This window comes from Dunckerocampus dactyliophorus, chromosome 6 (genome assembly GCF_027744805.1).
Source record: "Dunckerocampus dactyliophorus isolate RoL2022-P2 chromosome 6, RoL_Ddac_1.1, whole genome shotgun sequence".
Lineage (NCBI taxonomy): Eukaryota > Metazoa > Chordata > Actinopteri > Syngnathiformes > Syngnathidae > Dunckerocampus > Dunckerocampus dactyliophorus.
The window spans coordinates 10,500,792-10,551,931 of NC_072824.1; the positions used below are offsets into that span (position 1 = coordinate 10,500,792).

Sequence of the window (51,140 nt, forward strand, 5' to 3'; positions counted from 1 at the left end):
TCTACTATGAGCTACTATTAAACTACTGTTTCAAGGGACTGCATGCATCTTGCCCCAAGTAAAACATTTTTAAACAAAAAACAGAAGAACACCGTCGCCGGGTTGGATATGTTTCCAATACGGGTTTAAAGGAACAGATTGTACAAAGAAAATTGTAAATTTGTCACAGTTACAAATTAAACTGCATAAAAATTGCTGTTTATTTTTGTTTGGCACAAATAAAAGAATGGCTCACGGCTGTTGGTATTCACATACATGTCCTTGGCACGTACACACACAAAAGCAGTCTCATAGATGCAATCAACAATTTACAGTCATGTAGTTGTTACGATAGGCCATTCAATGGTAGCTAATGTCAGCAGATAAACTTTGCCAAATTGCTATCTTTAGCTGACAACAAACATGACTAATGGGCATGTTACGTCGGCAAACACAAAGCAGGAAGAGGCGGGATTGCTGCTAGGAGTACATTTAAATGTTGATGCCCTCTAGGCAGCTGGAGGAACGCTTTAAGTAAGAGATCGCTTGTTGCTAGGTATATTTCAGGGAGCAAAATCCCTTGAGCCCAATAGGCCAATAATTAAAAAGAAATAGAGCCCAAAAGGAGCCCATATTGGCTAGAAAGATACCAACACCATCGGCTCTGGTTCGAATAAATGCAGGGTCTGCTGTTGTGGCTTTGCAATTTGCAGCAACTTTGTGTGAAAGTGGTGAATCATGCAAATCTAATGCAGCGCAACAGGAGATTTATTATAAAAACTTATACGTGCTGAGAGTTAGCATATTCGCTTAAGTTGAAAGGTCGGGTGTTTGTGTGACTGCGGTCTGGTTTGCAGCAAACAGCTGTTTTTCTTAATTTCTGTCTTTGTTGGCCGCGAGGCTCTCGCTCTTAATCATAAACACACGCTGAGCATGTTGTTTTTTTATTCTTTCCAATCTACTTTGGAAGGACTTTCAAAGGAAAGTGTCCTGATATGTACTCATCTCCACCAAACCGATGGATATAAATTAGCCAGTGAAATACACGAAGCAATATCCTGTTCGGAAACAACTCCTAATGGCAGGGTTTTCCCCCCTCATAATCTATCTTAAATGTCATGTTGAGATATTCCTGTAATAGAGTATAAGAGCCGTCGTCAATTGCATTAAAGAAGCAAAAACAACTCCCGACAAAAAAAAATTCATGACGCTCAAATCAGTCTGGAGTCAGGACGGGTTTCCCCTTGTTTGGGAGCCACCTGCTGAACATCATGCGTCATCACATCTGCAAGCCAGGAAGAAGGTGGAAAGAAGAAGAAGTTTGTTTATCAGCCAGTCTGGGTGTTGCCCCAATGCTTTATCAGAGTGACTCACAACAAAGTCATTGCGGGGCTTCACACTGAACTCCACCAACGCATGTTTTCCTGTAAAATCCCCCAAAATCGGAACAGTACCGAATCAAACGCAAATCTTTGAAAGTGGGTTTGTATGTGGAAGTTTGAAGCAGAAAACATGTGAAAACTGACGGCATGTGCATGCGAGCTAAATAAGAAATAGATAGGGGCTGTACTCGTTTTACCATGCACCCCAAAAGATAATTAATACTGTACCAAAAGAAAAAGAGAACTTGTTACATTTGCTCTGCGGCAGAATACTTGGGTAAAGAATACAGTACATAGTTGTGCTATGCTAAATGTCACTTTTGTTCAGTTAACTTTTTAACTTCAACCTCTGTTATGTCTCCTAAAGTGTGAGGCAGTGTGTCGAAGGAAAGGAAAGTGAAAAGTAAAGTCAAACTAGAGAAGCACTCGGAGAGCGCAGACCTTCGCCAAGGGCCATAGTTCCCCCCATATTGTGATTCACACCAAAATAATAATCCAACATTCTTTGGATCAGTATTTGATATTTTGTAGAACCCGTTGGAAACTTGTCGTGTATTTTTTTTCCAAGTGCTTTGACCATTTTTTGTGGAGTTATATGCACAAATGGTGAAAATGGTCCTATCTCGCAATGTTAAAGAATCCTTTAAAAAATTCCTGGATCCAGACAGTGATCCGGATCACCCCCAATATTTAATCAGTTCTTCCATACCCCATTTCCGATTCCTAAAAATTTTATCCAAATCCATTCAGAACTTTTCAAGTTATTTTGAACACAGACAAACAAACAGACAAACAGACAAAGAAATAGATAAACTCGGGCAAAAACATAACCTCCGCACTGCGCTTGCTTTTTAAATAAAACATCGTAAAATGCTCAGAAAGTGGAGAAGTGACGACCAACATTGACTGCATGCTTGTGTAAGCCAGGGGTGTCCAAAGTCTGCGGCTGATTTTTCATTGACTCTTGGCACATTTTAAAAATACAGTTAAGCAAGAAAACTTTACAAAAAAACAGTAAAACTGACCAGTAATTTTTAAAACAATAACAAAGAAAGAAAATTCATAATATTAAGAGAAAAAAAATGACTAAAATATGTCATTTTTTAAAAAGTTGAGAAACAAACAAAACAAAGAATAAAGCTGCAATTTAGGTTGGGCAAAAGTTATAATGTTACGATAATAAAGTCAAAATATTATGAGAATAAAGAAATAATACTACAAGAAAAAACATAATAGAAGAAACTTGAAATATTTTCAAAAAGGAAAACAAAAAGGAAAAAAAAAGGGTAATGTAAGGAGAAAAGCTCATACTAATAATATGCTTTGTCACCGATAACATAAAGCTGAAAGGCTGTTTTTTTTCTTTGATTATAAAAAACATGTTTGCATTTCTACATGGGTTTTAATGAATGTAAAAGTGGCCCCTGCATCCTTTGATTTTTCAGTATGCGGCCCTCCGTGGAAAAAGTTTGAACACCCCTGGTCTAAGCCGCTCGACCGCCGCAACCTCATCAAGGATAAAGATGGTATTCCTGAACATGTTGTCTCTCCCTCCTTTGCAACACCCATTGCAGTGTACAAGCCAACCGCATGGTTATAAATAAGGACTTGTTCTCTCTTTTTTTATTACTGTTTCATAAAATTCTTGTATTTAACCTTTTTTATATGTCCTTCATGGGTTCTGTGTACAGTGTGAGTGATGTAGGTGTTACTTTAGGTAGAAGTTCGGATTTACACTAACACTACTGGAGGCAATGTCCTGGAGGCAATGTACTTTTTTTTTATGAACTAGCTGCATTTAAGTATCATGAGTTCAGAATCCAGCATCTTGATCTACCTCTGCTTGCGCTTTAACATTTTGGTCGCACTACTCAGCTGTTGGTGTGACACTCGTGTGTTACTTACATTTGCTGTACTGTTTATTTTTACAATGAACTCATCAGCGGTCTTGTGGTGGCTGAGCAGTTTGGTCCGGGAATATCGGCCGACTGGTATATTGGCATAAAAATGAGATATCGGTATCATATTGGTATAATTTTTTCTGCCAATAATGATGTTGACTGATGACGTGTGCCACAGAGCAACAACCTCTGTATGCTAATTATTAAGGTTTTGCCTTGGGATTGTAAATACGCAATTTGAAAAAACTACTTACTACTTACTGTGACTACTAATGAGAAACAGGTAACGCTGAACAGGCTTTCCAGTGACCTCAGAGCAGTTGCACATTGCACCGAAGAGGAAACAGAAAACCAAAATAAGGGCACAAAACAGGAAACAATATGAAAACTCCTGATCCGATATCAATATAGAATATCGGGTCATATAAAAAAATGGAGGATCAGTTGATCAAACCTTTTCTACCATTCCACTCTACAAAATAAGCCTTAAAAGTGTGTATGATTCATGCTGATAGTGGACTGATATCGGCATTGGTCGTTATTCAAGGCTGCAATACCAGTATCAAATTGGAAGTGAAAAATTTGTACCGGGACACCCCTAGTGAAAACTAAGGAAAACCAAAACTCAAGTCTAACCTGTTATGCGGAACATGACAAAGTGCTGTTTATGCGAGGGGGTAAAGGCGCCTTCCTTCAATACGTCTAATATCGCACCTCAGGAAGAATCACTTGGACCCACACGCAGCATTGTTTCGATATTGCACTATTGTCTTATTTTGCACAAACCGTATTTGTGAAATGGATCCAGTGGCATTACAGTATTAAAGCATGATGTGTTTTTTACACGACATTAGTTTAAGGGAAGAGCTACTACCTATATCGGTGTAAAACATCCTGTGGAAGAAGCTGATGATCCTCCGCAGAGCAGAGTGGCATCGAAGATGGGGAAGAGAGAGGGCTGGGAAGTCAAGCCTCAGGGAAGTTGAGGAGATCATCAAGGCAGCTAGCTCAGCATCTACTCCAGGCCCCTGTGGCGTTCCTTAATTGGTCTACAAGTGCTGCCCAGAGCTTCTACGGCACCTGTGGAAGATCTTGAAGGTGATTTGGAGAAGGGGAAAAGTTGCTGACCAGTGGAGGTGTGCTGCAGGCATGTAGATCCCCAAAGAAAGATTTCAGCCAGATTTGGACCATCTGTGTTGAAGGGAAGGTATTTTTCAGCATCGTCTCACGAAGACTGACAGAGTTTCTCCTCAAGAACAACTACATCGACCCGTCAGTTCAGGTGCAATTTATGGTGGTATGCACCAAAGAAGCCCTACAGTACAGGGACTCCAGGGACTGCAAAGTGTCATCAGCTAGCATTGAGGTGAAGACAAGAACAAAATGGAAGGCTAGGAAAAGTGGAGGTGGCGGAGTCACACCTGAGACAAAAGGCACTGGTGGCCACCATGGCATAAGGCAGAGCAGGCGTGTGCTACTTCTCAAAGACGCTGGTGAGTAAGGTAATTACCAGGTGCTTAAGGCAATTGTTGAAAGCTTAACCTCAGCCATCAACCCCAGGAAACACCATCATGCTCCAAAGAAGGCATTCCCTTCATCGAAGCTGGAGGGAAACCCTGGGTGCACCCACAATTAACAACAGACCACCTCCACACAGCCTCTAACTGGCAGGTGCAGGTCGACCTGGGAAAGCAGCTGAGGTTCCCCCAACACACTACAACAAGTCTCCAACTAGACTGACGCTTCAAGACACCTGATCATCCTAGAACTTACAGTGCCTTGGGAAGAACGTATTGAGCCAATGAGAGGAAACATGCTAAGTACCAGGAACTGGTGGAGGAGTGCAGGGAGAGAGGCTGGAGAACCTTTTATAGAGTCGGATGTCAAGGTTTTGCAGGTTGTTCTCTTTGCAAAGTCCTCAGTCGGTTGGCCATCATCTGGACGGCCAAGAAGAGGGCCATTCAATCCGCAGGCAAAGCCACAAGGTGGTTTTGGATTAAGAGGGCTGATCCGTGAACTGCTACTGGCACGCAAATTGGGACTTCATCAACCCCGGCTGGGTTGCCTGGTGTGGGTGTATGTCGTCGTCAGATCCAAAACACCCAGTGATCCCAGGATACATCACTGAGGATGCATCCCAGTGCATCCATGAGATGTTTCTTGTATAGATAATTTGTGAAATGAGTATTAAAGCATGATGTGTTGATTACTCGACATTAGTTTAAGGGAAGAGCTGCTACCTTTATTGGTATCGGTGGATGAAAATGAAGTGCTGGACAATCTGCTGCCTATATCAGTATTGGTTGATATATGTATGATAATGAAATGGCAGACAATATCGGATATCAATATAAAAGCCAATATCACACATCTTTAGTCTTTACCGCTATTACAAACTAGGTTCTGTTGGTTCTGTTCTTTTGTTTCTGTTGTACACTCTGGACTGTTCACCAGCCAATCATATAGATTCACACTCACATTCATACCTATACCTTTAACCTAACAGGCATATTTTTGGTGTATGGGAGGAAGCTGGAATACTCAGAGAAAACCCACACACGGGGAGAACATGCAAACTCCACACAGATATGCCCAAACGGAGATTCAAACCCAGATCTTGTCAATCTCCTGACTGTGTGGCCAACATGCGAACCACAAGGCATCCATGCGGCGCAATATACACTCCAGATCAAAATCTTAAGACCAATGTAGAATGACTGTCTAACGGTGCTCAACCTCAGCAGCAATGGCACGCTGCGAGAGGCCTTGCTTATGCAGCTCAACAATCCGACCACGTTCAAAAAGAGAAAGCTTCTTAGCTTTAGCCATCAGGAGGGCATGACAGTGTGAATGCCTAACAGAAAATGAAAATTTGGAGCAGATTTTGGCTTTTATAGCCTGTGGTGTTAACGTTTTGATCAGGTGATAAACAACCTATTTAAATTGTTTTTGTTGTTGTTTAAATTACAAGTTATAAATGTTTTATGTCTTACTCGCCCTTCTTGCTTTTGCATTTTGTAGCTCTACTTAAAACCTTATTAAGATCCAAATGTGCAAAATGCAAATTCTAGCAATTTTTCAACTGGTCTTAAGGTCTTAGGTCAGGTCTGTATTAACTAGTACAGCACAATATATTAACATATATTAAGAATATATTAACAAGTACAGTATATTGCTGTACTTGTTAATAAATGACCATGTGGTCAAAGAGAGCTACGTTTTCCTTTCCGCTGTCTCACACACTCCAAATCATTATTAAAGTTGTTATATACTGTAAAATGAGTTTAATTTTTTTTTCTTTACAATTGCCGCCTGTAGTTCTCTCCCAGACCTGAAGCTGAACTGATAACGAGAAATATTCGGACAGATCTTCTCCATCAAAACCATAATTTCATTAGTCATGCAATTTATCTTTTCAATGTGCGACCTCTGCCGGGCGCTTTGATAGTCAGCTATGTTCACAAACATGACACAGCTCTCTGGCCAACAGCGTCTGTGAGGAATTACAGAGAACAAAAAGTTCACCACAAGTTCTGCGGTCTCCTCCTATATCCAGATCATCTGCTCCACTCTTGTCAACTGCTCTCCTGTGTGTGAACGTAGGCGTAGCTTATCAGCATGGTCGCCGCACGACCATCATGTTGGAGCTGCGGGGCTTCATGTGCATGTCATTTGAAGATGTCACAAAGGCTTTGAAGAGGCTTTGAAGCAGCGCCATGCTCTTTGTGCTGCCATGCACACACACTTTCACTCAGTCTTCTTGGCAGCTGCTTGCAATGAAGACCAACCAAACGCATCTGGTTTTTAAATGCACAACTCATGCCAAGCTGTTTGTTGTCCCTAAAGAAGAGACACACAGGCCAAAACAAGAGGTACACTTGCAAGCAGGAGCTACATCAAACATTCTCATATTTTTGTCCCGCGCAACATCGCGGTTCAAACATCGTGGTTCAAACATCGCGAATTAAAAAAAAACTGAATTCATTCATAAATGATCACTGTTTCGTGGTTAACTATGACCCGTTATTAGTCAAAAATATTGAAAGACACGTCGTATGTACTTTTCTGGCCACTATGTGTCACTTAGGACACAAAACATTGATGAGACATGACATTACATTACATAACCTTCACACTGCATTTCGTCAGTCATAGCATGTCCGACATGACAGAGTGAAAAAAAGTTATCCTCACATTCCACGTGGTAGTGGTAAGTTTTTGGCTTTGTCCCCACTCCATTTGAAACCCTTTCTTAAGTTTAGTTTAGCTCACTAGCATGCTATGCTTTAAGCCATGTCCGTCTCTTGTGTCCATGCAATGATCCGTAGCCCGTGCATTAGCAATGTGGTGTAAACAAAAAATAATAGGAGTGTAAATGTGACTGTAGGGGTGTTATTCATGTCGACAGGACTCTAATATTGATAGAAAAATAATTTTAAAAGTCACAAACAGGTTGTTAATGCTCTAACTGTGAAAATGTTCCATTTAATATTGATTAATATTGAATCCTACTTGTGAAAATTAATTTATCCCAGTCGGGTCTGGAACCAATAAACCGCAATAAACGAGAGACGAATGTACACCTGCCAGTATGACACAAACTATATGTTTAGCATAGCATAGAATAGAATGTTTCTGTCTAATGGAGGCCATGTATCTCAAAATTGTGAATTTTTTTAAGACAACAAAAATTATTTTTCTCTGTGTTTTGAGATGCAGCTACCTAACATAGTCTTCTCTATCGAGCTAGATAGCTAGCTAGCAAAATGGACAGCTGCTTGATAGGAAGAAAACAGCTGAAGTGAAGTGAAGGAGCCAGCGTTTTTTTTGTGTCTAGTCTTCTGTTGTGAGTATTTTTTTTTTATTAAAAAAATAAAATCGCAGATTTAGACATAGTCACTTTTCATGGGAAAGCAACAAAACCTAGGATTGCTTTTGCTTATGTTAGCCAGTTAGTCAGTGAAAAAACTCAACAGCCAATCCCCAAATTCAGCCAGCGTTAGTTCCCACGAGGTTCCCTCCATGACTTCTACGCCTAATAATAATGCCTTTTTTCTTTCCTTTTTTAAGTCTTTACACAATTTGGAGACATCTATTGAAAAGGTGGAAGGAACAGAACACCGGTAAAGGCTTTCTGACCTCAAAAGCCATCCATCAAAGGCTCCAATTCAAAGTGTCAAAGTCTTTTTGTGTCAGACAATGGAGGAGCGCCTCCACTGGGGAGTGGGAGGAAGTATTGGACTTGTTTGATGTAACTGTAGATGCTCGGAGGTGATACTGCTTTAGTCACCTTTGTCACCCACTGCACACTCTTTTGGTTTGAAAAGAGACCACCAGATACTTGCTTCCTGTTGGGATGAAGAATAGAATATCCTTTAATATACATGTACTGGACACAACATTAGGTATACCTTTCCTAAAGACCACTTATGAAAAAAACAATAATAAAATATGAAAAATATCCATCCATCCATTTTCCATGCCGCTTATCCTAATTAGGGTCACGGGACTATGCTGGTATACCCAGCTGACTTCAGGCGAGAGGCGTGGTACACTCTGGACTGTTCGCCAGCCAATCACGAGGCACATGTAGACAAACAACCATCCACACTCACATTCATATTTATGGACAATTTAGAGTCGCTAATGAACCTAACATGCATGTTTTTGGAATGTGGGGGGAAACGGGAGTGCCTGGAGAAAACCCACGCATGCACAGGGAGAACATGCAAACTCCACACAAAGATGCCCAAGCGTAGAGTCGAACCCAGGCCTTCCCATGGCCATCATGCTAACCACTCGTCCACTGTGCGGCCCTGAAAATATTGAATAAATAATCTGTTCCAGAGTCAAACTTTCCCCATTGTAATTCCCATCCTATGTAATTGCATTATCGTTCTAACATCACACAAGTGTAAATATAACTTAATTTAAATAGCGTATTGAAGTTTAGTACATTTTTTGTTACATTTCTGAATCATACAACCTCACAATATTAGCATGTTCAAATAATATAACCGTCTTTTATTAATTAAAAGGTAAGAAGGGTCTAATTAAAACAAAGTTGTGTCACAGTTGCTATCTAGTCACCTGACAGTCATACAAGTGGGATAACAAAAAGTTAACCACTGCAATACATAAACACAACTAACTAGTCCACCTTAAAGTTGCCGCAGGAATGACCTGTTTTTTCCTTCTCTGATGTCATTTTAAAAAGCCAAACACAAAGGAAAACCCATGCACCAACTTAATCTCCCTTAATGCTCGCTGAACTGAGGTCTTGTGTGTTGGGAGAACCTTTCTTTTGAAAGATTTCTGCTATTAATTTGTTCCTCAAAGTTCGACAAAAACAGAAACATACAAACACAAAGGCAATTTTTCCCATAGGAACTAATGTCAATCCAATGAATATGTTCCAGATTGCCAAAAATATTAACAAAAATACATTTTATAGAGAATAATTATAGTTTTACATGCAAAAAAAAAAAGTGAAAAAATTATAAATGACGAATGGATGGCACTTATTGTTAATGCGGACTTTCCATACATTCTGGCGAGATCTAATTCACTAGTGTTTCTCACCTTCCTAATCAAATTGCTAGCACTCGCAACTTCTTTTCGCCCAATGGCGGGTTATTTAGCAGTCACACACAGACAATGAGTCAGCAACGCGTAGGGTGCTTTGTTTGGGCACTCAATTTTACGGAACGATACAGCACACGGCAAAAGGAGTAGTTTGTTTTGCGTAATATTGTGCAATAACTGAACAATGTATGAAAACAGAGGCAAAATTTTGGGCAAACAAAGAGGCAAACATTTTGGGCAAAAAACGTGAGGTACAAAAACCGAGGTTTGACTGTATTTTTCCCGAGATTTTTGGGCAAACTCTGAAAAATGCAAAGGTAATTTGTGTCAAAGTCTCTTTTTTTTTTTTTTACCATGTTTAATTTTCATGCATGTGTGAAAACCACTGTAAAAAAACAAAACTCTCCCTTTGTATTTAATAACAAATGAGGTAACTTGTATATATTTCTTCTGAAGTCTCACAAAAAAAAGCCAAAGAAAAAACAAAACATACACAGTCCTTTGATCCTGGCTGAACTGTAGTCTCGGGCTAACGTCTCACACACACAACAGCATTTTCAACTGTTTTGTGCGACATTATACATTTTTTTATTTGATCTGATCAGCTGTGCCTAATCTTATGCCCAGTTCTCCAGAGAGACCTATATGGCCATTCTATGTATTCCATACATCACATTGCATGTTAGAACGACCTAACAGAAGGTGCAAGATGGTCACACTGCAGCAACGGCACACAAGCGTTCTGCATTTTCTATTCAACTTTACAACACGGTGACTCTCCAAAAGTCCACTTAACTTGCAGTTAATTAAAGGGGGAATAAAACGCCCCTCATACAAAGCGCTTTTAGAGCAACTTAACCCTGATGTTCCATTTCCTGTGCTGCAGTAAAAAAAATGCGTGGTGAGGGTCAAGGGCCCAGTTAAAGTACACAGTGTATAATTTTTTATAGTTTGTTCCCAAAGGGGCTCCTGGTGCCAGCCGGACTCCAGACAGCATAGACTACATAGACAGAGATCACTTTCAGTCCTTTTTGTGTCAGTGTTTTGTGAATGGGGGCGGAGGAAGAGTGTTCTTTTAGGATGCTATAAAGAGAAGATGTGGTCGCTCACTCAGTCAGTCAGCACTCACACACGCAGGCGGAGTGGAACTTCATTAGCGATTCCTCATTTTTTAAACTATCCTGCTCTTTTACAGAAAAAATACACTTACGGTCACGTTTTTGCTTACTGCGTGATCTTGCGGGAGAACAAGCGCAATCATCGGCGCAAAGCTTGCACACTTTCCCAACTTTTTTTCCCCTTCCAATTGTGGCTTTTTATTTCAAAAGGATGCTGGTCTCCACTTGGAATAAATGCTGGCTGTTGCTGCTCCTCGCCACCGCCGTAAGGACGGGGACGTGCCAAGTACCGGAGGGGCGTCCTAAGCTTAACTCTATCAAGTCGGTTCTACTTGCAGCGGAGGAGGAAGAGGTGCCCACTGCAGCTGCCTCCAACCGCTCTGCCACCGCGCACGCAAGCACCGGCAAGAAGCACAGCATCTTTGCACAGGTAATGAACCCATTATGGCAGATTTATAGATTTATTAACTAATCCTTAACCTGCAGTACAAGAGTTGGGTCCAATATTCAGATTTTTGCAAAGGTAATGTCCTTTATTTAACATTTGTTTTCAAAAGAATTTGATATGCTTATTACTGCTTAGAACTGCACTGAATCATACCAGGAGACAAACTACACCTCATTAGTATACAAAGTACAAGCACATGAATAAACATTATTGTTAAATCACATCTCTGACTTGCATTAACTGTAATAAAGGTGGACATTTTTGATGCGACTTTTGTATTGGATCTCATTTGATTGAGTGTACCTTATTTTGTGAACACACTGAAACAGCATATTGTTGTCATACTTTGAAGGTAAAGACTGCAGCATGTTGTAGGTCAGACTTTATAGACTTAGCGTAAAGACTGAAAAACTGCGGGTTAAAGACCAACCCTGGACCAAAATATGAACGTCAGTACTGGTTGATGGTGGAGAAAGTGAGTAAGGTTGCAGAAGGGGGCAGAAAACAGAAATTAGCCTACATATTTCAGGAATTTAGTAAAAAATTCTCATAATGACAATTATTTTGTTTTTAAAAATATCATTTATGAATCAAGTTCTTTTTTTCCGTGACAAAAACATGGGCGTTAAATGGAACAGAGTAGAAACTGAATAGAAACTAAATATGCAACATAGTTTACATAAAATATGGCTGTTTTAACCCAGATTATGTTAAAATGTGTTTTTTTTCATCGCACTTAATTGGCTCTTATCTTTTAAAAATCGATTTTTAAAGTAATGGGAGAATCTCAGAATGTTCTGAACTCCTGTTTCTATGGCAGTGTCTGGATTGAGACGAAATAACAATGGTGCATGGAGGAGTTGTTGTGCTGGAGGGGGGATGTGCGTGGTGCAATTTCCCATAGGTTTATCATGTAGTGCTTCTTTAGATAGCAGCAAACTAGTTGAGACGGATTTAACAGCGTCTGTGATTGTTGCAGCCAAGTAGTGCACTGTGAGGCAATATAACCAGAACATGACAATGTTTTTCTCTCAATCTTTTTTTTTTTTTTACTTTTCAGTGTGATCCTAAGGCCTCTTTGTAGTGTTCTGATGTGAATTGTGTTTAAATAATAAATTTTTTTTAAATGCCGTAGGCCAATAAAAACAAGCTGTGGCCGCAAATGGCATCCGTGCCGGACTTTGGACACCTCTGTTGTAAACTAACCTGCAATTTTGCCACTCACCAGTTTATTCCTATGCATGTATTCCCATGAATCCCTATGGGAAAGTGGTGAAACAAATTTAAAGTTTAATGTTAAAAGGGGCTACTGTACCTTTTTCTGTGCATGGTTACCCCCTGGCTCCCTTCCTCATAAAGCCTAATTGCCTTTCAGACGTGACGCCACTGTGTGCACTTCCACAGTAAATCATTAATGGCAGCAGAAATGTGAGAAAAAGTTAACACCAAGGGCCCCCACACTCCTGTTCTTACTTGTCTGGCCTTTTTAACGTCATTCAAATGATCCCAGCTGGGATTATGGGATTGTGACATGGGCAGATCATTTTACCCACAGCCTAATCCATACTTGCAGTTATCAATCCATGCTGTTTCAACCCTTGAGTGACATACTGTACTTCCCCAAAAGGAGGATGCTAGTCAGTAAATTATGGGGAAAAAGAGGAGGGGAACATGACAAAAACTGTGCTTCATCTTCCCAAAACACGTCAAATAAATTACAGTGGAGATTGAGTTGAATTTGCGTCGTGTTTCATGCTGAGTAGTTCAACTGGCGGCACGCAAGTTCACTCCCAAATTTGGGAATGATTAACATTTTTGCAACAGATTTCAAAAACAGCAGCCCACTCTTGTCAAATAGAGGATCTTTGACTAGCATTTTTGCAGTAGGTACTGAAAGGAAAACTGCACTTTTTGGGAATTTTGCCCATCCTCCACAATCCTTATGTGATACATGAACACATACTCTATGTCTTTCTCTTTTCTGTGCATTTTAAAGATGTAAAAACAGACAAAAAGAGGCCGCTCATTACTGCACATAATGGAACACTTCAAGACCGCTATTAAAACACCTCCAACAAGGTTTTATGGTTTTATGTACATGCTGTGACCATGTAGTAACAGGTACATTCACGATAACATGTAATATGTACGGTATTTTGCTGTATTTTGGGCACATAGATTTCACATAGCAACATAGAAACGAACGCTTACACCTAGCATTAACTTTTCTAAACTCAAAAACAAAAACACAGCAGCAGTAATATGTAGCCTTACCTTTTTGGTAGTGGGCTGAGGCTTGTGAGCGCGGCACTGACGCTCTGCGGGTTAGTGTGGGGTGAAGCTAGTCGCTAGCCGGCTAGCAGCTAGCCGGTGTGCTGTGGCAAGGTGTCAATGCGGCTGTAACTTAGTTATATCTGCGTAACAATACTGTAATAATAACAACGTCGCTGTAGCTTGGTTAATATGCACGTCACATTATATGTAAATGAAGCGTTGTTGGCACTTTTTGGAGTGTATTTCAGAGGGCTTTATAGGTGGAATAAGTGTTTCTCATTACTTGCATTCTTAGTTAAGACTTTTTAGCTGTTTTATTTCTTTACAACGCACAGAAAAGAGAAAGACGTGTTCATGTCTCACATAAGTATTGTGGATGATGGGCAAAATTCCAAAAACAGTGCAGTTTTCCTTTAAAAACAGCAGACCTGCCATATGTAGAGGATCTTTGACTAGTGTTTTTGCAGTAGTTACTTAAGCAGACTTGCAATATAGAGGATCTTTGACTAGCGTTTTTGCAGTAGGTCCTTAAAAACAGCAGACCTGCCATATTGAGAATCATTGGACTAATGTTTGTAGTAGGTACTGAAAAATGGCACTCATGGTTTTTGAAGCTGTGGTGGTTGGCTGCCTTTGGAGGCGGTCTGCCGCCACTGTGTCGTGCCACTGCTCTGTCCTGTGGCAGCAATTTTTTTAAAATATTTAAATTTACTGTCAGTAATAATGTCGACATTAAGGTCATTTTCACAGGCTTGAACAAGAAATGCATGAATTAACTTTAAATACCTTTCTGCCTGTCTTTTCTTCCTCTCCTTAGTTGTCAAATACCAACAGGGCAGACAGGCGATTCCGGTGCATGTTTTTTCAAAATAAAACGCAGTGAAACGTTTTTATGATAATTGATATTGATATTTGCTTTGATATTTGATTTCAAACGAATTGTGGTCAATGTGTAAATAATAGGCTTTGCATGTATCTATATAGCACAGGGGTGCTCACACTTTTCAGCCTTCGAGCTACTTTTAATATGACCATGACCCAAAAAGCTACCTCCTACTAAAAACGTTGAGAATATATACATTTAATATATTTATAAATATGAGTATTTATGTACATTGTACATGTATATCAGGGGTGCACACACTTTTTCAGCTGTGATCTACCTTTTGCGATAAAACATAACATATATATAAAATCTAGCCAATAAACTTTGAAACTACTATACTACATACTAATGAGTGGTATGTCACATTCACAGTTTTAAAATTTACAGGTCATCAAAATAGTTGATATCATTCAGTAATTCACAATTCAAACCAATATGGCAATAATTACACATAATTCCTCAATAGTTGTGTACATAAATTTATATGAGAAATTAAAAGGATTATGCAAATGACAATGCAGCCAAAGTGTGTTTTTCCCTACAATGCGTAACCTTCTGCACGCTACACTCCTCCATGTTCTTCCACTTCCTCCTATCTGTCAAGCATGTTTTTACATACAAAACATCCATGCCGAGTTCTTATCAAATGCACTTCTGCCACCTTGTGGCTGTTTTTAATGGCTTAAATATGCTCGAAAAGTGACATCTTTTAGTGTACAGTTGCGTCATCAGCTCTTTTTGACTCTCGCACAAAAAACGTAAAAGACGTATGAATACGTCTTTGGTATTGAATGAGTTAACATTGTTTTCACGTGCGAAAAAAAATTATTTTCAAAATGTGGCGGCTTGTATTATGGCATTGTGGTGCCCGCGATCAATTGCATGTAGCGAAAACCCTGGCACTCCTGTCATATGGAGGATCTTTGACTGGCGTTTTTGCATTAGGTACGTAAAAAGAGCAGTCCTGCTATGTAGAGGATCGTTGAATAATGTTTTGGCAGTAGGTCCTTAAAAACAGCAGAAGACTCCTGTCATGCAGAGGAGTTTTGAATAGCATATTGCTTCTTTTATCTTTATGTATGACTATAATAGCCATTTGGTAAGGTCAAATATTTGAATTTGTTGAAATTGAAACATGTACTGCACCTGCACATTAGCATTATCATAAAGTGCTAGTACTTGTATCATAGGACCACGCTGTATTAAATGGATAAAAGAGCAGCTTAAAAACCATACAAAATTCTTAATCCTCTCATTGTGGTGATCTGTGGAAAATGACAAAAAAAGCAAAGTGGTTAAAAAAGAAGTTCTACAGTATTTATAAAGGTGACCATCAAGGACTTCACCTTGTAAAGGGTGGTCCTAGTGTATGCCTGCCTACTTTCTAGAAATACTGCCCTCCTGTGGGGATTCAGTAGAAAAACATGTACAATACAATCAAATGCGAAGTGTTTAACAAAAAAGAGCAGGCTCGGTTTATTCTCAAGCCTCTCTATGAGCATGCAAAGGATAAGACAATTGATGGAAGCTTTCAAGACATGTTAAATAAAAGGCAACAGTGCATACAGCAGGTGAGAGAAGTGGACATTTTTACCTGTTTTTGATTTATTCCGCTCATAAATGGCCCTCAGTGTTATGGGACGCTGAGGGCCAGTCATGTTAAGCCACATGATTTGGCCCAGGCCAAGCTGCGGCTGCAAGTTTACAACTGTGAAAAACCTCCTGGTAGCAAAAACACTCACACACAGTATGTGTGTGTGTGTGTATGTGTGTGTGTGTGTACGTAACTGCTGCCATAAATGCCATTATAAGCCATCCACACTTGGACATGCCTCATTTTTACTGGTGGCAGACTGGTGGTCTAAAAAGCAAAGCACTCTCCATATTATCACGGCGGCCGAGGGGCAAGCAAGCGTTCAAATTTGAGGTCTGGCAGGCTTGTGTGAGGTTTTCATGTTCTACTCACTTGACCAAGAAGTGAAAGAGCAGCTTTTTAAAATCATTTCTGGCTATGACAAGCTGCTCTCAGCACTTTGCAGCGCCATCAAACATGTCGGAGGCTGTGTTGTGGACAGCTGAAATGTACAAATCGCTACTTAACACACATTCGTAACTATTATACATGTGTACAAATAATGCAAACAAAACAACAAAGCAAAAGTAATTGGTGTTGCAGATGTGCTTCATGTATCAACTATCATCATTATAGTTGATACACAATTGTGGCAATGTCAGACTACAGCAGTGTTTGTTATTTCATCCTACATGCAAGTTGTGTATTAATTGGGCAAAATGAAGTTACTTACACGATGTTACTTGTATCATCACCTTCAAGCACTTGTTGCATCTTCAAAATTAATTACAACCAAACTTTCAAGCATTTCGGCCTGAGCATTTCAGCTAGATGCTCACTGTCACTGTGCAAGTGAAAAACCAAGCATAAAACTGTCAGGACAGTTGACTATTCCTAATTTTTGCTTCATTTCAGTGCCACTAACTAATAATTTCACACCAAAATGAGGCGCCAATATCTACTTTTGGTCTATTCACTACCGTTTATGTCGGCACTGGTGTCTTCATGTTTGAGTCAACCAGCCCATTAGGCAATATATGCAGATACTAAGGGCACTGTGGCCTCCAGGGGGTGCTAAAAATTGGGAAAAAAAATAATATTCAATGTAATTATATTAATATCAAAAGTAGTTATTATAAACTCTTAAAATGGAAATGTCCACATTGAGTCAAATATAAAACAATGCTCAATTTGATAACAAATAAGTCTCCTCGTTTTGTATATAGTTGGATATCGGTATTTTATATGGGTGTCACGAGATCTTGCCAGATTAAAAAGTGACAACATTTCTTGTTTAGAGAAAAGCTGTCTTGAGGGAATAGGGGAGCCAGAAGTTTTTCAGACTGTGAACTATGGCATCACTACTGTGAATGCACTTAATATGGAAGTGGCAATGCACAAGGCAGGATTGGAACCGCACATTAAGTGCTTTACGCCCACTATAAACCTTGCAAGCCAACCTACACTCTGTGTTTCAGTGTCGTTTGCTCGCGACGTGTGTTGTTTTTTTAATCAAAGTTCAACAACTGCCGCTGTATTAATATCCAAGATTCATGTCCAAGCAGAAGTTGTAGTAATTCTACATTTGATTAAAGTTACTTAAGATTTGTCAGAACAAAACACGATCGCTGCATATGAATTCTTTCAAAACGTGATAGTCCAGTCTATTTTGTAAATTCACTACTTCCTGGTACCCATACTCCAGGAACTGTAGTTCTTTCAGTGAAAACATAAGGCTAATCTACATCGATCTGAAATCAAATCTCTTTACATAACTTCACATAACTTCATAACGTAAATGATTAGTAGTAGCAGCTACAACTGCTGTCGTTATTTTAACTAATAATTTTGAGTTTTTGTTTCAATTTGGACGGATCAGCAGTTAAAAGCATCATACTTAGGTCATGCATGCAAAACATGTAAAAAATGTACAGTAAAGGCCACACAACATGTTTGGACACACACAACACAACTGAATGGTCCCAAACCCATTAACAAGGCAAGAACTTCCACTACGTAAACCTTACAAGGCACACCTGTGAAGTGAAAACCATTTCAGGTGACTACCTCATGAAGCTCATTGAGAGAACACCAGGGGTTTGCTGCGCTATCAAAAATTATTAGTACTTATAGTACTTATTTTATTTAGTTTTTGTATATAGTTATTGCACAGTGTAAGCATAGTTTATATATAGTTATTGTTTCCAAACTGTGTGGTTATTTACATTTTTTGATGTTGATTGTTGTGTTTATAATATACAGTATTACTATTAATATATATTCCCTTCTTTACAGGATTTTTATTTTGTTGTAATGGTATTTATATTGTATTCACATTTTTTTCTGTATTTATTTGTAAGTTGTTAACCATGGAATTTGTTTGACACATTATCTACAAATCAAAAACAATGATAACAACAATGCCATTTACTTTTCTTTTGTAAGCGTATGTAAATCGTCGATGAAGGGGGGCTCCATATAAAATCTCACCTAGGGTGCCTTTATGGGTAGGGCTGGCTCTGCTAAATGCTAGCGAGTTTCGGTACCCATCCCTAAACTTTGGAGAGTTCAGGATGTAAGCGAGAATGCCAATAATTCATCTTAAAACCGTGATGATGAAGAATTAGATGGTGCCAAGAAACACATTGTCAATTAAAAGGAATCCAAAGTCAATTATGGCAGAAAAAAATGCATCATGTAGCATTTATTGTCAAATATACCGTATGTCAGATTGTATACTAAGTTTGTGCTTTAATTTGATGTAGTGGCTGAAGCCAAATCGATCATGTCAGTTCTTGGCCAGCGTTAGAGAACTTGTGAACTTTAGTCTCGCTCTATAAAAGGTTACAAAACAAAACAAACCTTGACCTCAAGCCTTTGCTTTTGTGGGTGGCACAAACGGGATGCCTTCCTTGGAGTATTCACCTTGAAGAGAGAACATCAGCCATTGAGTTTTACCTTGATTTCATTCATTGCGCTATCATGCGCAAGGGTTCCGCCTTCCCCCTCGCACCAAAGAAACGACTCTTAAAATGATCCTAATGAGCTGTGAAAGGCAAGGAGAGGTGTGGCAGCTTGTTAGCGCCCACCAGTCAGTCTCCTGTCTTGCGGTCTTTCCAGTCTGCCGGTCCCTTGGGTGCCAGGAGGGCCCCAACCTGGAGCCGGTAGGGCGCTCCTCTTAATGAGAGAGACCATCATAAATGTGACATTGTCCATTTGCTGTTTCGTGCCTAACAAGTCAGTATGTCTGTGTACCTTAAAGACATTGAAGGGTCTAGACTTCATATGTAGACAGTGTTTCCACTGATGAAGGACCCCGAGCTACGTTTAAAGGCTCACGTCACACGTTTGTGTGGTCGCCTGTTGCGAGGCAGAATCGTCATTTGTGCCTCATAGGCCAATCAATTTTATAGTATGTCACACAAGTGAGTACACCCCTCACATTTCAGAAAGCATTTTATTATTATCCTCTCAAGGGAAAATACTGTAGAATACACTTGCATATACTTAAAAGTAGTCAGTGTACAGCTTGTATAGCATCCACTGAAAATGACATTTTTACTGTTGGATATACTCACTAGTGTTGCTAGCTGTTTGGACAATAATGGCTGTGTTGACAGTGAATCTATAATATTACATAAGCTGTACACGGACTACTCTAAAATATGTATATCCAAGTTTACTTGGGACATTGCACCCCCTATGCCACTGACATGAGTGTTTTTCCCAGCAAAGTTCCATGGAGCTGTACAGTGGAATGATGTTTTGCTAGTAAATAGGGGTTCAGTAAATCCCTTTGAGAGATTGCTGATCCCGCAGCACGAGTGCAGCACGAGTCGAGGCCAATCGGGGGGCTTCCCTCATTGCTCTGCCTCTGTCTCCGTCCTTATCGCCTCAGCCAGCATGTGGCGAGATGGCGTAAATAGCTCTCAGGGCCACTTCCTGTGCAGGATCTAAAGGCTGCATGCGCTTTTATGTGTCCAGGCAAAATAAGGGAGCGACAGATGACTGAGATGCATCCCAATTGAGTTGCCTTGAAAGTAGCGAATGAGGCTTTTAAAAATATGACAAGATAAGGGCAGATAATCACATTGGAAGGAAGTGAGGGAGGGGGAATGGGAGGCTTGACTCATCAGCATATTTCAAAGACTTGGCCAGCAGTTTGAGCTGTGATGGAAGAGGTGAGGCACCATTTTTCTTGCACACCCACCAAAGCCAGTGTAATGGATCCAAGCCTGCTGACTGACCACAGAGACAGATTAAGATATGTGCTACGATGAAGTATTAGCAGGTGTTCGCCTCCAATTGTCTTCATATTCAAATAGCAGCACATTTTTCTTTCACTGTATTCACCACCTTGGATCAGATAACACAACAATTTATTTAAAAAAATTGTAATACAGCAAATTTGTGACTCAAATAGCTTATTTCCAAAGGAAATAATTTCAATTTTTTTAAAAAATCAAACAAGATATTAACATTGCCTAGCGATGAGTCTATCTATCGATCTGCGAGGTAGCAGTTAGCATGTTACCATGAGCTAGCTAAGTGTTACAAGATGAACATATTATTGTTATACAATACTGTACTTTCTGTCCATCTTTAAGACACCTGTGCCATTATTCTGTTTTGTAGTAGCCTTTTATTGTGGCCAGCCTCTCGAATCAGCATCCCGATATGCCATACCTGTGAGGTGGATGAGGTGGTGAGGAATTCTGATGAATATTCACCAACACAGACTTAAGACAGATTTGAGAACAATACTTGAGAGATACTTTTGTGTACATAGAGAAAGATCTTTAGATCTTTGAATTCCACTCATGAAAATCATCTATCCATCTATCCATCTATCCATCCATCCATCCATCCATCTATCACAAAGAGATCTAGCAGCTAGCATTTTAGCGTTAGCAAGCTAAGTGCTAGAAGAAAAACAGTATTTAAAAATACAAAATATTATATTTTCAGACCTTATATGTCAACTCTATCAAGTCAGCATATCTTAGAAGTAATAGCTGGGAAAGCTTGTGTGTGCTAGCTTGCGTAAACAGCCTCTTGTGTTGAAAAGCAAAAATCTCACAGAACATTTCTCCTAAGTGTGGTGCCAGTTGTTGTTTTAATAAGTCGGATTCCTTACATGTGGTTGAGCCTCGCTTTGTTTTCGCTTATGCTAAATTTGACTTCAGACAAATTTCCAGTAAGAACGCGGTTTCGCTTTGTAAATCCTTTGGCTCGTTAGCGTGGTTCGTCATTTGTCTCGAGAGCCATCATCAGTGTAACTTTTTGGTGTTGTTGTTCTTGGTTGTCCAATAAAAAATTACATGTATGAAACTGAAATCCATTAACGTGCGCTGTCATCAAATACTCTTTAAAAAAGACCAATAAAGAAGCCTGAAAATCCACACAATAGCTACCTTAGCAAACAGCTAGCTTGACGCTGCCCATGCTGTGTTGCATCGCTTCATTAAATCACTCTTTGTTTAAACACAAATCTATCCTATTTTCCTACAGATGCTTGAGGAAGGTATGCTACAAATGTTTTGCAAGTATCTTTGATAATTTAGGCTAGCTGTCATCGCCTCTGTGATGGATGAAGTCTCAATTTAATATCCCCTTTCATTTCCTCACACTCGAATCATTGCCTCCATGTGTTTGACTAACAACTTCCAACGCGTTGAAGTGTTAGTATTGTGCGAGATGGATTGAAACATGTGGCGTACATTTACCTTTGGAATGATTTTTACTTTAAGTGCCACAGCGTGATGGACCAGGAGTACCTCTTTCTTTAAAGGAAGTTGACAATTTGAAGTGGCACATAATGACTTGGAGATTCTTTCATGTTTGTTGTTGGTCTATGTTAGCTTGTGGTGAACCGCACTGTATCCGATCTGTCAGTGTCAAAGGTGGCGACAGTCCAAACATGTTGTTCTAATGTCAGAGAATCCAAAGTCATCATATCCTGCTTATTTTTTTTGAATGGCTGCTGTGTTGCGCAAATGTCCTGACAAGTACACCCATCCGATGCAATACAAAAGAGCCAAAAATCAAAGTGATCATCATCAAACGGAATAAAGATGTTACAGCTGCTTGACTGGAATGGAACGTCGTCTTGACCTTGGACCTGATCCAGAGATTGGCGCTGCTCCAAATGAACCCCTCTCACTTGATTTGTGATACACATCATGTCAAAGTCCTTTGGCCTCGGTTCCAACATCACGTACACGTGTAAGGAATTATACCAAGACGCCACTTCCTCTAAAGGCTTTTACGCTGAGCTCATTTTTAGGGTACCTTTACGTAGTTAGTTTCCCTCTTAATGCGGTGACTGGGTCATAGCAAACCACGTGACAGCTGTCTCTTCTCTTAATGGTCAGTCATTAATACACAACATGAAGAAAAACTGACCTTTGTTGATGACATACATAACGATCCAGCAGGCTACAAGACAAGTTACTTAACATGTTCACACGTTCATGCTAAACCGAGGACGTGTTTGGTTGGTCACCGGTTTCCAGTTTATTAGCTGTAGTTTCTTCAACATTCTGTGGTTGACTGGTTCATTGGTCAGTTGGAGCAGACCGCTTTTATGGCACAACAGAACCTCGCCTTCGTTTGGAACCATACCGAGACCAACTCTTCTGAATGGTCAGGGGTCCCCAACCACCAAGGCCCGCTTCATAAATACTACAGATATAAAAAATATCTTATACTCCGGCGTCACATCGGGGTCAAGGTTGGACGCACATGAACATGTCCTTCCTGTTTGTTGCGTCCATTCTCATGAGCCAAACCATTTGTCTTTTGTTTTTTCAGATAAAAGTGAAAAGGAACTGCTAGGGTTATGAATGATAAACCGATGCGACTGGATGTCTGGTTTGACAAACGAGAGATTTGGCTGAGCCGGTAGCAGCCATAAGTCCTTACATTAATCAGTTGTGGAGACATACACCGAGTAATGCGAGAGAAGCAATCAGTTGACAGATGTTCATTCAGCAAGTCTTTTTTTTGGTATGTGTCTAAAAATAAATACATTTGACATGTTATTCTGTTATGTTTATTTTTGCTAATGCCTTACAGCATGCTTGGGGATATGATGTACTGTTTTACACATTTCAAAATACTGTAAGAATGCCACTTTCATATAATGTGCATCTTTATTTTATAATGCAAGATTAATGTCTATATCAACAAACATTAGCCATAGAATGGAATCGAATCCTATTGTTTTCACACTGCATCGAATCATTCTGATTTTAAAATATATAGTTTTTGAATCGTATTGTAGCCTGTGTATCTAGATTCAAATCAAATCGTCTATCACAAAGAGATTTACATCCCTTGGAACTAACGTTGCCACAATGGCATTGACGACGTTGTTGCCATTCTTCTCTGAATTTGGTTAAAAACATGCCGCTCCTGTCACCGACACACCACGTCACACACATCAAACCACACTTTTAACATACCGATGGATGAAGGTTGGGGACCAACGGTCGAGAACATAGATTCTCATACTGTGGTACACGTCCCACTGGTGATACAAGGGTTCCATCTAGTATTACCCTATTTGGTATTGGACCATTGAGTCTGTGCGATGTGCAAAGCTTTTAGGCACTACAACTCCAAGACACAAAGTGGCAAACACAGACTGTTTTTGGCAGGATGTGTCACACAGACAATGTTTGCTTGGTTTTAGGATATGACAACATTGTGGCTTTGGAGATTGTTGAGAAGGCAACTCAACAAACCATCTGTCGCTGCAATGACTGGCTTGTTCTCTAGAGTGCTCATTGAAAACAATCCATACAGCCATCAATTTTCTATACCTAGTCGGCTGAAGGTACATGAGAGTCACCTGGTGAGCCACTACACTGTTCAAGTCGTAATACCATGATCATGACCATCTCTAATGGATTTAGGCGGATGGTCGTAGCTTGTTATTCACGGTCAACTTTGGTCAAAAGTTGTGTCGAAACTAACTGTCGCTGTTCATGATGGAGTTTGCACAAGAATTAATACAGTCTGAATGACGTGAATGCGTGTCTTTCGTCAGCAGGTCTATCCATGCAGCAATGACAAGGAGTGCAGTGTGGGAAGTTATTGCCACAGTCCTCAGCAGACACCCTCTCGCTGCCTGGCATGCCGCAGGAGGAAGAAGCGGTGCCATCGAGACGCCATGTGCTGTCCCGGCAATCGCTGCAATAACTGTATGTCTCAGAAACTTTTTAAAAAAAGTAAAGGTTTGAGTATCTTTTTTAACTTCTGCTAATGCTCTTTCTTTACTAGATATTTGTGTGGCTATGTCTGAGAGTGTGATCTCGCCTCATATCTCCGCCTTGGATGAACACAACAAGCTCTCTGCTAAAGACCACAGCTGGAGGAAGAGTGGGAGAACACATGCCAAGCATTCTCTCAAAGGTACGACTTCATCTTTAAACGTAACCACAGGACCGCCTTTCACATATTGCGTGTCAGCTTGTTTAAAATGGACACGCGCTGTACGATTCTAGACGTTTTAAATTGCAACTCACACTGCTGGAGCAAATTCCCTGTGACAGAAAGTCAGAGATAACTGGAGCACTAGATGTCTCCAAGCAAAGCCACAAGCTATGCTGACAACTGCCTCACTCCTCATATTTAAAACTACGTGAAGCCAAAGTATAGGTTGCCGTGAACAAACCACAACCCCCAGCGTTGTTTCTGCACTTAGTGACGGTCATTAAAACGCAGACACAAAACACTGCGCGACACCACAGAATGCAAGCTTGTCAGAAAACTAGCTAATAAATCGCATGTCACTAGATCTTTTGCCTGAAAGGGTGCAATTTTATGTAGTGCCAGTTAAGACATTTTCCAGCAGAATCACAACTCGAAAATGGTCTGTACTTTCTTTTCCAGGACCAAAAAGGTGCAGGTATATTCCAAAGAAGTTACGATCAAGTGTGGAGTGTGAAAAAGCAGAACTTTTGAGGGTATCACCTCCATGCTCAAATGCCCGTTTTTTTCCTGAGTGTGCCACTGTCTGCAGACCAAATCAAGACCTAGATGATGTTGCCCATACAGTTGACATTTGTCCGACACCGGACAGTCTAAACAATAAATGTGCATCATAGCATCTTTAGGGATACATTGACACAGAAAGATAAAATAAAACATGGTGCCAATCTAGACAATTTCTAGCAAAATCTCGATTCCCAAGGAGTCAAAAATGATTTATACTTTCCAAAGACCAAAAAGGTAAAGGTATGTTCACAATTTGTGTCTTGTAATGTTAAGGTCAAGGGTGCCAAAGCAGATCCTTTGAGGGTACCACCTTCGTGCCCAAGTACCCTTAAAGACAAGACAGCTCAAACAACAATGGTCCATGACCCAGGAACTACACGATCTCACTCATACGCTCATGCATTGTTGCATCATTGCATCTTTAGCGATCCGTTGGATTGTGGCAGGAGTTCTGCCCTCAAAAGGTTGTGCATTTGTACTTTTACATCTTGGGAACATACCTGTACTTTTTTGTTCTTGGAAAAGCAGGTACAAATAACAAACAAACAATTTTTTAACTCCTTGGGAGTCAAAGGTCTGCTAGAAAATGTGTAAATTGGCACCGTGCTTTATTGTTTTCTGACCAAGAAGATGCCATTGCCATCTTTGGAACATACTTGAACGTTTTTGGACCTGGAACAAGTACAAAAAGTTACCTTGGAGTCCAGTAATAAAGTCCAATAATAAGGCCTACAAGGTACATTGGTTAATATTGTACCAGAATGACCCGTAAATTACTCCTTAAAATGTTTAACTCCAGCCTACTTCATCTCGTACTTCCTGTCACAGGCCATGAGGGTGACTCCTGCTTGCGTACCTCTGACTGCTCCGAGGGCTATTGCTGCGCCCGTCACTTCTGGACCAAAATCTGCAAGCCGGTCTTGCGAATGGGCGAGGTGTGCACCAAGCAGAGAAAGAAAGGCTCTCACAACTTGGAGATCTTCCAGCGCTGCGACTGTGCCAAGGGCCTCTCTTGCAAGGTGTGGAAAGATACCACCTCCTCATCCAAGTCCAGACTCCACATGTGCCAGAAGATCTGAAGACGCAGGAAGCTAGCCTCTCGCTCCATCTGCTACGGAACTTTTATTTTATTTTTATTTTTACTGAAAGAAATGGCATATACAGTAGACAGACAGAAGGGACTGTGTGGTGCCTTAATTCACCTCTATGCCAGCTTGTGCTGCTGTGGACTGAGTCCAGGCTGTGAGAGACCACAGATGTCTTTCTTCAAGCTTTAAGACATTCACAGAGAAGCCACATTATTATTTTAATTACGATTACGACCGTCCAGTACATTCCTCATGATGCTGCAAAATTCATTTGCTTTTGAATGCCGTGTGAGAGGTTTTTCCATGTAAATTTTCATGCACTATGCAATGCATACTAAACTAATGCTGTTGTGTGTGAAAGAAATTTAATAATGTCAACAAGAACAACGGTGAATCCAGGAATGAAAATTATACGTATGAGTTCTTTGACTAAAATAAACACACGCCATCATTAGCTTAGCCTGTTGCTGTCCCTCAGCTCTGGGCCCTCATCTATAAAAATGTGCATGGAAATCTGACTAAAAGTCTGCGTGCGCCAGAAACCCAAAATGTGCATACGGACAAAAATATTCAGACCTATAAAAAGTGCCGTACGCACGCATTCACCCAATTTGTGGTTGATAGATTCCACCTTGAGGAACTCCACCTCACGTTACGCCCTTTCCACACCTCCACTTCACCATAGAAGGTCATTGCAAAGTAACTCATGAATGTGGCGTCCATATTTAAAAAAAACGACGAGGATGAAGAAGGGGAATGGGAATGGAGGTGGAAATACTGGAAAAAGTATCAGATTTGGAAGACACGGCAGTGGCATAACAAATAAAAGATTGAGTGACAGCACGTCCGCGGCCAGTAGTGCCAGTTAAGACATTTTCCAGCAGAAACGGTCTGTGTAATTTACTCCACCCCAGGCCCTCCTCCAGATACGCCTCCCGCCAAGCCCATTCCACTGTGATTGGTCACACTCCCACGTGCTCCCGAGGACTTCTGGACAGATGCCGAACCCCACTTTTTAATTTTGCCGGTACAGGAGTTAATAGTAAACAACGATTTATCTTTTTAAGATATCCGCTTTTAACATACAGCCATATGTTTTTTGTCCAATTACTTACACAAAATACACACAGTTAAAACACTAATAAATTGTTACTTACAGCTTGCTCTACTGACTCTTCAACATGACCAAGTAACGTTGGAAAGGAGTTGGAGGTCAGCAAGAGTTTGGCGGATAGTCCAGCTTCGTATTGGCCCACGTTCACAAGACAGTCCCGTGTGAAGTGCTGTTGACAGATGAGCACATTTTTCTCTTTCTGACTGGGAATCAGCAACTCCAACCACTTCTGCCTAATGCTTGCCTCTTTAGGAAAGCTAAACAAAACTAGCTTTCCCGCAAACCAAACAAACATTTCCTGGGAGCCATTGCTCAGTGTGCTAACACGGTGAAATCTTTGACAACAGAGCGGAGCACGGGGAGGGGCAGGCCTACAGCGTGTAACTGGGCATGCCCATATAAGGAAGTCCAGGTTGCGTTGACGTCAGTGGAACTCGGTGTTAAAAAAAACCTCTGTAAAACACAGCATGCAGAGCCATCCAAAACTGCTTTCAGGGCTCACTTCCAAATGCGCAAACCTCATTATCCGACACGTTAGCATTGTTTAACACGACAATACAACATTGTAAAAACATTTAAAGGTCAGAAAAGAGGAAAAGCATAATAGGTCCCCTTTAATTGACACTACATTTTAGCAAAAATTTTAAGGTGGACGCAAAGACTCAAAACGGGGATGAAGTTATGTTGAAAAATAATTAACTATTTAACTTAATGATGACAGTAACACCATCAAACTATTAGGTATATTTTAGTTATTTTATATGGAACTAATGTTGTGTGTTATTTCAAAGCGCAACAAAAGAAAACCCCATCATTTGTAGAAAAAGAAAAGAGTAAGTTTACACACACGGTCCTGACACTATCCACACTAATAAAGGCTGTGCATGGTAAATAAATGTTGCTACAGATGACAAACTTGACATATGCAACGAAAAACTGCCTTATTTTTGGATAAATTGTCCAAAGAAAAGAAACAAATGGACCACTGAGGACTATTAGCTCGGTGTCTTGTAAAATTAAACCCTATACAATTATTTAATTGAAAACCTGATGTTTGTTATAATTAATATTAATCGAACACATAATAATATCATGATTATAAAATAAAATGATTAAGTATTCAAGAACTGCGTTGTGTTTTTCATATGTCTTTTAGTCCGAATACTATACACTTGTTCGTAATGGTGTTTACGATAAATGACAAATGATATCCATCAGTGTCATGTAAAATAACAACACTTTCCACAAATGTTTTCAGTAAAAAAACGGCGTGATATTTTAATGCAATGATGGATACATTTTTATTGGCTTCCACTGCATGTTTATTTCTAACGTATGATTTCACGGCACCGCTTGAAATGTGTGTCGCATTTTTGCCATGTCTCTAAAAAGTGCGTACTCACGCCCGGTTGTGTTTTTATAGGTGACATACTTTGTGTGGAAACCGCTTATGCAACTTTTCCGCCGCATTTTGTGCGTACGCAAGCTTTATAGGTGAGGCCTCTGGACACTGCTGCAGTATTATATCCCACAATCTCTGTTTTTTCGCTGTCCTCTGTCTCCATTTGGATAAAATTGCTGTGTTGTAGTGTTTCTGACTGATTTCATTTGTCATTATAGCATTTGAGCATTTTAGCTTGCCCTGTCGCTTTAAATGTCAACAAAGTAAATACAGGAGATCATAATCTTGTGTCTGACTGCATTAAGTTTGTTTTTCATGAAGTGCCTGTGCAGAAATGTCTATTTTCACAAGCAGTAGTCCCCATTTTTTATCACATCCTTTTTCTTGTCATTTTGTAACCATTTATAACATAGATAAGCTCTTATATTGTAAATACAGTGGAGTCGATGATAATGTATTTAAGAAACAGTGTATATCATGTACATATAAGAAGATATAAAGCCTAAATGGCACCGTCAAATAATCTAGGTGAGTGAAGGGATGAAATGGGACTGAACCATACAGTAGATGTTTTAAGGCTGATTATATACAGTACTTGGCAGGTGCATCATAAACGACAATTGCTAAAGGAGCCACAACACACATTGTGTAAATGGTATGTACATGGTGTCCAATTAAATATTGTTTTATGTGAATAATTCGTATTGATTTGCTTTTTACATAAGTACAGTGATGAATTAAAGAATGTATTTTGTATTAATGGACTGAGTATTTTATTTTGTGTCGGACAAAATCACATCAACCTTGGTGAGTGATGTTATGTAGCAAACCGATGAAAGCGGTTTCGAATCTGAGAGTTTAATCTATCAAAGCCATGCATTCGGCCCCAGTTAACACCTCCTGGTACATCACTATCACTTCACTGGATATGGAAAGTCAATATCTGAACATGATTACTGCTGGAAAAACTGCTTTAATGCAAATTCATCAAAGCTGACAGGACTGGATGTATGTGCATCTTCAGTGATTTTTAAATTTGGGTGAACAAGTTTGAATTGATTTTGGATTGTCTCTAATGTACACAAGGTAAAAATTATACATACAATGTAATAAGTGGTCCTGGACGTGCCAGGGTGTTACAGGCCAACCATTAGTGAGAATGATTTAAAGCAGCTGATAGTTTCTCTTTAGCAGCATAAAATTATTTGTACAGACAGGTAGGTAGGTAGGTTAGGTGGACGGATGGATGGACAGAGGTTGGTAGGTACGTATAACTAGGGATGCACTGATCTACAGCCGATCGCGATACCTGACTATAGATACAATTCCTACACCAGAGGTCTGTTTGCTTTACTATGCAACCACAGCAAAAGAATATCAGCAAATGTAGCGAGAAGAATATCAGCGAGCGTAGGTGTCTCCACACATGCAGCGCTGCACGCACATACAAGTGCTTCACCTCACGTGGCACAACTTCCGGGTTACTACATCATCATTGCTCATTTTATATGAGACTGGTAGTTTTGTGTTGTTTATTCTGTATGTCTGACTGCGTGTGCTTGTGTGTGTGTGTGTGTGTGAGGCGCGAGTGAGGACAACGCCTGCAGTGCATGTGTGGAGACAACTACATTTGCTAATGCTGTACTCTTTTGGCTACTACGTTTTCTGATATTCTTCAAGCTGCTTTTTTTAACTACAACAAGCTGACAACATTAAAGCGCAGACATGGCTCATGGATTGGTAATCTCTGCGGGTGGTATCGGCTCGTTTTTTAATGAGTTTTTATTATTAAGGGAGAAAAAAAACAAACCTACATGGCCGTGTGAAAAAGTGATTGCCCCCTAAACCTAATAACTGGTTGAGCCACCCTTAGCAGCAACAACGGCAATCAAGCATTTGCAATAAGTCTCTTACAGGTCCCTGGAGGAATTTTGGCCCACTCATCTTTGCAGAATTGTAATTCAGCCACATTGGAGGGTTTTCCAGCATGAACCGCCTTTTTAAGGTCATGCCACAACATCTCAATAGGATTCAGGTCAGGACTTTGACTAGGCCACTCCAACGTCTTCATTTTGTTTTTCTTCAGCCATTCAGAGGTGTACTTGCTGGTGTGTTTTGGATCATTGTCCTGCTACAGAACCCAAGTTGAGGTCACAAACAGATGGCCAGACATTCTTCTTTGACGAGCTTTAAAGTTCTTTTTGTTCAGCAGTGGTTTTCGCCTTGGAACTCTGCCATGCAGGCCCTTTTTGCTCAGTGTCTTTCTTATGGTGGCGTCATGAACACTGACCTTAACTGAGGCAAGTGAGGCCTGCATTTCTTTGGATGTTGTTGTGGGGTCTTTTGTGACCTCTTGGATTAGTCGTCGCTACGCTTTTGGGGTTTAGGGCGAGCGGGGGGCGGGGTGGGTGGGGGTGTGTGCTTCGGTGTCCGGCGGGGGGTCGCTCTTCTCGTGGGTCCTGTCGTGTGGTGCTTGCTTCTCTGTCCCTCCTTGCTTGCGTACTTCGTGGGTGTGGCCGTGCTCCACTCTATGTGGGGCCTGGTTCTCTTCGTTGCTGTGGCTCCCTTGCCAGCCGTGGTTGTGTGTGTGTGCGGCGTGGGCGTGGTTCCTGCTGTTCTGGTGGCGGTCAGGTCTGCCTGTGGCTGGTCTGTGGTGTTTGGCGGTTTGGGGGTGACACTGTGGACGCTGCCTCCGGTGGGGCTCCGGTGTTGGGGGTACTCGGGGTATTGCCTCTCGGGGGTTGGATGGGCCGGACTGGGCGTCCTGTCGGGCCGGGTAGTGCCTGTGGTATGTCCTGTGGCCCGTGGCTTGCCCGAGCCTGTACTGTGGTGAGTGGTCTGTCGGTCATGTGTCCTTGGACCCCCCCCTCGGTTTGGGTGGTTTTGGGGTGTGGACTTGTGGTGCACTCATCCTTCCTGTTCCGCTGCACCGGCTCACATACATATAGGACTTTGGGGGGTGGTCAACGGTTGGGCGTGATGGGGGAATGGAGTTGCCTTGCGGAGGCTCCTTTGCCCCTGCCATGCCACTGACCTGTCGCCCCTTTTTTCTTTTTCTCTATCCCCTCCTGCTCCAGTCTGGCCGCTCCAAATTTGCATAATAACAAAACATCAAAGCCAAATAAATTCTTTATGACAGCGGAAGTGTATTTCACACTTGTCCCTGGCAAAGTAAATGTGTTGAGCGCGTGAGGGCATTTAGATCAACAATTATCTGCCTTAAAGGCTGGACAGGACAGGGGAAGAAAAAAAAAATGACGGTGTTGGTGTTGAGACAGAACATTGGCAGCATAGGTATAACTAATATGTACGTGGGAAAACCGCATGGAAAAAAAATCCAAACGGTACTGCAAAGATCCTCTATAAGACAGGAGCTGTTTTTAAGGACCTACTGCAAAAATGCTAGTCAGAGATCCTCTATATAGTCGTAGCACTCTGCTGCCACTGCAAATATGCTAGTCAAAGATCCTCTGAGACAGGAGAGTATATTGCTGTTTCTAAGTGCCTACTGCAATAATGCTAGTCAAAAATCCTCTACTGTATATGGCAGGAGTGCTCTGCTGATTTTCAGCTCCTACTGCAAAAATGCTAGTCAAAGAACCTCTTTATAAGGCAAGAGAGTACTGCTGATTGTTAGGGCCCCCAGGAAAACAAAAACTCTAATCAAAAATTCTCTATGTAATAAGAGGGCTCTGCTGTTTTTAATGACCTACAGACAAACATTAGTTAAAATAATTTTTCTATGGCAAGTGTGATCTACTGATTTTACTGAGCACTCTGCTGTTTTTAAGGACCTCCTGCAAAAACACTGGTCAAAGATCCTCTATATAACAGAACTGCTCTGCTGTTTGTATGGATGTAAGGAAAAACTCAATCTAATATTCTCCTTAGGACAGAAGTGCAAAAATGTTACTCCCAAGTTTTGAACTGAACTCAAGGTCTGGTCTGACGTCATTCCTGGGTCGGTTTTATCTTGCAGGCCGCCACTTGACTACCCCTGATTTACGACAATGCTATATGCAATATGAACATATTTCCATATGTTCCAGAACATTTAACGAAACCACTTTGCGTGTTTACATGGCCTCAAAGGTTTCACACAGATGTTTGATGTGGACATGAAGCACATCCAAATACTTCATGCGCAAGTTATGAATGAGACAAACAATTTCCACATCTGCACAACAGCTCACATGCATGCACAACTTCTGATCCCCCCCCAAAATAAAAATAAAATAAACACAACGGCCTCATTTGAATTTAAACACGCTTCCTGGCTTGACGGCTCACCAAAAGTATGTTTTTGTCTTAATGACTTTCTAATGTGGCGATGCAAAACTATTGTTCAGAGGCTACAGTACACTGGAAGCCTTTGGGAGGAATAACAACACTGCACAAAATGAACCGCAGTGGCGTTGAAAGAGGAAAAGGTTTCAAAGCAATGCTAATAACACCCCGCGTCTTTTGACAGCAGCAGCTTCTATTTGAAGAAATATAGTCGTTGGCTAATATCTTCTGTGCATGGAACATGAAGGATGTGTGGACAAATATGCTTCTTAGTTCAAAAGAAGTAGCCTCAACAAGGGCTGTCAAGAAGAAACCAACTATCCTTTCACACTGACTTTCCAACCAACCAAAGTGTAACAGCGGCGGGACGGCGCCTATGTATAAGGGCATTATGCACAATGTCAGGACAGGGGTGTGAAGTTCAACATCCAACACTCACTTCTCCGGCTCTGTTGTGTTGAAAGCAATTGTCGCTGTCTGACAAGTAGTTTATACTGTACGTGACACCAGGCGCTGACGCTGTCTGCTATGTCGCTGTGTGAAAGTGCACACAGTTACAGCATATAGCCTGCCTTTGCTGGGTTTTGTATGAAAAGCACAAGCCAAAAAAAATAAAAATGGTGCAGAATTTTATAAGTGTGAATTCATTGACATGCAGATTTATTGCAGATTTATCATGGGTATTTTAACTTAACTTCTTTTTACACTTGTGTGCCAAATAAAAATGTTACATCTCTAAAGTTGAACGCCCTATGATGTTGTTCAATTTGGAAATGAGCCAAAATTTTTGTGAAAAAATGCCTCGTAAATTACATAACAACATGTGTTGCATCTCTAAGACACTTAGTTATTAAGGTTAAGGCAGAGCATTTTGTTTTTTCACAGTGGTTAACTTCGTACACTTGTATGACAGTTAAGAATGTCAGAATGTGAGGTGTGTGAGGCACATTGTGTATACCTCTAAAGTTGAACACCCTATGAGGTTGTACAATTTGAAAATTAACCAACATTATTGTGAAAACTAAACTCAAGTCATGAAAAAAACATCTGTGTAGTTTGTGTATGCAATACTATTGTTCAAGTTAATGCAGTGTTTTGTTGTTTTTACAGTGGTTAACTTCTTTTTATGCTTGCATGAAAATTAATAACAAATTAGATGCCACCTTTGCATTACATTGTTGCAGAGGTGTGGACTCAAGTCAAAATTTTGATTTGTTGACTTGACAATATCATGGTAATGGTAATGGTTTAATTTTATTTGAACATGCATACAAGTTACAATGGAATACATCACATAGTACAATTCGCAGTTCCACATGTCCAAAAGGAGTAGGAGGAAGCAAAGCTTATTTAATCCTACCCCCACCCATTTTACATCTGTTGCAGTACATTTATTCCCTTCCTGTATTTAATGTGATGTTTTTAATACATACAAAAGTGATAAGTAAAGTATCAGTGTGGTAATAATAAATAAATGATAATAAATACAAAACAGACTTTTCTTCCTTGTATTTACCAAACATCAACTGCTTGTATTGTTTCTTGAAATCGCTCATCTTGGTGCTTTGTTTGAGTTCCTTACTCAATCCGTTCCACTATTTAATTCCACATATGGAAATCCTGTCGGTTTTTAGCGTTGTTCTCGCGTAGTGTGTTTTAAGTTTGGTTTTTCCCTTTGATCATATTTCTCCTCTCTTGTAGAAAAGTATTGTATGACATTTTTGGGTAGCAGGTTATTGTTTGGTTTATGCATAATTGTAGCTCTTAGTATAAATTTTAGTATTTGTGATTTTATAAAGATTTGTATGTTTTCTATACGCGGAATTATGCATTATCCTACAGGACATTTAGCGAGTGAAGATTGCTTTTATAATTATTACCCCATATCTTCACACAATAAGTTAGATATGGTAATAGTGTGAGTGATTTTTGGTCAAGGACAAATTTTGCTTTATTTAGTATTTCTCGCCACCTTATGTTGTAAATTGTTTATGTGAGATTTCCAGCTCATTTTTTTTTTATCTATTATGATCCCCAAAAATGTATTTTCATTCACCCTTTCAATGCTTGACTTGTTTTGTCTTGACTTGAGATCTGACTTGGACTTGCATGTTTTTACTTGGGTCTTGACTCCAGACTTGGGATTGAAGACTTGAACCTTGCAAACATTGGGCCTCATTCACGAAACGTTCTTATGCACAAATGTGTTCTTAAAGCCTTCTTACGAAGATTTTTGGCATTCACGAAACGTGTTCTTAACTCACAGTTCTTAGATCTAAGAACAAATTCTACGAACGCTCAGGAGGACTCTTACGCACAAGCAAAGCTTGCACTTTCAATGCGCAATCGCCCTCACGATGGATTTTGCAACCTGATCCCAAAAAATTTAGTGCAAATAAAATATCCCAACAATTATTTATCATCAAAACAACCAAAATATACTCCATGGATAAATATATATTCAAATCCCAATTCATCAAAAAAAAAGTAGCTGGCTGGACGTGCGCTGCACAGAGAGAGAATGTAAAGGGACCATTAGATTTATTTGCTGAAAGCCACGAATATTTGATGTCCTGCTTCAGGCTTCAGGCTTCCCTCTCTGTTCTTGCTGGTGTGCAGGATCATCAGAATAACATCGCAATGAAACGTGGTGTGCCTATTGCGCACGTAGCACCCCCAGATAACGACATGCGCCCCCAGCCACGTCATGAGCCAGAGCACGGGGCTGCTGTATTAATTAGGCAGCGTCTAATCAAATGTAACCACAGAAAAAATAAATTGTCACACACAAACTATGTACAATATTTTGACTTTATTTTTCCATCATGATTGTGTAAATATTTTCTAGAGTTTCCGAAATGGTTTGGTTTCTGATTGATGGCCCGCCTCCCGTTTCCTCCAGATCCCTCCGGTGCAGTCCAATCTTTTTTTTTGAGTCTATTTTAAGTCAAACTCTGCGGTGGTGCGTTTCTCCGTGGAAACGGCATTTATGTTTCCTGCAATGGTGCTCCATGCCGACTCTTTTTGGATGGCCTGATGACCGGTGGATACACGTGAAAATAAGGTGGTCTTGTGTTCGCTCACTCCTTGTAAAAGCACCTCTATTTCAGTAGAATTGAACTTTTTCTTTCGTTTGTTGTCCAGCTGCTCCTCAGTCTTGCCCTTGCGCATTGCCATCTCCGCCTCCAGCTGCCTGTTGTGCACGGCACATTTTTTACCTTATATAGGAAATAATAGGCGGTGACCTATGCAAATTAGGACTCACATGCACGGGCATCGCAGTTGGCATTCATCAACCTAAGAACACCGGTGCGAACGATTATTCCTACTTAAGAACGTGTCGTGAATGTGGCGCAGTTTCCAACCCGCGCCTTCTTAAGTACACTTCTTAAGAAGACTTTTAAGAAGATGTTCGTGAATGAGGCCCATTGTCTGTAACATTTAATCATGGCCACAAGTTGTCCTTTCAACAGATATTTTTCTATTTCTGTTAGTACCTACAGGAAAAATGGTTTTGAAATCCAAACAAATCGGAAGTTTGGTTACCAATATCCAACGTGTTGCCTCAGTAAATCAAGCTTGCGGGAAAAAAGTCATAAATTGTAGCACAAATTTTGACTGAGTGAGACCAGCCTTTCTATGTGTGTGTATGCCAAGAACCATCTTCCATCCTGTCTGCTGCAGCAATCCTTCCCGAGGGAGCGCCTTTTTTAAGATGAATATGGCGTCAAGCGGAATCAAGCGCGATGCTTTAAATACACAAGAGGACAACAAGCAAGCGTGTTAGGAAAAGTGCAGCATGTGAATATGTTTAACAAGGAATGCAGGATACGCCATGAGAAATTCACAGCCTGACTTTGATCGGTATTCAGGGCTTGATTTATGAGGCCTGGATGGAAGTTTGCTGTGCGTCTTTTATTGGCCATTCAAAGGTAGTAGCTTTTTTTAAATTATAGGTGAGGCTTGTAATGATTCCCTTGCCTGATATGTCCAAACACATTAGTGCGTACTAGTGAGAACCAGCACCAGCAAAGTGAACTGTGAACTGATGCTGTAAATCACTTTTTAGCGCCTGCCTGGCCTTTTTTTAAAGAAGTAAAATAACCTAGATTTCCTATTGTGTGGATTGTGTGTATGCAATCATTGCTTTTCCATAATTCTATTTCAGCCAAGCGTCAGAAGTTTTGTTTTGACAGAACTTGGCGGTTTATTTTGCCGGAAGCGCCTGGACGTTTTGTTGTGTGGCAGGATGCTGTGGCTGCTGTTGTTTTGTTGCTGCATCACCATTACCAGTGGTTAGGTTGTGTTGTGTTGACTCGTGCTAAGACAACATTCATCGTTATTTCAAAATGAGTGTAAACCTTTGATTTGTTCAGATTTTCAAACCATTTTGCCACTTAGGAATAAGGGCGATGTTCAAACTGCGATGTAGCATGGGTTGACTGTATAGTGTTTTTTTTCTTCATAAAAAAGCCAAAGAAAAAGCATAACATGCAATTAAAAATGCACAGTTTTGGAGCAATCGGACGCTGCTGCGCGCTTGCCCCTGTCGGCCACTGTATAGAACTCCAAAGTTAAGTTTTACGCAGAACCTCACGCTAGTGCAAGGGTCTTTGTATTGCGTAAAATATCTTGGTGTTTCTAAGCCATGCTGTGTTGTTGTCCACAACAGATAAGGCCACTTGCCACATTTGTCAAACATGCACAACCCGATACCGGCTGCCATTGTGCTTCTTTCAAACAGCTCCAAAACGGGCGACACCGCCCCTCCTACTCCTGGGGGACACGCTTTTAACCCTCACCCCAGTCCCACCTCGCCGTGATCCCTCATCTCTAAAAAGGAAGCTTTGTCACAACATCCAACTTTAGCAGTTTAACTTGATAGTTACCTTTGAGTGGTGCTGGGTGGCAAAGGGTACTATTTCCTCCAAGGCAATTACCGCAACCTTCCCATGGAAGATCCCATCTCTATGTGTCGGTCTATGTTGGTTCTGTGTCCATCCCTTTTGCTCTTTTGGATGTCCCAAGAGTGGAACAGTCAAAGTATTCAAAATGTAAATTTCCTTAAGTGTAAAAATAAGTTAACCACTCATAATATACTACTAAGACGGGAAATGAATGACAAAGGATGCTGGCATAAAGCGAGTCACCTGGCAAAATACACCTCACATCTCTTTTCTTATTATTTAAACAATTCTTACATTGCACTAGTAAAAAAAATAATAATAAAATCCTCAGTTAACTTCGATAAATTGATTGAAAAAAAAAGACAATTTCACTAAATAATTCAAATTTTAAAAAACAATTTATTTAAAAAAAATTCATAACAATACAGCAATACTTTTTACTGGTCAACGTAATACATGTGGTGTAGAACCACACTCCTACATCCTACACTTGTTGCTAGGCAGACTTTGTGGAGCACAATCATTCCAGTGATAAAGTTCATGGCTTTACTTTTTTTTTTTTTTTTACATTCAATTCTTGTGTTCTAATTGTGTTTTTAATTCTTATTCACGTACCCCCTACGGCAACCTGCGTACCCCACGTTGGGAAACTAGGTCTTAGCATATCTACATGTGTTGCTTTACAAAATATCTAAATGGCCTGAGAGCCATTTGTGCTCTTACATTTATTCCTGTATGAATTCCATGGGCATATCCTTCTTCAGGAAAAGTCTTCTTGCTTTCTTTTTAGTTTTAAAAGTCACTTAGCTGTGACTCTCGCTCTCTGTAGAAGGACAGCAGCAACAATGCATGACGCCACCCAACCAGGTCTATGAAGGATTGTGCACTTAAAGCAGTGGTCCCCAACCTTTTTTGACTCACGGACGGGCTTGTGTTCCCACAAGGTTCGTACATTGTAGCGATCTAATTTATCTTACGTCTGGAGTTTTTCCAGAGAGATTATTACATCGCTGTTTGACGTGTGTGGCAGTGTGCTAGCATGAATTCACTTGAGACAAATGTGCACTTTAGCACTCAATAAGTCATCAAAACTTACCTTTATGCATTCCCACATAGTATCAGCATTTGAGACCGAATATGAGGTGAAAGAAAAATGGTAAAAATACAGTAGTAGTCTATCTGTGTGGCGAGAGAAAGTTAGCACACTCACAATGGACATGCGTCAAGTGAGACAGATGTAACAGAAAGAATCCGGCCACTTTTCAAAATAAAACACCATGGAAATTATTTTTTCTTTCTGTGCGGCCCGGGGGTTGGGGATCACTGACTTGGAGGGTACATCCGGCTCACGCAGCCTCATCTCAGGTTTCTGCCATGTATTTGATCAGGAAATGTGTGTGATTTGTACTGAAGAAAATGCTTAAAATGATTGCAATCATCCAGAGAATACATTCATAACAGTTCAAAGGACAAATGTAAACATTTATTGCACGTTATCATTATTCATTTCTTATTTTCCATGAGAGCCTCGCTTACCTCCCGTGACCTGAATCATCCGCTGAATCATACATGTGCATTCTGCCACTTGTTGCTAAGCAGAATTTGTGGAGCACAGTCATACGTGCCCTGTGGTGCAAATGGAAAACATGTAAAGACTGAAGAAAAGTGGATGTCATTTGGTTGTGCAGATACTGTATACCAGGGGTCTCAAACTCGCGGCCCGCGGGCCATTTGTGGCCCGCCAAGTCACATTTTGCGGCCCGCGATTTGACAGGAAAGACTACTGTAAATGCGGCCCGCAAGGTCTAAGTTAAGCCAATGATGCTCACAGGGAAGGAAAAAAAAGAAAGAAAAAAAAGAAAAAAAAAAAAAAAAAAAAAAAAAAAAAATTCATGACATTACTTTAGACGTAAATTCTTCCCAGAAATATATTTAGGTAAAATTTCAAACTTCAGGGGCATTCGAATTTAGTTTGTCAAGGTCTTTGAATATAATTAGCCAATTTATCCATCCATTCATCCATTTTTTATGCTGCTTTTCCACAATAAGGTCACGGGGGTGTGCTGGAGTTCACAGCTCACTTATGGGTGAGAGGCGGGGTACACCCTGGACTGGTTGCCAGCCAATCGCAGGGCAGATATACAGTACCTGTAGACAAACAACCATTCACACTCACATTCATACCTATGGACAATTTAGAGTCACCAATTATTGTAATTTCATGTAATTTAATAATTTTATTTCATTAAGTAATGATTTCAATTGCTACCCAGAAATGGACATGTTCCGAGGGAGGCAGCGGACACTGATTGGGCCATATTCTGTGTCTCCATTGTCTAGGCGGCTGATCGGAGCTACGGCCGTAAGGTGGTCGGTGCCTGTCGTGGTGGGAATCCCAGAGCCTGTTGGTGGAAATCAGCGGTGAGGGATTCTGTCAAGCTGAAGAAGGAATCCTATCGGGCCTTTGTTGGCCAATGGGACTCCAGAGGCAGCTGACAGGTACCGGGCAGCCGAGCGGTTTGAGGCTCTTATATGTTATAGCATGTAAGATACTGTATGTTATAACATATCCAAATTTCTTATAAGCAGTTTAATATATTTAAAGAAAAAAACAGCCTACATCTCAGCTTTCTGTTGTAGTTGTCAAATTAAACCAGTATTCAACATTTCAACAATTACTGCTGGCTGAGCAGTTTGCTTCTTACTGCTATTACAACATTGGTTCTGTTGCTGCGTTGTGCAATATACTGTAGCTACATGTTGTCACGCCCTGTGAGGTGCCAGCGTGACAGTTTGTTTATTGTCCATTATTATGCCTCTGTTCCTGTTCTTTATTTTGTAATCTAGTTCCTGGGGTTGGCGGAGAATGACGTTTGGTATCCGGGGGGGTTGCTACCAGCAGCTGTGCGACGGGTGACGCACAGCCCACACCTTCTTTGGCAAGCCAGGATGCACAGTTCGCTGCTGCTTTACGTCAGGCCGAGTCGCTTCCTGCCTTCACGCCAGGCTGAGAACAAGTTGCCTCCTGCTTCTGCATCGGCTCCACGGCTGCCTAAGGTGCTCTCCTGCTCACCTGCGTCAGTGGCGCATGAGCTGCAGCTGCCCAACTTCAGCTCTTCGACAGCCAAGCAATCAGAGGGGTCCTCACCACGCCGGCTTTGCTGGGCTCGCCGTCCCGGCCGTCTCCCGGTGGGGTCCTGCCGGTTCTGCCGCGCTCGCCCTTCCGGCAGACTCCTGGAGGTGTCCTGGCTGTTACGCTATGCATGCCGTTCTGGCCGTCCCCCAGAGGGGTCCCACCGGGCATGCCGTCCCAGCCATTTTGGATGTCTAGGATCCGTCTTACATTTTACCTGCATTTGGGTCCTGCTCTCTGCATTCTGGGGTTGTCGCTACATACACGAGGCCAAGACATGACACATTTACTGATAATGTCGTTAAAGAGAGCTGAATTTTACTTTCCACTCTCTCATGCACTCCATATCATTAAATAGTTTTTTTTTCTGTTAAATGTTACATTAACAGAAAAATGTAACATATATATATATAAAATATTACAAAAATATGTTCCGCTGTTTGTACGGCAAAACGGTGCTCAAACAAAGCATCCACGCATTGGTCACTCAGTCTCTGTGAAAACTGGATAGTCGTTCTTAGTGGACACTATAGACAGATTACAACCAATACTTTAATCCTTGGATCATAGTTAATATGTGTCCATCCATCCATCCATTTTCTATACCGCTTTTCTATATATATATATATATATATATATATATATATATATATATATATATATATATATATATATATATATATATATATATATATATATATATATATATATATATATATATATATGTAATAGAGTTTATATTTTTCTGCATTTATTGTTCTTGGTGCTACTGTTTTCTGTTGATTCTGTTTTCTAGCCATTCACACACACACACACACACACACGCACACACTGACTGTCCCTTGAGGGCGATCCTCTTCCTCTCGCTCAGCAGAGAATGAACGACTTGCAAGTGTCACTGTTTCAAATGTCGTCTGAGCGGAAGTGGAGCTGCGGGCTGAGCCCATTAGTCTTCCCCAAGCCCATTGACTTAAAAAAGAAAGACTGACGAGTGCAGAGATATGGCCCCACCCAGCCGGACTCCACTGACGTGACATCATGTCTCTGTCACGGTGCAGACTGCATTGTTGGGACTGACTCCCCACCTCCTCCCTCATGTTCCTCATGTTTTTCTCTCGCTCCCTCTCTCCTCTTGTCTTCCTCTCTCTTTCCATTTCTGCTTTTCACAGACAACAAAGGGACGCCAGAGAGGAGGCTGGAGACACGGTGCCCCTCTCTGGATGTTTAAAAAGACACCTCCGCTTTCCGGCCTCAGCTGCACCTGAACAGAAAAGCTCTCACACGGCACTTAAGATTGCATGCTTTACATCAAGGTTATACTGCCTTTTACAGCATTCTGTCTGCCAAAAAAAGCTCCATAATATGATGAATACGAGTGAGTCCTGGTGAGTGTTAGAAAATAAAACATTGGACCACAGCTATGATATGGTTTAGCTGTTGTGGTTATGAGGGGAAAAAATGAATGAGGCAATGTTAAATGAAAGGAAACGATGCACTCTCTTACAAACGCAATCCTTAAGCGTACTTGTGATAACTTTACAAGGTTTTACTTCAAATATACAGAAAACCTACTGAAAAACGCCACCTAGTTTAGTCGTAAACTGAAGCGGTATTTACTGTTCCACTCCAGTCCTGTAGGTGGCAATAATGCCCGCTACAAACTGGTTGCCTGCCAAACAAATGCAAGGGAAGTTTATAACTTTATTCTTGTAAAATAACAACTGCTTTCTTGTACTATTACCAGATATTGGGTTTCATAACATTAGGTTATCTTCCTCATGCTATTGCAGCTTTATTTCAGCAAAATTGTATTATATTCTTGCAATATTACAACTACTTACAAATAAAAAAATATTTTAACAGTGTAAATATTACAACTTTACTCGAGCAAAATTCCAACTTTTTCCCCCCTGCAAAACTACAACTTCATTAATAAATGATAACTTTAGACCAACAAAATAACAACTTTGCTTCCAATAAAATTACAGCTTCCTACTCATAAAATGACATCAACTTAGATGACTCTCAGATTACAACTTTATTCCTCACAATTAAAACTTTTTCATAAAAAAGTCCCACTGAATGTTTGACTTTTTCTATAAAAATCCAACTTAATTTTCCTACAATTTTTTTCAATGATTTCAACTTTATTGTGGTAAGATTGCATTAGTACATTATGTTAGTATTAATTGGTATTAAATGTATGAATTAGTTTTCCCTTCTGTGGAGCATTAATATTCCATCACATGAACACAGCTTTGAAGCTCATAAGATTGTGTAGATGTACCTCAGGCCACCTTAGTGGTCAGTGAGTGTCGTTTTGGGTGTTGGGTATTGATTCATGTTGACACTCCACTACAACTCACAGGGAAAATCTCCAGCACCTTTACGGTGATTTTACACATTGGACAGTTTAAAGAATCCCCTTGCAATAAAACGCACTGTTAAAGATTAAACCTGGCGTTTCCTGTCTTTGGGCTTACAAAAAGCAACGTGCAGTCGGGCTCACATTTCAGACGTCCATGATTTGTTCACAGCTCCGAAAAATCCATTTTTTTATTCCACATGTGGTTTCATTTCAAATGGCTCCAATGATCCAGTTTCCCACCAAGAGATGAGACTATGAGAAGGCTTTATCTCGTCTCCTGCTAAATTCAGATTGATATGCTGTTGCTGGATATGGGTTGTTACTGCTACTACACAATGACTACAATGGAGGAGTCATCACTGTCATTGATCGTGTTTAGGATCATATGTCATTCCTAACAGACTTATACATCACTTACAGTATGAGTTTTCACTTAGAATTAATGTGCATTTCGCCTTTTGAGCACTGGATTATTTAAGATACAAACTTGGTCTACGAGTTAGGTTCTATCAAGCGTATAAAATTGTAAAACATGCATGTTAGCACAGACTAAATTGTCTTCAAACCAAGAGTATTTGACGTTTACACAAAACATGTACCAGGGGTACAGGGGTATAGACCAGGGGTGTCAAAGTGAAGCCATTTGCGGCTCGTGGCTGTTTCTTTATTGGCCCGCGGTACATTCTAAAAATATAACTTAACAACAGTAAAAATGCAAAAACAGTAGGAATTTTACAAGGATAAAGTCAAAATATTAAGAGAACATTTTTTTTATCGAAAGGGAAAAAAATCGGAATTTCACAAGAATAATGTTATAATATTATGAGGTAAAATCGTCATTTTTAGTCGTGTCAGGTTGAAATCCAAAAAAAACATTAAAAGTTACAATATTAAGAGAAACAATTAATAATAAATAATAAATAAAGTTGTACTTTTAGGAAAATTAGGTTGCAGAAAAGTTACGCTACAAGAACAAAGTCAAAATATTATGGGAATAAAGTCATAATTACGAGAAGAAAGTTTACGTGAAGTTGAAATTGTTGGAAAATTTTTAAAAGCAACAACAGAAATGGAAAAAACAGCTATAATTTTATGTCAATAGCGTCAAAATATTAAGACAAAAAAGTTTTATTCTAATGGGGAAAAAAGTTGTAATTTTACAAGAATAAAGGAAAATTTTCATTTTTGTACAACAGAGTTGAAATATTAAAGGAAAAATATATTTTTTTAAAAGGTGTAATAATATGAGAAACAAACAAAACTAAATAAAGTGGTTATTTTTGGCAATAAAGTCAAAATATTATGGGAATAAAGTCATATTATAAAAAGATAATTTCTGAAGATTATTTAAGAAGAAAGCTGAAATATTTTTTTTTTAAATGGTAAAAGACCAAAGTTCATATTCGCTTGTTTATCGCGGTTCACGGTAAGTGACTTTCCGCAAAGTCGAATTCAATATTAATAAACTGAATATTTTGGTAGTTAGAGCATAGAAAACCTTTTTATGACTTTCTAAATATGGGTTTTAACATTTCTAGAGCCCTGTAGACATGAAATAGACATGAAATAACACCCCAATCGTCACTTTTACACTCCTATTATTCCTTGTTTACTTCACATTGCGCAGGACAAGATTACTGCCGGAGACGTAACGGACGGCTGCTGCTAGCAGAGTAAGCTAGTGAGCTAAATAGTTAGTCTGTCCAATTTATTGATTCTAAACTTAAGAAAGTCTTTCAAACAGAGAGGGGAAGAAGGACAAAGAAGCCAAAAACTTACCACTTCCACACGGAATGAGAGGAGAATTTTTTTTTAATTCGATCTCACCCATGGCATGTCCATCTCAGCCAGACTTGGCTCTGCGGGCTCAGTAGCCGGTCTCCATGCAGTGTGAAAGGTAATGTAATCTAACGTCATGTGTCATAACATTCGTGATGCCTCGTGACCAGAATACTACATATAACTTGACTTTCAATATTTTTTGACTAATAATAGGCCATAGTCAACCACAAACAGCGATCATTTATTAATTAATTATATTTAGAAAAAACGCAATATAGTGAGGGAGCGATATTCGAACGGCAATACGATATAGCGGGGGGTGGCTCTAATAAGCTTTTTCACCTATATCACAAAACTGTGATTCTGTTTTTTCTGGAAATATACAAGTATATAACTTCATAGCATATCTACATGTGTTGCTTTACAAAATATCAAAGTGGTCCTTGTATCTGTTCAGTATGCTAGCTTTGCAAGCTGCACTTGCCCATCATCCACAATCCTAATGTGAAACATGAACATGTCTTTCTCTTTTCTGTGTGTTCTAAAGATGTGTTCTAAAGAATGCACATAATGGGATACACTTATTACACCTATAATGCCTTCTGAAAAAAACCCACCAAAAAGCACCAACAACACTTCATTTCCATAAAATGTGACGTGAATATTAACGAAGCTAGGTGACTTACTTATTATTATTGTTAACATTGTTATGCCGATTGAACTACGTTACTGGCGTATTGACAGCTTGCCTGACCACACCAGCTCGCTACTAGCCGGCTGGTGACTAACTTCACCACACACTCACCCGCAGCACGTCATCGCTATGCTCACAATGCCTCAAGCTGCTACCAAAACGTTAGCTACATGTTGAAGCTGCTGCTACTGCTGCTGTGTTTTTATTTTTGAGTTTGGAAAAGTTAACACTAGGTGTAGGCGTTCATTTCTGTGTTGTGAAATCAATGTGCCTAGGAAGGAAGTTCCAAAGGACTTTCAAGGACTTAAAAGGACGAAAATACAGCAAAATACTGTACGTATAGCATGTTATCATGAATGTACCTGTTACTAAATGTTTACAGCATGACCAGCAAGACCATAAAACCTGGCAGTAAGTTTTTGGAGGTGTTTTAATACTGTACTGTTGTAGGCGGCATAGGTGTGTTCCATTAAATGCAACAATGACCTGTTTCTTTTTATCTGTTTTTATATCTTTAGAATGCACAGAACAGGGAAAGACGTGTGTTTATAAGGATTGTGGATGATGGGCAAAATTCCAAGAAAAGTTCAGTTTTCCTTTAAGTCAGCTAAGTGAACAAGTACAAGCAATAGGCCAGTGATGGTGACCTTAAAGAAGTACTAATCCAGCATCGGCAGGCAAAAGGTTGGCGTATTCCGACAGAGACAATATATACCTTGGTAAATCCAAACCAAGCTTCATCAGAAACTTTATCCCACCCTGTCAAAACACACGTTTTAAAGTCACAAGAAATTTTACAGAATACGGGCAAGACAATGAAATATATAGAAAATGCTAATAGTATTTTGAACATGTGGTGGCTGGCACCAGACGCCCTTACGGGCTTGCCGGGCCGACACGTGATCATTATTTAACACTGCCATGTTTTCATTGGAAAAGGAAGAGATAAAAGTGTGCACGTTGTGCACGTTGTCTTGTATAAGCGTCCTTGCTGAACCACGCAGAGTAATCACTTTTCTTGTCTTTGGCATGCTATCATCGAAAAGACTCACTTGATCCAGGGATCAATTTTACATGATTTGAGAATAGACAATAAAGGTCTAATGAGGCTTTCGGGTCCGCCTTGAGGTCAAGTTAATTCATGATGGCGTAGCTACGCTCTATTGAGGCTTGGCTTTTTGTTGCAGGATTTGTACAATGGACAGAAAATTGAGCTTGGCTAATAGCGAGGTGCATATCAGTTGGGTGAGGGACCAGGGATCAGCCTTCAGTCAACCTGCATTTATGTCATTTTTATGTGATTGATAAACCATGATAAATGTCAGGCTGCACTTTTACTGACCCACAGTTGAGTTTAGAGACTGTCACTGATGCCGCATCGCTGATCAGGAGATAAAGCTCAATAAAGCTGTGATGCTATCTCACTGCAGGCCTCAGATTATGTTACAAGGGTAAACAAAAAGTCACTGCATGCTTACTCCTACACACAATCATGAAAATTCCTTCCCAAACAAACTACAATGGCTTCCCTTCATCAAATGGACAGGTTTTCTCCATTGTTAACCTGTTTTATTAGGATTATTCCTCATTCTGAAAGGCCTTTATGTCTGTGTGTATGACACTAGATGTTCGACAAGTGTACACGCCTTGCAGAAGACGGCATGGGAATCGCGCAGCACTAAAAGGATGCCCGCATCAGTGTGTCCCATGGCGACGCTTAGCCAAACACACTGCTGTAATAGACAGCGACTCACGTTGCACCGTCAGGTAAAAAGAGCATTGTCATTGCATTGAGGTCGCTCCATTTCCAGACCGGACACCAGTAATTTCTCAAACAAACACAAAACAACATCATTCAAAGCCTCCAGACAAAGGCCAGGAGACCCGATATAATAATTGGAGTCAGGTGAGTCTCAGGAGGCAGTCATGACCCGAGGAGACAGCTCCTGGACCCCAGAGGTTTTTGGAAAGGGCGGGAGGAGCTGGAGTAAAGGTTGGGGGGCTTCAGCCATGTGTATCAGTTGATGGTCAACGGGGTCACGGCTTGAAAAAGAAACTCATGACATCCAGGGGCGGGGTCGCTTGACAACAACTGTCATCGCTAAGCGCTCGATACAACGCCTGAGGCCTTGAAAAAGATCAGGACTCATCCTGATCTTTCTGCACACTGACTGAATGTTCCAAAAACAGCAAGTTTGATTCCAAGATCAAAGTAGCCCAAAACGGTGTTAGAAATTCCAATGAGTCTCTATGAAGCCCCTGCTGACTTTTTTCTTAAGATGTTCTTTAAATTCGCTCACGCACATCCAGAACGACAACTATGAGCTTCTCAAAAACTGCAGTAAAAATATTTTTTTAAAAGGTGTTTCAAGCTGACTTATACAGTGGTGTGAAAAGGTGTTTGCCCCCTTCCTGATTTGTTTTTTTTTGCATGTTTGTCACACTTAAATGTTTCAGATCTTCAAACAAATGTAAATATTAGTCAATTACAGCACAACTGAACACAAAATGTAATTTTTAAATAAAACATTTTATTATTAAGGGAGAAAAAAAAATCCAAACCTACATTACATGGCCCTGTGTGAAAAAGTGACTGTCCCCCCTTTTAAAGCATAACTGAGATTAATGGAGATTTATCAGTCTGGAAAAGGTTATAAAGTCTTTTCTAAAGGTTTGGGACTCCAGCAAACCATAGTGAGAGCCATTATCCACAAATGAAAACATGGAACTGCAGTGATCCCGTAGCCTGTGCAAAGTGACTACTGTGTTTTTCATGTCTCCAGGGTTGTAATAATGTTAACTCCCCGTATTTAGAAAGCCATAAACACTTTTTCAACTACAAAAATATTCTGTCAATTAATATTGAATCTTACTTAGCAGAAATTCACTTATCGCTGTATCTACGATAAACAAGGAAAGACTATTTGATTATTATTATTAATCCATGAGATGGTTCACTGATTGGCAGGAGCATTGATTTTCATGCTTTTCTTACAATGTTTTCTAAACAAATTAATTACACCTTTCCCCATGTTTTAAACCTGGGGTCTCAAACTCGCGGCCCGCAGGCCATTTGCGGCCCACCAAATCGTATCTTGCGGAACGCGACTGGACATCAAAGAGTAGTATAACTGCAGCCCGCAACATCCGGGCAAGCTCAGTGTTACTTCCATACTTACAGGGGCAAGTAAACACCAACACTGAACTAACAGTGGTGTTATCACATGAACCGGGGGAGGGGTGGCTCTAGAGTCAAGGGCCACCCCTCCCTTCCAGTCTTACGGTGTAAGATATTAGCGTTATTGTGAGCCATGTATTGTGAATTGTATCGTATCGTGAGGTACCCTGAGATTCCCAGCCCTACTCCCAATACTTGATGCGGCCCAGCCTCACCCAGACTCTACCTCCACTGGCCCCCAGTGAAATTGAGTTTGAGACCCCTGTTTTAAACGGTTCATCTTATTAAGAAGGTTGTCTCTAGCCCATGGGTGTCCAAAGTAAGGCCACGGGGTTTCAGCCTGCGTCTGATGTTTTTATTGGCCCTCAGGAAAAAATAACAGCAAAAATGTAAGAAAAAAGCAGTAATTTTATATGAATATAGTCAAAATATGAGGGAGGAAAAAAAATACATTTTAGATGCATAAAGTTGAAATATTAAAGAAAAAACAAATGTTTTTTAAAGTCTCAAAGAATAAAGTTTCAATCTTTGGAAAATTAGGTTGAAAAAAGTTATAATGTAATGAGAAGAAAACAAACTATTATTGAAATAAAGTCATAATATTACAAGAAAGGAATGATGAGAAGTTGAAATATTTGTAAACAACAGCATAAATGGAAAAATGAGCCTAAAAGGGTAATATAAGGAGAAAAACTTAACACAAAGCTGAGATGCAGGCTGTTTGGTCTAAATACATATACTGTGCAGGTACTGTAACATGTTAGCATACAGTACCTTTACATGGGCTGGTTTACAAAATGTAACATATCAAAGTGGCCCCCGCATCCTTTGATTTTTCAGTATGCGGCTCTTGGTGGAAAAAGTTTGGACACCTCTGTCTGAGCCTGTCATGCAAACTAGAGTAAAAAAATCAAGTGTTCTACTGTACTACATTAGACTATTTGTGTTTTACCAAAATGCTAAATACACAAAAAATAAGGCTGACTGGCTCATTGGTACTTGGAGAAAAACCTCATAGTGGTACTTTTTGCATGAGAAAAGGACTTCAAAGCAGCCGATGATGATCTTAAAGATTTGTGAGCAAGACATCTGTCAGGCACAGTCATCGCAGAGGTGTTTTTCCCTACTCAGAGCCAACCACCCAGCCCCCCTCCTTGGCGCCTGAGTTTGTTAGCACACAAACAACCAATTTGCGGTGATTCAGTGGCTTGTCAGGTGTAATTTTTAAGGGGCTCTGAGGTCATGTAGTCAGTGTAGTCACGATTATTAGAATATTGAATATTGACCAATATTCTGGGAATTAATGGTGACATCAAATTTGTCACTTAGGAAGCCAGGAGCCTACCATTTGAGATAATGGGGAGGGGGTAATCTTGCGGCAGCAAAGAAAAAGAAGTCCTGAAACAAGAGAAAAAAATGGTCAATTATGATTTTCTTTGTTGCTTGTTTGTCAAGACTCAGCCATTTTTACGTTCTGTTGTGACTCAAACACCAAAAAGAGAAAATACATCAAATTCCTCGAAATGAAATGACGAAAGCATGAAGCGCTGCATTGTTTGTCCATGTGCAATATAGCAGATTTTCTGGCTCATGGAGAATGACAAGATGTTAAGATGAACAACATTTGTCTTACAAAAGTGACAAAAACATAATGTTTGTCCGTATGCTAGTCGGAAGGCTACTTTCGTGTTTTAGGATTAGGAGAAAGGGACTCCCTCCATTTGTGTTGTAGGGGAGAGAGAACGGTTACATCCAGACGCTAGAACAGGAGTGTCCAAAGTGGGGCCCCGGGGCCATTTTATTGGCCGGCATCACAGTCTCAAATATCATTTAACAAGAACAAAAAAAAAAATCCAGCAAAAATGGAAAAACCTGCACTAATTTTAAAAGAATAAAGTAAAAATACAAAAATGTAATTAACAAAATAAATTCAGAATTAAATAACATCTCAATATTGGGAGGAGAAATATTATTTTAGCAGCAGAGAGTTGAAATATTAAAGAAAAAAGGCATTTGTAGCGCCCTTAGTGTTACATAA

General features: G+C 40.2%; 1 protein-coding gene across 2 annotated transcripts; it reads left to right on the forward strand.

Moving 5' to 3' along the window:
* The first annotated feature begins 10,898 nt into the window (after window positions 1-10,898).
* On the forward strand, window positions 10,899-29,490 carry dkk2 (dickkopf WNT signaling pathway inhibitor 2). 2 transcript variants are annotated; one of them, XM_054779068.1, is made up of 4 exons: window positions 10,899-11,395; window positions 24,203-24,353; window positions 24,433-24,564; window positions 25,978-29,490. In XM_054779068.1, the coding sequence occupies exons 1-4, from the start codon at window positions 11,177-11,179 to the stop codon at window positions 26,226-26,228; spliced, it is 753 nt and encodes a 250-aa protein (XP_054635043.1). In that variant the 5' UTR covers window positions 10,899-11,176; the 3' UTR covers window positions 26,229-29,490. The 2 variants fall into 2 exon arrangements, with proteins under 2 accessions (XP_054635043.1, XP_054635042.1); XM_054779067.1 differs by having other exon boundaries at window positions 10,910-11,395; window positions 24,200-24,353.
* The last annotated feature ends 21,650 nt before the right edge of the window (window positions 29,491-51,140 follow it).

Coding starts and splice junctions, on each gene's coding strand:
- dkk2 (XM_054779067.1), top strand. CDS start 11,177: ATGCTGGTCTCCACTTGGAATAAATGCTGGCTGTTGCTGCTCCTCGCC. Junction 11,396..24,199: donor AGCACAGCATCTTTGCACAG/GTAATGAACCCA, acceptor GTCTTTCGTCAG/CAGGTCTATCCATGCAGCAA. Junction 24,354..24,432: donor CGGCAATCGCTGCAATAACT/GTATGTCTCAGA, acceptor TTTCTTTACTAG/ATATTTGTGTGGCTATGTCT.